The sequence below is a fragment of the Sorghum bicolor genome, chromosome 3, assembly GCF_000003195.3.
Source record: "Sorghum bicolor cultivar BTx623 chromosome 3, Sorghum_bicolor_NCBIv3, whole genome shotgun sequence".
NCBI lineage: Eukaryota > Viridiplantae > Streptophyta > Magnoliopsida > Poales > Poaceae > Sorghum > Sorghum bicolor.
Genome location: NC_012872.2, coordinates 15860120 through 15929330, shown reverse-complemented (window position 1 = coordinate 15929330; position 69211 = coordinate 15860120). Strand labels below are relative to the sequence as shown.

The following is a 69211-nucleotide window of genomic DNA, read 5'->3' as shown; positions in this document are numbered from 1 at the left end:
GAGGCCGGGCGCCGAGTAGGCGAGGAGCTAAGCCATAGGAATCGGGAGTTGTCTGGTAATAACCGTGCCGCGCCCTCTTTTTTTATTTGGTTGCTCGACGTTCCTTTCCTTGTTCTTGAACTGATCTCCTGCTCGGTTTGTAGTGCTCAAGGTGAATACCAAGAAGCATTTAGACGATCTGGTCAAGGATCGGGACTCCTGGAAGACCAACTGTATTAAGCTTTGGAAAGGAGTAGCCCCGGTTCTGGACTTGATCAGCCCCGAGCTTCCTGAAGACCAGCCCCGCGCGCCGAGACTGACGCCTGTCGAGAAGGCGCAACGGGCGTGGGACTGGCTCCAGCAGTTCGTCAAGGACGCCGGGGAGTTCGCCGGCGCGCATCTCCTCAGCATGGTGTGCGCCCACTATCCCCTGGTCGACCTGTCCAGGCTGGAGAGGGGGTACCCCAAGGAAGTTGGCCCACAGGAGGCAGACGACCTTCGAGCTCGCCTGCTTGACTTGTCGTCGACGATGATCGGCGACATCAACCTATACGGGACGGCCACTCCCCCCGACCAGTCGGGGTCAGACAGATCGGCCAGGGAGTTGTCGGGGGCGTCCACTGCCGGAGATGGGCGGTCGACGCCTACGGTCTCGACCAGCCAGGCGCCGGTGGCCCCGACCCCTTCATCTGGGCAGCAAGGCCGAGCGGGTGATCAGCCCGAGTAGTAGGCCTGTAGGATAGTCTGTAGGAGTAGACTAGTAACCGCCCGTCGGGGTGTTTATTGTAAACTCTGTATGTAAAGTTTGTAATAAAATTTTATTTTGTCATGACCATGATTTTGAGCGCTGTAATGTTATCTGAGTGATGTATCACTGTGTTTGATTGATAGTCATTAAGAATCTTCGCCGCAGAGGAAGATTGTTGTGCTCGTCGAAAGCTCTGCGTGTAAACAATGTATAGCGAAAAAGGAAAACTTTTATTATTGCTAATTATAAGAAACTTACAAGCAAGAGGTACTGGAACTTATGGATTAAAACGGCGCAGTTTGTCTATGTGCCAAGAATTAGGCACACGTGTTCCATCTGGATACGCCAGTCTGTAGGATGTAGGACGTGTGACTTCGGCGACCACAAAGGGTCCTTCCCAAGGCGTGGATAACTTGTGCGTTCCTTCCTGGCTTGTTTTCCACTTGAGTACCAGATCACCGACCACGAAAGAACGGTCTTTGACGTTCCTGTTGTGATACCGTCTGATGGCTTCGAGATACTTTGCTGTTCGAAGACATGAAATTAGACGCTTTTCCTCCATGCAGTTGATTTCGAGCTCCCTGGCGTTGTCAGCCGTTGATTGGTCGAAGTTTTCAACTCTTGGAGATCTGAAGGTTACATCAGTTGGGAGCACTGCATCGGAGCCATAAACCATGAAGTAGGGTGATACGCCTGTATTGCGACTGGCCTGTGTTCGGAGACCCCAGACTATGGCCGGTAACTCTTTCATCCATCGACCAAGCGCTCTATCGTTCTCGATGTACAACCTTTTCTTTAGGGCATCAATGATCATTCCGTTCGCGCGTTCAACTTGGCCGTTTGCTCGTGGGTGAGTGAAAGGTCCTAATATGGCTAGAGGGGGGGTGAATAGCCTATTTTAAAAATTCTACAAACCCACTAGAGCAAGAGGTTAGTAAATAACAAAGCGAAGCTTTTTGCTCTATCTCTAATGGGGTGTTTGCAAGCCACCTATCCAACAATTCTAGTTGATATAATCACTAGGCACACAAGAGCTATGTTACTACTTACACTAGAAAGCTACCTAAAGTTTCTATACAAGTAAGTAAGCTACTCTAGTTTGCGGGAATGTAAAAGAGATGGTTTGAACTTTATACCGCCGCGTAGGAGGGGATGAACCAATCAATAATATGAAGTCCAATCACCGGGAGGAATCCAATGAACAATCACAATGAAGACACACAATTTTTCTCCCGAGGTTCACGTGCTTGCCGGCACGCTACGTCCCCGTTGTGTCGACCAACACTTGGTGGTTCGGTGGCTAAGAGGTGTAGCACGAACCTCGTCCTCACTAGGACACCACAAGAACCTACCCACAAGTGAGGTAACTCAATGACACGAGCAATCCACTAGAGTTACCTTTCGGCTCTCCGCCGGGGAAGGTACAAGACCCCTCACAATCACCGGGAGATGGCCACGAACAATCACCAACTCGTGCCAATCCTCCTCCGCTGCTCCAAGCCGTCTAGGTGGCGGCAACCACCAAGAGTAACAAGAAAACCGCAGCCAAATCGATCCCCAAGTGCCACTAGATGCAATCTCTCAAGCAAATGCACTTGGAATCACTCCCAATCTCACAAAGATGTTTAATCTATGAAGGAGATGAGTGGGAGGTGTTTGCTTAGGCTCACAAAGATGTCAAGTATGCTAGAATGCCAAGAGAGTTAGCCCCAAGCCAGCCAAACACGTATTTATAGCCCCTCAAACAAATAGAGCCGTTGGCTCTTTTACTGGGTGAAATACGGGGTCACCGGACGCTCTTAAAGGGGCACCGGACGCTCAACACCAGCGTCCGGTGCTCCAACGTCAGCCACGTGTCACGCTCGTGTCAGAATCTAACGGTCACCTGCAGTGCACCGGACGCTGAGCAAGTGAGCACCGGACGGTCCGGTGCACACCGGACTCATGCGCAGAGAGCTCCGCAAACTTGCATGTTCACCGGACGTGAGCCACCGGACGCACCCTCAGCGTCCGGTGCTCACCGGACCCATGCGCAGAGAGGGTCGCAGAACGCCCGCACACCGGACGCTAACCACCGGACGCTCAAGCCAGCGTCCGGTGCCTATCGTCCGGTGCCTTACCCTAGCTGGGCCAGGCACTGTCTGCACCGGACGCTCGGACGCAGCGTCCGGTGCTCCAGAAGCCAGCGTCCGGTGAGTGTTTTCTCAGCGAGAAACACTCCCGCGACTTCTCCAATTTTCCACCGGCGCAATAGAAAATATGCACTTCATTTTCTCGAAAAGCGCTGAATCCCGCCTCGCAAGCTCGGCGGGAGGGAGAGAGGACCCCATCCTCTCTCTACCTTCAAACTCCACCTCCTTCTCAAAGTGTGCCAACACCACAAAGTGTAAGCCAACTTGTGCACGTGTGTTAGCATTTTCACAACCATTTTCTTCGAAGGAGTTAAGTTAGCTCACTAGGTTCTAAATGCATGCACATGAACAATGACACCTAGTGGCACTCGATAACCGCTTAGCCAAAGAATTCCCCTCTTTATAGTACGGCTATCTATCCTAAATGTGATCACACCCTCTATGGTGTCTTGATCACCAAAACGAAAACCCTAAGCAATACCTTTGCCTTGATCTCCATAGGGTTTTGTTTTTCTCTTTCTTCTTTTCCAAGTTGAGCACTTGATCATCTTGTGGTCATTACTATCATCACCATGATCATCACTTGCTCCAACACTTGGCATGTACCAACCTCATTAAGTCTACACACACTTAGTATAGAGGTTAGCATAAGGGTTTCATCAATTATCCAAAACCAAACTAGGGCTTTCAGTGAGCTACTGACACATATTTTATGACTATGCCTCTATCATCGCAGAAGTCCCAGAACGTAGTGCCAGTGAACTGAGTGCCCAGGTCGGTGATTATACTGTTGGGGATCCCGAATCTGTGTATGATTTGATTGAGGAACTCCACGGCCTTCTCGGAGGTTGCTTTGACCAGTGGCATGTATTCGATCCACTTCGAGAATTTGTCGATTAACACGAAGACGAACTTGAAGTTGCCGGGAGCCGGTTTAAATGGCCCGATCATGTCGAGGCCCCAGTAGGTGAAAGGCCAGGATGACGGAATAGTTTGAATCTCATGAGCAGGTACGTGGGTCCTTTTGGCGAAGAACTGGCATCCTTCACAATGTCGGACCAGTTTTTCTGCGTCGGTGACCGCGGTTGGCCAGTAAAAACCTGCTCGGAAAGCCTTCCCGACCAGTGTTCTAGAGGCTGCGTGATTGCCGTAGGATCCGGCGTGTATGTCGTCCAGGAGCTTGATGCCATCATCTTGGGATTTGCATTTGAGCATCACTTCAGATCTTGCATTTTTTCGCATAAGTTTGTCGTCCACCAGTATGTAATTCTTTGATCGTCGAATGAGGCGCTCGTTCTCCGTTTTATCCTGAAAGCCCGACCGATATATACTGTTGGGTATTCTTAACATCATTACCAAAAGTAGACTAAGTTCTAAATCTAGCAACGGTGCCAAAAATGCCAAACCTATCCCTCACACCACTTAAGCCAAGTTGTCATCCCCAGCATGATATAAGAGACGCGGTATTGAAATATGCAATTGCTCTTCTAAATAAATAATGAATGGGATCTGCAAGCGCACAGATTAATACCGATGCAGCATTTTAACCGGGAAGTATTCCAGGTATCGTTATTTATATTTTTACCACTGGGAAGGGATTAGCAATCATCAATATTGATTACAGAATAGAATATGAGATTGAGCATCTATCATTGCATGTATAATTGAGAACATTATATCTAACTCATCATACAGGGATAAGTGTCACATAAAGGATATACGAAATAATAATAGTGACAAGGATAACTAATCTGATCTAGCCACATAATAAATATGATAAGCACCTCAATTAGATACTCTAGAAAGTCATTAGCATGGTATTAGAACGAACTACAAGAATATTCCCTAAGTTATTCTTAACTATATAGTCTAGCATTATCATAGTTAGTGCAAGCATACTTAGCAATCATTGCGAGACAAGACTACGCCCATGCATAGCGATATTAGCAAGGAATATGAGAAACATAGCAATCACTCCCCTGTAATAATGTTGCTCTGCCAGCCCAATACACGAGAGGGGGACTATATAAGAATCAATGAAGCTGTCACTATCACGAACCACCCCACGATCTGGCATATTGGGTACAATCGCAGATAAATACGGTATAAGCACCACGCCTACACAATATCTATCATTTACCCATGGATCCGATGGATAAACGTTATACGATCCTAAGCATGTATATAGATCGTATCTAACTAAGCCAAGTACATAACTATGATAAACTAAGAACAATATAATATTGAATATAAGCAAGTAGAGCAAAGTCATAAGCAATATGTTGAAGTAGAACAAAGTCATATTCATAATATTGAAGAACAAAGATAATTAGAAAGCAATTAGAAGCACAATTAGAGAATTACCAAGAATCCTCTTGACAGATCCGGAAACCAATCGAAGATTGACTCCTAGTTCTAATCCTATGTAGCTATGCTAATCTAGATATCTAATTGATGTGGTGGCTCTAATCTTGATAAGAGGCTTCTTCTCCCTTGATGGAACAATGAATTAGGGTTGAGAGGCTCTCCCCTCCAGGGGCCAGGGGGTCTGGTTTTATAGTCCCTCCAAGTGAATATGGGCCCTTGGATCAAACCGACATAGATTGTATGGTTTAGATTCATCCTTTAGGTCGGTGGAGATCTCCCGCAAAGCAGAGTCCTGTTTGGACTCCAACAGGGGGCGGGCGCCCTGCCTCTGGCCCCGTTTCGCCTCCGCTTCGGTCTCGTGGCTTCTGGAGTCTTCTAGATGTAAGATAATTGCGCAGCACGTTAATATCTTTACGTAATCCCGACATGTGGGCCTTTCTTCCATATTTCCTGATAACCCCCTGAAGAAATAGACAAACACCAAAACTCGTGGAATTCTGTCAGATAAAACCCTAAGTCTAGATCTTGATTTCATTTGGATCCTTTTCTTTATTTATTTGATAATTAAATTTGATACTTAAGGACCGTCAACATATACCTAATGAACGGGGTGCGCCAATCACGGCTGCTGGTTGTCGGAGTAGTGTCGTCTATGACCATTGCCTCAATAGGTTGCTTTTCGACCAAGTCTATGCCCACACTTGGCTCATGGATGTCCTGGACGAAAACACCTCGCGGGATCTGGGCCCGAGATGACCCTAACTTTGACAGCGCATCCGCTGCCTTGTTCTTATCTCGGACCACGTGGATGTACTCTATGCCATAGAAGTTGGATTCCCATTTGCGGATTTCTTTGCAGTAGAGATCCATCTTCTCGTGGGTTGCGTCCCATTCCTTGTTGAGCTGGTTGATAACTAAAGCGGAGTCGCCATGGACGTAGAGGCTTTTGACTCCCAACTCAACGGCTAGTCGTATGCCATGCAGGCATGCTTCGTACTCAGCGACGTTGTTTGACGCCGGAAAGAGGATCCTAAGGACGTAGCGCAGTTTGTCCTTGTTAGGCGACACGAAAAGTATCCCAGCGCTGGCGCCGTTGATGTTTAAGGACCCGTCGAAGAACATTGACCAGTGGTCGGAGGCGTCGGAAACGGGAGGCTTGTTGAGATCCGTCCACTCTGCGATGAAATCGACCAGGGCCTGAGACTTAACTGTGGTGCGGCTCTGGAAATTCAGGGAGAATGGGCATAATTCCATTGCCCATTTTACAATTCTAACGTTGGCGTCTTTATTGCGCAGAATATCCCTAAGAGGAAAACTGGTGGTTACCCAGACCCGATGGCCGTCGAAGTAGTGCTTTAGCTTCCTCGACGTTATTAGAATGGCGTATATGAGCTTCTGTATTTGTGGGTATCTGGCCTTGGACTCATTTAAAACTAAGCTTATGAAATAAACGGGTCTCGGGACTTTGTAGACGTGACCTGGCTCGTCTCGCTCGACCACTATTGCCGTGGAGATAACCCTGTCGGTTGTTGCAATGTAAAGGAGTAGGTCTTCATTGGGCTGAGGCGCTGTGAGAACAGGCGGTGAGGTGAGGAAAGTCTTAAGCTGGGTGAACGCAGCGTCAGCTTCCTCTGTCCAGGAGAATTTTTCCGACGCCTTCGAGAGTTTGAAGAAAGGGCGGCCTTTTTCTCCTAGTCTTGAGATGAAGCGGCTGAGAGCGGCCATACATCCGGTGAGCTTCTGAATATCCTTGATATTCTTAGGTGGTCGCATGTCGAGCACTGCTTTTACTTTTGAAGGATTCGGTCGTATGCCGTCGCGGCTGACGACGTTGCCTAGTAGTAGACCAGAAGGGACCCCAAAGATGTACTTTTTGGGGTTAACCTTCCACTTGTATTTGTTTAGTGCCTTAAAGGTTCGGTCTAAGTTGTCGATTAGGGTGCTTGCAGCCCTTGTTTTGACGACGACGTCATCTACATAAGCCTCGACGAGGTCATCACGAATCTCGTCGTGGAGGCATTGCTGGATGGCCCGTTGATAGGTGGCTCCGGCGTTTTTGAGTCCAAAGGACATGGTCGTGTAGCAGTATGCGCCGAAAGGAGTAATGAAAGACGTTTTGATCTAATCATCTTCCTTTAGCGAGATCTGGGGATAACCAGAGTAGCAGTCTAGAAAAGAGAGAAGTTCGCATCCGGCCGTTGAGTCGACTACCTCGTTGATGCGAGGGAGACCAAAAGGATCTTTAGGACAGTGTTTATTGAGATCAGTCTAATCAACGCACATTCTTCATTCATTATTCTTTTTGCGTACAAGAACCGGACTGGCGAGCCAATCAGGATGATACACTTCTTTTATAAATCTGGCTGCTAGAAGCCGTGTTATTTTTGTCCTAATAGCCTCCTTTTTGTCACGAGCGAACCGTTGCAACTTTTGCTTGATGGGACTTGCGGTCTTCGAGACATTTAAGGAGTGCTCGATCAGGTTTCGTGGGACGCCGGGCATGTCTGCGGGTTTCCATGCGAAAACGCTCACGTTGTCCCTTAGAAACCTGACGAGCGTGTCTTCTTATTTGGGGTCCAGATTGGCCCCGATGAGGGCCATCTTCTCGGGGCTGCCGTCGACCAGCTGTATTTCCTTGTATTCCTTGGACTTTGAATTCTTCCTAGCGGTCTCCTGCTCGGGTAGTCGGAGCTGGTCAGGAGGGAGCTGTGCAGCTTGGGCTGCTGTTTCTGCCATGCGGATTGAAAGATCAAATGCTTCGGTGATCTTGAAGCTTTCCTCCTCGCAAGTGTATGTGGTATAGACCGCCTCGAACAGTTGAGACGCCCTTTTCTGTAGGCATTTTAAGGACCAGGTATGAGTAATGTGGAACTTCCATGAACTTTGTCAGCGATGATCGGCCCAGTATGGCATGGTAAGTTCCGTCAAAGTCGGCGACCACAAAGTTGACGAACTCTGTTCGAAAGTGGTCAGATGTTCTGAACTGGACAGGCAGCGTTATCTGTCCGAGGGGTACTGAACTTTGACCTCGCAGGACTCCCTAGAATTGAGCGTCATAGGGCTTTAGTTGTGCCGGGGTTATCTTGAGAGCAGGCAAGCTGTTGCGAAAGAGGATGTCAATGGAGCTTCCCCCGTCAACGAGCACGCGCTCGAATCTGATGCTGTTGATGCAAGGATCCAGTATTAGAGGGAAACGTCCTGGTTCTGGGATGGTGGCCCACTGGTCCTTCCTGCTGAAGGAGATTTCCCTGTGCGACCAGGGAGGGAATTTCGGATCGGCGATTAGGCCATCCGTGCTGTCTATGTTGAGGCAGGCTCTTTTTAAGAGCTTTCTTTCTCGCTTAGACTCGATGGAGACCTTGTCCCCGAAGATGGAGTGGACCACGTCGGTGGGACTGACATACTGGTGTCGTGGGTCCCTATCCTGGTCCTCGTCCTCGTCTTCATGATCGCGCCCGTCCTGTTTTCCATTTTTCTTGGCGGGGTCGTCTTGAGCAGCCCGCCGTGTGTAGATGCTTTTTAGGACGCGACATTCCTCCATCGTGTGGTTGGATTTTGGATGCAGTTGGCATGGTCCCTTCAACGTCTTGTTGTAGTCTTTCTCGTAGTCTCGCCGCCCATTGGGTCGCTTGACCATATTCACCCCGTGGTCGTGGTCGCGAGGGCGCTTGCCTCTGAAGTCATCACGGTTGTCACGCCGCCTGTCCCAGCCTTCTCTGTGGTCCCGGTTGTCGGGGCGACGATGGTTCCTGTTGTCGAAACGACCTCAACTGTCATCTCGTCGAGGAGGCTGGTCGGGGCCTCTCGCATCGTCCCGGATGAGTTTTTCTGCGTCGTCGGCGTCGACGTAATTTTTAGCCGTGGCAAGGAGCTTGGCCATCGTTGTTGGTCTTTTGCGCAGCAGCTTGTTCCTCAGTGCTTCATGGAAGCGCAGCCCCTTGATGAAAGCAGATATGGCCTCGTCGTGGGAAATTTTCAGGATCTTAAGGCGCATATCCGAGAATCGTCGGATGTAATCGCGCAGAGGCTCGTTTTTCCTGTCTCGTATCCTTTCGAGGTCGTACTTGTTCCCAGGCTGTTCGCAGGTAGCGATGAAATTGTCGATGAATGCTTGTAGTTCTTCCCAGGAGTCAAAAGAGTCCTCGGGCAGGCCTAGGAGCCACTGGTGACCAGCCTGGTCGAGGACGACTGAGAAGTAGTTGGCCATGACGTGCTCATCCCCCGCTGCTGAACGGACGGCGATCTCATAGAGAGTGATCCAGTTCTCTAGGTTTTCCTTGCTGTCGTATTTTTTGAGTTTCTCGAGCTTGAAATTGCGAGGCGCGCCTGTTGATGCGGTCCCGGGCGTCCTTGGGAGGGATATTGTATCGAAGATCCCTGTGCTGGTTTACTTCCTGACCACGCCGGCGATTCTGCTCGCGGTGGCCGCCAGCGTCCCGACCGCCATCGTCACGCCGTGAATCTTTTCGACGATTGTTGGGGGAACGGCTGCGGTGGTGGTCGCTGGGCTGTGGTGAGGTCCGGCTGCGATGGGTCTGGTCGGAGGAGACCTCTGCATAGGAGATAGCTTGGACTCTTTTGAGCAGTGTGGCTGTCTGTCCCATCGCGGCGATCAGATGCGCGCGCACGCTGGACCGGACAGCCTGACACTCGGGAGTGTCAGGGAGTCGATCTAAGTTGGCCATGGCGACAGCCACGTTAGCGCTTGGCGTTTTGTAGACTTGTTGATCCCCGACCATGTCAAAAGCGTCGGTGAGGTTATGTGGCGGGAGTTGTCGTTCCTCGTCTGCGCGTCGTCGGGCGCGGTCGGTATTGCACTGCTCGCGGAGCTGCCTGTGCTCGTCTGTCTCTCCATCAACGACCAGCTCATCGGCGCTGACATTGAAGACGAGATCTCCTCGCCGGGGTGGAAATACCGGGAAGCGAGAGAAACCCGGAGGATACGGTGGTAAATCCAGGTCGTAGTCTTCGTCCTCGGAGTTTATGACTTCGGTGGGAACGGATCCAGTGCTGGAGTTTGTGCTGGAAGCCTGGCCATCCCGCAGTTCTCGGATCGTCACCATGTTGACGTAGTGACGAGCCGGACGACTGCTCTGTTTTGGCAACCAACCAGCCTCGTTGAAAAGGGATTGGATGTGCCGTGAATAGAGAACGGCCGAGTTGTTCAGCCCGTAAGGATAACCTTGATCTAGATCAGCCTCGAGTTTGACGGACCGTCCTCAAGGGGTGGAGGTTATCGTCAGAGACGTTCCTAGCTGTTCGTGTGTGACGACACGAGTTGGCCGGTGGGAGTTGAAGGAATCCGTTGGCGCGGCTTGATCAGGCTGGCGCGAGATCCCATCCACTAGTCGGGAAGCCTCGAGAAGCTTGAGATCGGCGCAGTCAAGGGCTCGAAGAAGGTCCAAGCCATCGATCTTCTTTCCCTTGTAGCGCGGAAGCGGTGGTCGGGTGCTCGGTGCCAGCGTCTGCGTGGTCGGAGCCGATGCCGCCGTCATCCCAGATTGGATCTGGGCTTCTTCCAAAACTGTGGCCGTGAGGCCACCGCCGCGAGTTGTCCACGTAATCTGGCCGACGGTGAACGTGAGGCCTTCAGGCACGGCCGCGGAAGCTGGAACGATGACCATCTTGTTCGCCGGAAAAGCTGTACGCACACCCCCTACCTGGCGCGCCACTGTCGACGAAAGCTAGTCGACAGTCTACCTTGGGGTATACCCACGGTAGTAGTTTATTGGTAGATGGTGCGCAAGCTACGAACTTGATGGTGACACAAGACACGTACAAGCTTTTTATCCAGGTTCGGCCGCCGTGTGGGCGTAATACCTACGTCCTGCGTCTTGTTGTATTGAATTGTGTTGAGAGAATAATGTGTCCTAGGGGGGTCTCTTGCCCCTCCTTATATAGTCCGGAGGTCGGTTACAATTGCCATAGATAGTTTGATATCAATTCCTATTCTAACCGACTAGAATCCTGCTTGATCTCCACATCTTGTTTCCTTGTGCGAAACTCCAAAGAGTCGGATCAAGCCTCGAACTCGTCTCGTAATGGGCCAAGCCTCCTGGCCCAAGTCTAGCCGTAAGGGTATAGGGGTTTATACCCCCACACGTAGGCCTTGATCTATGAATCTGAAAACAAAAAACTATGAATGCAAATGTAATGTCCAACTCATCGACTTCCAGCATCTAAGGGTGATGAATACACTGGACATATTTGTTCTAAGGATGATACATGCATTTGAGAAACACTTTAGTCTTCTTGTCAAACAATTGGGGAATATTTTTTCAATACCCCCATTAACTGCTCTAGATAAATGAGCACCTTGCAATGTCAGTTGACTTTTTAAATTGGTGAAATAGCCATCTTCGTCCCTAAACTATTGTTCGAGGCTCACTTTGGTCCCTCAAACTTTCAAAACGTCAAGTTTAGTCCTTAAACAATCCATTTGCGGGTCGATCTCGTCCATCCCCATTAATTAATCACCGTGTGTCCAGGAGTAGATGTGAAATGTCATTGCTGCCCCTCGCTCCATACATGAGTGCTTTTTACTTGAGAAATACAAGAATACATACCAACAAATGCAAGTCTTGACAAACTAATCACGCATGCAGTGATTAGTTTGTCAAAGCTAGCATTTGTTATGTCAGAAACATAATCATCATACATGTTAAGTTTGTTTCTGGACATGTGACATGACAGACTTTAACAATTTGTTTTTACATTCAGTCCACTTGGCCTCAAACATTGGAAATGTGACTGCGAGGCGCCGCGAGATGGCCGGCTGCTAAAGGACTGAGAGAGAGGCAACAATGACATTTTGCATCTACTTCTAGATACATGACGATTAATTAATGGGGATGGATAAGAACGACCCGTAAATGGATTATTTAAGGACTAAACTGGACGTTTTGAAAGTTGAGGAACCAAAATGAGTCTCGGGCAATAGTTTAGGGAAGAAGATGACTATTTCGCCTTTTAAATTTTAATTCCTTTTTAGTCCAACAATGACCACGATCTTGTATAGTAGGGTAGCGTATGAGTTGGCTGTCCTAGGTAGCTCAAGCGATCCGGAGAAGGATCAATTCTGGTTTCCATACGATCCCATATCGTAATTGCTCATGATTTAGCATCGTTTGAGTAAGGGCGTGGCTAGCGCCCGGACGTCCGAACATTAGTACCCGTCCGGACGCTCGCGCCTGTCGTACCAGTACGCTGTTGTTGCATTGCAACATCTAGCAAATAGAGGAGTACTAGTTCACCGTATGCATGCATAGTGTTGCACGCGCCCGCACGGGCATGCTCCATGCACCCATATACACTGCACGTGCCTACGTATGCCTGCTGCCACTATGACGATGTCGTGCATGCACGCGAGATCACCTCGATCGTCTGTCTTGCTTCCTGTGCTTGCTAACCAAAACACTTGGAACAGGAAGTAATTGCTGCAATATTATGTCTCAATTATCGAAAACACTGGGAACATACTCGGTCAACATATGTGTATATAGTTATTACGACATTCAGATAAATTATCTAAAACACTGTGAACATACTCGGTCAACATATGTGTATAGTTACTACAACATTCAGATAAAAACACTTATAATATATATCCAAAATATATGAAACATTGGAAACATGCTCGTGCAACACATATATATAGGCACTGCAACATATGCAACATCTAGATAAAACATTTACATACATCCGAAACATGTGAAACATTGGAAACATTATTGTGCAACATATGTTTATAGGCATTGCAACATATATAACATTCAGATAAAACACTAGTAATATTCCTCTGAAATAGCTGAAACATTTGAAACATACACTCGCAACACACATATATAATAATTGCAATATATGCAATATCAAATCTACTTTTACAACATTAGATGACACTCATATAACAAACAGATGAAACATATAAAACATATACCTAAAACGCATATATTGAGCTCGGCACCTATATGTCGAAATAACTAGCCATGACACATATAATGAGGTGGGCACCTGTATGTTAAAATATGTCGAAATAACTAGCCATGACACATATAATGAGCTGGGCACCTGCATGTTAAAATAACCAGCCACGACTTCATGAAAAAATTGGACAACTATTCATGGTCACAGGACCAGCAAATCAAACGACACATGCGGCCCGAGCTCCTCTCAAGCATTGGTCATTCTCTAGTCTGGCTTCGCATGCACAACCAGCATACATCCCCGGGTGAGCAGGTAGCAGCACACGCTCTTATGCGCTGACCCGACGCAAAGAAGTGGCTCGCTTGACTGCAGCCAGTGCGCACTCTCAGTTACTACGCGGTCAGTTCGTCCGGACGGACGGACGCCCGCAACAAAGCATTACCGGAAAAAGTTTTGTTTCCAAGTTTTGTTTCCCCTGGGAAACAAAAAAAAAAGACCAAGGCAGGCCACCAGGCTTGTGCTTGTCAGCCTATTTCTAACCAAACCAAGTGAGCCCAAATAGAAAAGTAAACCACAAAAACTGTGCTCGGCCCAAATGAGGCCCATAAGGCCCGCGTAGAGGAAGCATACTAGATCGATGCATCTGGTGGCCCTTTCTTCCGTGGCCCAATCGCCGAAGCTCATCCCACCCGAGCGCCTCTCCTCTCCCTCCCCCTCTCCGGCAGCCGCTCCCCGGCTTACCGCCGTAGCAGCCGCCGCCTCCCGCAGAAGCCGAAGATGGCGTCGTCGGCGTCGACCCTCGAAATCGAGGCCCGCGAGTAAGTACAAACCCCTTCCATGCATTTAAGGCCCCCTTTGTACTAGCGAAACCACGAGAGAAGCAACCTGGCGAATCCCTAAACCCTACTAGGGTGCTTCAGCTTGTTTCCTGAATCCGTCCGTCCGCGGCTGATTACTGCCTTGCAGTGTCGCAATAATTCGTAGAATTTTATTTTGGGAATTACGCGCCTTATTATTGAATCTATCCGAGCACCGCCTGACTTGCGTAGCACTAGTGGCTTTAGGTCGACAAAGGATCTGAGCGCGATGCTTTTTCGGTTGTTGTTGTGCGCAGCGTGGTTAAGATAGTGCTGCAGTTCTGCAAGGAGAACTCGCTGCAGCAGACGTTCCAGACGCTGCAGAACGAGTGCCAGGTCTCCCTCAACACTGTCGACAGCATCGACACCTTCATCGCCGACATCAATGCTGGGCGCTGGGACGCTGTGCTTCCCCAGGTCGCGCAGCTCAAGCTGCCACGCAAGAAGCTCGAGGACCTCTACGAGCAGATTGTGTTGGAGATGGCTGAGCTCCGTGAACTTGACACGGCCCGTGCCATCCTCCGCCAGACGCAGGTCATGGGTGTCATGAAGCAGGAGCAGCCTGAGCGGTACCTCCGCCTTGAGCACCTCCTTGTCCGCACATACTTCGACGCCAATGAGGTTCGCAAGTTCATCTTGCTATATGTTATTCTTGTTATGTTGTTTGTGCTCCTCCTTGAGCTATCTTAATGTTGAAATATTGGAATATCATTCTGCCAACAGGCCTACCAAGAATCCACCAAGGAGAAGCGGCGAGCACTGATTGCTCAAGGTGAGCTTGCTGAATGTCTTATTTGTGGATGCTGTGTTTTTATTTGTTCAGAGTTCGCAGCCGATGTTCGTAATGTACCATAATTCTTTCAGCACTTATAAGCGAATTTTGAGATTTGAAAGTTAGAGATTCCTGATTAATATCTACATGACTTAAATAACTTGGTCCTACTTTTATTCAGTATTAGCTACCCTCGGAATTTTGTTCTTTGCAATCCTAATTTTGAACCATTATTAGTTGTTCATCTGCTGTGCCAATTTCAGCTGTTGCTTCTGAAGTATCAGTAGTACCGCCATCTCGTCTTATGGCGCTGATTGGTCAGGCTTTGAAGTGGCAACAGCACCAAGGTATTCTCTTTGCTGCACACTATTAAAGGGCTGCTACCATGTATATATATAATTGTTATGAAATAGTCATGAGTTTCTCAATTTTTTTCCTATTGCATAGGATTGTTGCCTCCTGGCACACAGTTTGATTTATTTAGAGGAACTGCTGCAATGAAGCAAGATGAAGAAGAGACATACCCTACTTCCTTATCTCATCAAATAAAGGTGATTTAGCTTCAGATAGTATTTACTTTGCCTCTTATATTGCATTTTTTTACTTGATAGTAAGAAGTAATTAATATAAACTTTAAAACCATGAAAATCTAAGTTGCTGAGTTAAGGTATTTATTATCTAGCACCTCCAAAGAGTAAAGGCGTAATCTTAGTAACACAAAAAAGAAGATACTGGAAACATTGATAACGATTGTTACATTAGACTAGTCGGGTGGCTTTAACATGTGATGATTTCAACACATTTGAACTTGGGTTGTCATAAAATGAAATAATAGAAGTAAGACACTGAACATCTGCTTTATGCTTGCTTGTGATTTGTTATCCTCAAGATGAATAATCCTCTATTAAGATGTAGTTTGAGGTTCTTTCATCTTCAGTTGCATGCTGAAAGACAGAATACAGTTAACATGATGTCAAGTGAGTATTCTTATCAAGCTTTTGTGTACTAAGGTTTATAACCTTGCATTGTTCTTGTAGTTTGGAAAGAAAACTCATCCTGAATGTGCTCGATTTTCACCTGATGGTCAGTACCTTGTTTCATGCTCAGTGGATGGGATAATTGAAGTAAGTTGCTTTCTATTCTGCCTTTGCATGCCAGCTCCATTGATGTAGCTTGGCTTAAGTTCTCTAAATTTTCAGGTCTGGGATTATCTTAGTGGAAAGCTTAAAAAGGACCTTCAATACCAAGCTGATGTAAGTGCTTTTAAGTTTATTATAGGACTTATTAAATCTGCACATTCTATTTAATCAGACATGGATAAGGTGCTAATTTTTTATGTACTGTCTGCTGGATGAACACTTCAGGAAAGCTTTATGATGCACGAAGAACCTGTGCTGTGTGTTGATTTTAGTAGGGATTCTGAAATGCTGGCATCTGGAGCACAGGATGGAATGATTAAGGTGCCCTTGCTATCAAATCATGTATTTTGTTTCACTAAAGGAGAAATTGTCCCTTACCAATATGTTACATTTTAAATATTTTTCTTCATATTGTAATAACTCATGTACTCCTTGAAAGTTTAAACTTGTTGCTCATGTGAGTTTGATTTCAGATTGCTCACAAAATTTACTATATATCAAAAATGCTTTTTCTTAGTTTCTGGTTAACCAAGGTGCCGTGGTGTATATTGCGTTGATAGAGTGTAGTACTGCAATATCATTTAATACATTTCTACGTAGTGTTGATTAGGTGGCTTGAGTAGCACTCCTTAGGACCTGGAGCTGGGGTTGAAAAAAAAATCCTCTCGTCTGTCCCACGCCAAAGCACAGGTCTAGGGTCTGGCCCCGTTCGTGGTTGTTCTCACATGAGTTACGGTGCCGCTGTGTATGGGTGGGGCAGGGGTTTGGGGGGGGTTTTGTCGACCTGCATGAGAAGGTCTTCTTCTGAAATGCAATGCTTGGGGGCTGTCTTACCCCCTGCAGATCAAGTTTTTACATAGACACTTGTTAACAAAATTTAATTACTAGTAAATGCATTTATCATATATGAGTGTGACTATGATCATCCAGTATAACGATGTAAGTTGGTCTGACCAACATAACTTGGTAAATTTTATGCATTATTGGTCAGCATCTCACCATAATCATTTTGGTGTAATCTTTACAATTAACTCCATGTTAATCTTTTCCTTCCATCAATTCCCAGGTTTGGCGTATACGAACTGGCCAGTGCTTGCGGCGCCTTGAGCGTGCACATTCCAAAGGTGTTACAAGTGTTACATTTTCACGTGATGGAACCCAAATATTGAGTACATCCTTTGACACTACCGCGAGGTTTCATATAACCATAAACTACCAGCCTAATTTTACTCATGAAATATCCTTCGTCATATTTTACTTCATTCTCTTGTGAACAAAGAGTTGATGATATATGCTAATTTGAGCAAGTTTCATGTTTTTCCCATTTTGTTTGATGGCTTTTGTATCTTGGTGCAGTATCCTAGTCATTGCTGCGATCATTATGTCAGCCCTTCCTTTGAGTCCTTTTTAAGATAATCCAATCGATCTACAGTATAGGTTTGGATTTTTTTTAAAAGAATTGAGCCACATACTTAAGTAGTGGGCCCATTTGCTGTAAGATAGACTTTAATTTGAAAAACAAAAGCCTACTCATTAAGACTGTTGATGGTTGATTGAAACTAATTTTTCCTTGCCTGAACTGGGGAAATGAAAGCAAGCCAAATTTCCCAATTTAAAATTTGCAACTGAATTTTAAAGTATCCAACTTCTGTTTGCGGCCTTCATCTCTATCTGTGTTAATAAGTTTGTGTTGCCATTATGAAGCTTAAACAAAAATCTAGGCTTGAACTTTTGCATAGATAAATTCATAAGGATTGCCCTAAGTAGGTTTGTACTAAGAGTGATCAAACAGCCAGGTGATTTTTCATCACAAATTTGAACTGTGAGATTTTATCTGCACTGAATTGTGTTTGTTTCTGCAACACCCTGCAGGCTGCTTTTTTTTATCTCTTTTTCTTTCGTTTGGATTGGGTTCAGAATTTCAGTTTTCATGCATTCATTCATCTTCCATGCAATTTTATATCCTGAAAAGAATTAAAGGCTTATTCTTCCTCCCTCCTTTTTGCAGGGTACATGGTCTCAAGTCTGGAAAGATGCTGAAAGAATTTCGAGGTCATACTTCCTATGTGAATTATGCCATCTTCACTACTGACGGTAGCCGTGTCATTACAGCTTCCAGTGATTGTACTGTTAAGGTGCTGATCTTCTTGTCTCATATTTACAGTTCAAGTTTCAATTGTTCGACAATTCACAGCCATTTTTATTCATTTATTGTTTCTCATTGTAGGTCTGGGATACTAAAACAACAGATTGCTTGCATACTTTCAAGCCACCACCTCCTTTGAGGGTACTGACTTCTCATGCTCTCCAAGTGTGACTTAATATTGTATAACCTTCAGTAAATGCATGTTTACCCATGTATCCTTTTATTTCCAGGGAGGAGACGCATCTGTTAATTCTGTCCATTTATTTCCAAAAAATACTGATCACATTGTTGTGTGCAATAAGACTTCATCGATATTCATCATGACTTTACAAGGACAGGTACTCTGAATGCACATCCTATTTTTTATTTGGCCTATTTTTTCTGCCTGCAAAATGGAGGGTTATTCATTGTAATCTAGTTCACCTCTATATTGTTTGGAAACATAATTTACCATCTGACCTTAGTTATCTGTCAGCATTTTTTTTATTATGCTTGCTGGATGATCTTTTGAATTATTGTTAGCTTCACTTTTAATGTTAAATAAAGCAATATATAGCACATTTTCTAATAGCAATAACATCCTCTGTTCATTAGATGGTTCACCACTTACCTTAAAAGGAAAACGGTGAAATTTAAATTAACCAAATTGTGCAAATTTTTTGTTTCAGGTTGTAAAGAGTTTCTCGTCAGGTAAGCGAGAAGGGGGAGATTTTGTTGCAGCTTCAGTTTCCCCAAAAGGAGAATGGATATATTGTGTTGGTGAAGACATGTGAGGATATCACTATATATATTTCTTTCATTGTCTAATGCTTTGATTTGTGTTTGTTATCTTGGTCTATAGTGGCATCTAAACGGGAGTTATTGTTTTGCAGGAACATGTATTGCTTTAGCTACCAATCTGGTAAACTGGAGCATCTGATGAAGGTTTGCCCAAGATCCTGTGACTTTGTTAATCCTTTTGTTCCTCGTCACTGTGATTTATTAACTATCAAGTTAAAAATACCTTGACATGCTACCTTGGATTCCACAGGTCCATGAGAAGGATGTCATAGGCATTACGCACCATCCTCACAGGAACTTGGTAGCTACCATTGCTGAGGATTGTATGATGAAGATATGGAAGCCTTGATTTTCTTTATAAACAAAAACTTTTCTTTTGTATCAGTCCTGTACGTTTAGGTAGTATGCTTATCCACATTTGTCTTTGAACCGCTGATTAAATAGGCTGTATTTTGCTTTACAATTTAGATAACTGATAGGTGCTAAATAGTTATGGACTCCTTGGTGCTTATGTTGCCCCATGTCTTACTACCATTGTATCCTGTACTAGTTTTAGGGATCTTTCAATGGTGTAAACACAAAGCTTACTACGATTCCTCGCTACAAGTTCATATGTTTAATTTGGTGATACCACGGTGGATGCCGATAGTGTCCGCAAGCACAGAGCAGTCAGAAGTTAGGTGTTATAATTGAAGACAACCGCAGTTCGCTGCATTTCAGGTTTGCTGAAATCCAGAATAACATAAGATTGCTGTTTCAGAACAGGAGGTTGTCATGAACCGACAACAATCCTGGAGAAGGCACGCTGTTAGATTAGACGCCAGGTACGAAGAAATGTAACGGTGTCCACTGTAATAGCAGTTGTAAGCATGACATTGCAACTGCGAATACAGAATACTAAAACTGCAGGAGTTTATGTTAACGCAAAGATTAAAGAAGGATTTAATTGCTCAGGTACTAGCTGACATCATGTTTGCACTCAACACTGGATTTCAGCATTGTATTATATATACTGAAGTATGACAGCATTCGGAGTCCGTTCGACAGGAGCCAATTCTTAGAAACTTATGTTGCGGGCAGAAACTTAGGCCGCGCATTAGATCTAGATTAAATCTTAAGAATAGAATTGTACTGGGACTTCCGATATTACTCGTATCCATCTCAATCCCCGTGTGTTGAATTGGACTAAGATGAAAAAGTTGGTTGGAAAAGCCGGGAAAGATGAACCACTCTGAGACTATGGCTGCTTTGCCCCTCCTAATCATTCTTCTCGAAGCCATCTTTGGTTGTTGACGAACTTCAGCAAAGTAACCTTCGGGAGCACTGATGGGATCCTTGTTTCTCGCCTTTCATCCGGCTCTTTGGGCACCGAGGCATCGGAAGCTCACGTTCGGTCTCCTGTCTGGCATGGTGAAGATCGCTGGCACCTTGGGCAGTCTCCTTCGTCCTTGAGCGTCGAGCTCTGTGATTAGGAGCGACGTGATGTCCAATTGTCCATGCAGGCTATGCAGATCGAACAAATATTTTTTTTTCCCCTTCCTGAAAGTACACTCTAAGGCAGAAGAAGATTCTTAAGTATGATTAGCAGAAAACAAGGGATAATTTGCCACGGTAGCCCGTCATGGTGGAATAAATGGTGTACAGTGCTTAGTTTTTGTTAGAACTATTGCGAATGTGCTGCAGACCTGCACTGCAGTGTTTGTTAGAACTATTGCAAAGACAACTGAAAGTAATATTGCTACTGAGAAAAGAATGCAGGCAAAAACACACAAAAGCATAACGAGAGAGAGACAGAGATGATGATGATGATGGGCAAGGGCGACGGTGGGGAGCCAGGGAAGAGGCAGTGCAGGGGAGGAAGCAACAACACCAGGACACCAGCTGAGCTCTCTCAGGCCATCACCATTTCACCAGGGAGGCACCTTCTCTCTGCCTGATACCTCTCCTGACAAGTCCCTCCATTTTGTGGGCAAGCAAACGGAAATTGGAAATTTTGTTGTTGATGGCCCCATCCCATGCTCTGCCTCGTCCCTGTCTCCAATCAAACCCACCATCTTTATCTGTGTTTGTGTTTATACCAAACCTGGAAACCTTGTGGCCGCTGCCATTGCCAAACTACCACTTAATGCTAATGCCATCACCTCCATGGAACATTGGAGTTTGGAGATCTATATATATACAGTACTTGTGCCGGCTCACCGCAGCAAAGTGCAGTACAGTACTGCTAGAGAAGCAGGGATTCATCAAGCTGCCGCCCGCCAGCGACTTTCGTCAGTACAACGATGCGCCTGCGCCTGAGTGGAGTACACAAGCGCGGCGCGGGCCTGGCTTCATTTCGTCAGTACAACGCGTACTGCACACCCCACACCAAACCCTCTCAAACGGTTTGTAGTACGTACCGCGGCAGCAGTCATGTCGTACATCTTCCCACTAGTCAAAGGCACATCACCGGTCCGGAAAAATTGCATGGATTTCTGTCACTTTCACAAGTTTTCCAGTCCGATTTCTGTCACTTTCACAAGTTGCTTCCACGACGCGTAGCGTTTTCTCCCCATATATATATATATATAATATAAGCTGTTACATCATTTCCTTCTCCTTTTTGCTACATGTTCCAATCTGCTAGGTGGCTTGGGCCACCAATGGGGTAGATAAACCTATCACCAGTTTTCTAAACGTCCATGGGGAAGGAAAACACGCTCATAAGATAAATTGAAACTACTGCTTGCTACAGGTTTCCTTCGTAAAACAAGGTGCTACCAATGTACCAATCATTAGTACTGTTCCCCAGATCATGTTCGAATTGTACAATACATACAAGAAAATTGCCGCAAAGGCTTTCGAATGTAAGAGAAGCCAATTTTGCCTCTCCTCCAGGAAACCCCACTGGCTGCGCTCCACTGGCATCTCTTCCAGTAAGCTGTTGCGGTATCCAAACCTGAACTCTTGATCGCCACTGTCAGTCATTTTGCGGTATCCACACCTCAACTCTTGATCGCCACTGTCAGTCATCGTCCTCACCACTTTCGTCGTCGTCGTAAGCCACCAGAGAGCCGAGTGTTGCCTTTGTGTCATCTGGTTGCTTCTGATCTGCGTCATGCCCATTTGAAGGCCGCTCCTCTGGAGCAGGAGCAGGCTTAGCTTCCGCCTCAACCTTTGGTTTCTTGGCTTGCGGCTTCACGGAAATTATTACGTTCTTCAGGAGTGCATGCTGGCTCCTCTTCGTAGGTGGCTTAGGTCTGCTCTCCTGAAGGGGCAGGTGCAAGCATAGTTCAGCTTCAGCTGGATAAATTGGTGGAACAGACATTTTGATGTTCCATAATAAGCACTATGTATGCACGTGCTTTCCTTTAATCTTGTCTTAAATGTTGAACCTGTGAATCATAACATACCTCAGGTCTAGATACTGTAGGAGTCTCGAGTTCATGAACAATACTGGACCGTGCAGCTACAGCCTCCTGAAACAAAAATACTCATTCCGTCAGTCCACCCATGGTAGCCTGGTAGGTGGATGAGACCAGATAGTCACAATTGGAGCAAGCTGTCCCATAGTACAAAAACGATTGCTGAAGTTTACTAGCTTAAGATAAAAATGAATCACATAGTGCATTATGGAGCATCTAAAAGCTCCACATCTGCTAGTCTATGCTATAACATTCAGATGATACATAACAATATAAAATATATATATGCTGCCATCAGTTCCTTTTTAATGAAAAAAATGGATCTGATAGACCAAGCTACAATGCCATACAAGCCAGCCAAATGCATCAACTGAGACTGCTGTGCTCAAGCTAAAGGAAAGCTTTCGTGTTTGATTGTGATTCTATTAGGAAGATAAAAATATTGGCAGTGTTGAAAATAAGAGGTTCATTTTAAAACAATAAAGCTATGGCAAGACAAAGTAATTGTTACTTGTTAGTACGTTACTCACATGGAAACTGCGGAGCTGTTCCGCTTCTTCATTGGCCACCTGCTGTTCATATTCCTTTCTTGACTGTCCCCAAGTAACATAAAACAAGGAACTAAGAATGTTGCAAAAGACATGGATTTTAATTACAGCTAATAATAATATAATTTAGATCCCATATGTTTTATGTTCGTAATTCTTATCTAGTCCTATTAAAATGCAAGTACAAATGACTAAGAATATTACCAAGCTACCCTAGGATTGCATTTAAGATTAGGAAAATCATATGGCGCCCAGGGGGGCTGGCGCCCTCGTTCTAAAATACCATGTTGCAATATTTCAAAAATCATCAAAAAAATTATGTATGTAGTACACCTAAAGTTAAATGTAGCCACAACAATTCAGTTTCAAATTCATCTTTGATGCTGAGATTAAAAAAACAAAAGTGTCACTGTCTTCAAATGACGAACAGTGCCAGGTTGACTGCTTGTCTATTTTGTTTCTTTGCATCTAGGATGAATTTCAAACTGAATTGTTGCGGCTATACTTAACATTATATGCACTCGATACATGATTTTTGTGATGATTTTCGAAACATTGCAACATAGCATTTTAGCTAACGAGGGTGCCAGCCCCCCTGGGCACCAAATCTGCACTCTTAAGATTATTTTCATACTCTTCTGAATTTCAACAAAATAACACTGAACGCCATGGCCATATTGTTTTATGATTTGTAAATAAGAAATAATGATACTCTTCAAGTGGAAAAATAGAAGCACATAATATTTTCTTGTTCCCCCTTAACATGCTGACCTGAAGTTCCTTTCAGGAACATAAATGATATAATTCATGTTTCTCATAATGTTAACCAAAACTTCCTGTTTCTCATAATGTTAAACAAAGTTATATATATTAAGAATTTCTGTCTGGCCACCCATTATGTTTGGATTATAAGAAATATGAACATTATGTTTGCAATAGATACTCAAAGAAACTTCTAAACTGTTTCAATAAGACACATTGTATTATACCAAATCATGCATGGTTTATATTAACATATATCTGTGATTGTAGCAAACAGTTGGGTATAAAATATTTTTGTAATGCAATTTTAAGTATATTATTTAGCTGGCTTGCAAGCCTCTCCTAATACAGCATATGCCTGAGGCTACAACAATCAAGTATAGCCCTGAGTCTAACTCAATCTCAATGGTTTTGCAGCAGCTCAAGTAGTCAATTTTCCTTTTCCTAAACTACAGTGCTGTAACCTGGTTTTAGTTCCAAGCATTGACACAGCCCTGAGTCTAGCTAGGGATGAAGTCCATTGGTGGTGTATGGCATGAGCAAAGGGTCTATCCTTGCTCACTGCGAGGGGCTTTTAGTTTTTAGCCCGCTCGATTGTTGTATACTCAGAAACAAGTGCTTAAGCCTTAGAAAACAGGGAAGGTGTGTGTGAGTGTGTTTGGGTCTATGTATGACTCCTTTTTCTTCTACTAATTACAATGAAAAGCAGCTCTCCTACGTGTTCGAGAAAAAACCTGGTTTTAGTTCGTTTAATCCTATGATGACTATATTTTGTTAAACTTTGGGACCTGCAGGTTTGGAACACTTCTGAGTGAGGGCTTTTAGTTTTAATCTCTAGTAAAGGAAAGGGGAAAAGTAATGCAAAAAAAAAGTAAATCCTTCATATGCCATGAATGAACAAATGGACCAGGTTTCTTATTATTAAAGTACAGAGCACATGATGGATCTAGCCATCCACATGCTGATTTTTTGCTTCCAGAAGGCCAGAAGTTATAAGGACTGAGGAGAAAGAACCCTTAAGCAGGTATACACATAAAGATACATAAGAGAGCATGCAAACAAGTATTGTTGTTAAATATTTCACCCTTCGTGGGGATGCTGACGGGCAGAAATACACCATTTTGATTTACATCTTGAAGTAATGATTTTCAAAGTGAGCTAGCTTACATTAAATGCTTACCGAAGCCAATTTATCAAGAAACTCTGTCTCATCCTCATCCAATGCCTTTGGAGGTCCTGGATAGAATAGATAGCGATTAAAATCAAAACAAGCAGCCAAATTTAATTTCAAAACAAAAATCAAACTTCACTATTCCTAGCCTTGTACTTTACTCAATTTTCCCAGAAATAGAAATAGCATCGAACAGGTGGATAGCAGATCACAAAGATTGTTTAGCTAGCTGCAAACTTTCTTCCAATCAAACCACACTAAAACAAGAATAAATCTTCTGTTACTCCATATCATTTCAAATGAAGACAAAGCAAATAATTAAACTGCACTTGTTTATTCATACTACTACGCACAAGCTTCAGCAATTAGAAAGTATTTTTAGCATGTACAGATCATGCTGCAACTTGAACTTGCAGTTAATGTGACAAAATCACAGTTCTTGAGTAAATTACTAAATTTGTCCAAGTTCATCATGATCGCATCCTTATGTGTACTAGCACAGAAAACTACACCTAAATCGGAATGATGGAAACTCTGCGCACAGTGCACAAACACAGCATAATATGGTATCAGGGCATTGTCTTGACAATACATACTGTGCTTGAACCGCTCGTTGAACTCGGCGTCCTTCTTCTCCTTGTTCTCCTGTAGGATCTGCACAGCGCATGACGAAGATCCGCATTAGCTCCAAACCAACGGGTCCGAAAGGATTATGAGGGGGTGACCTCACCTGGAAGAGGGGTTTGTCGCGCTGCGCGGTGCCATCCTCCACCCGCTCCCCTCGCGTCCGCTTCACCTCATCGAGCTGCAATTTATTTTCCGAACCACAAAATTTCAGAGATTCTCCCAGAAAGCTCAGCTAATTTTCTTCCTAGGTTTTGCCCTTCCGATTCTACGTGCCCGGCCAGCGAGCGTGCGAGTGAGAGAGAGAGGAAGAGGGGGGGAGGCAAGTGTTCGGGGCCTTGCCTGGTCCTCGGAGATGAAGTTCACGAGGCGTATCGTCGCCGGCGGCGCCGCCGCCTTCGAGCTCGGCGTCATCTCGTTCCCGGCCATTGTCCCGCCGCCGCCGTTTTTTCTTTTCTTTTTCTTTTTTTTTCGTCACCACCACGTTCTACCTCGTGTCGCTGTTGTCGTTCAGTCTAGTAGCCGATAGACGATAGTCGATAGATACCCAAAAAGAAAACCAAATCGGCCTCACGACGCCGTTGGATGATGATATGCGCGGTATAGCCGTATATCTGAACATCCGATCAAACCAAAAAAAAAAAAACACTATTCACCGTTTCAAAATACTCTCCCGTTTCAAATTATGAGTAATTTTAACTTAGCAGTTCAAGTTTGACTAAAATTATAAAGAGAATTATAAAAATTTATGAATCAAAAATTTGTTTGTAATTCTAGAGTTTAGAATCCAACAACATATAAATGGGTAGATTACATATTAGTCCCACACTAAATGTTCACATATGTTGTAGATTGCTTATATGTAACTCTTATAAAGCTAAACTCCATTAAATGAATTCTCTCTTCATGCGAGATGTCCACATCATTCCCCACTAAATGATCCACTAAATATTTTATCTCTATGCAAGGTGTCCACATCATTCTCCACTAAGTTCATGTCATCCTATAATAATTACAAAAAAAGGACCATGTCATCTATATCATGTAACATACTTTAAATCTTTAATCTATTAACATACAAGTCATGTACATACACTATTTGTTTCATCACCAATTAATTTCTCTATAATGTAACCAAATATTAGATTTTGTTCTATTAGCTTAGCAATTTTTTACTAGATCTAATAAAAAAAATAAATGCAAGTCAAATTCATATGTATACATACATAATAGACTAAATATCATATACTAATGATACGCAGCAACATGCGAGGAATTCACCTAGTTAACTATCACATGATGGCTAAGCTATATAGGAGTCTACATGGCTGTCTTTCGAAAATCTAACATACGTCCAACCCACAATCTATATCTCATTAAAGCAACATCTACTACCGTAGGAATTCTTTTCAAATTTGTGAATCACTATTATTTCTATATGAATGGAAATTTCAGGAGTATTTAGGACAGTCTCAATGCATGTTTTATGATAGTGACATGTACATTAAATAGAGTGTCACATAAGCAAAATTACTGATTTAGTAGGGTCATTAAATGAAGGAGTTTCATCAGATGAGAGAGAAGTTTCATCCCCATGAAACTCATGTGGCTCGGTTACCTAGTTTATAGTCTTGATAACTGTGTCATAAAACTATGCATTGAGACTGGCATTATATTTATGTGAACTATAGGATTTGATTCTAAACTTAAGGCTCTTTAATGGAGGTCGTACGAGGTCTTTAGCTCCTCACAAGCTATCTTGTAATATCTCATATAGATCACCTAAAATCATACATGGCTACTCATGAGATTATTTAGGGTGTGTTTAGTTCCCTTTTTATCTAAAAAAATTTAAGGTTTTGGTCTATTATTTTGCATAATAAACATAAACACTATATACTTTTTTGGCAAAACGATTACCATTCTCTATTTTAGATTTTTGCCTCAAGTGGTAAAAAAACCCAAAAGAGTCTCAAGAGACCATAATCAGAGCAATAAATTCTGCATTTTGAATAAAACTAAACATAATTTTGAAAATTTTAGCATTTTATATTTCATAAGTAGTCGACATTTTGCATTACATGTGAACTAAACAGGCCCTTAGTTTGATCGGATCAATTGGTTTTTCCTGGTGCGACCCAAGGCATTCTATTACTTTGTTAATAAGCTTATTCAGTACTCCTATAGCATATTATATAGAAGTAACCATAGATTAGTTGTAGTTACATGTGCTATTAAACTTTAGGAGTAAAGTCCACTATCGGTCCCTAAACTTGTGCTGTCGTGTCATCCCGGTTCCTAAACTCACAAATCGATTGTTTAGGTCTTCAAACTTGTTCATCTGTGTCATCTCGGTCCCTAAACTTGTCCAATTGTGTCATCCCGGTCCCTAAACTTAGAAATCATCCGTTTAGATCCTCAAAGTTGTTCAGTTGTGTCATCTCGGTCCCTAAACTTGGTTTTGAATCTCATCTGGGTCAAAACAAAGCGAACTAACAACTCTATATCAAAAAATAATTCATAACTTTTTCATATGAACTCAAATGAAGACAAATTTTATACCAAAGTTATAGTCCTCAGCACAATCTACAACTTTGTAGTTGAAAAGTTTTTTATTTGAAGTCGTTTAGTGTTATAAAATTTAATTTTAAATTTTAAATTTTAAAATCTATAAACTTATAAAAAATATTTTGGGAACCTAAACGATTTTAATTTAAAAACTTTTCAACTGCAAAGTTGTAGATCATGTTGCTGCCTACAATTTTGATACAAAGTTTATCTTCATTTGAGTTTATATGAAAAAGTTATCAATTATTTTTTAATATAGAGTTTTTAGTTTCGTCCTGTTTTGACCCAGATAAGACTTAAAAACAAGTTTAGGGACCGGGATGACACAACTGAACAAGTTTGAGGACCTATATGGGAGATTTTTAAGTTTAGAGACCAGGATGACACAACCGAACAAGTTTAGATCTTAGCAGCTAAGTTCTCGGAACATAGGGTACGTGGTACGGGAACGTGGTACGCGGTACGATATTCTCATAAACTATGGAACGTAGGGGGTATATAGCTTCGTCTCGTTCCTTTAAGTTGCGGAACGCGTTCCACTTTCTAAAGGAACGTGTTTGGGACGTAGTGGTTGGCTCAGGTAGTTTTACGTGTTGTTTTGAACCAAATGAGTTCGATTCCTAGCGTGATATAGTTTACTATTGTATTTTTGTTTCATTTAGGGCTGTCCAACTCAAACCTTAAGGTTCATTGCAGGTCTAGGCCAATGAGTCAATCACCATCTAGATTTTTTGCCGATCGCTCACGGACGGGCACGGCGCAGTATGCACACACACCAGGAAGTTCCATAGTCGCTTGGGACTGACGTTCCTATGATTGCTCCTATATATGATTCGTGTTCCACCGCATTTGGGAACGATGTTCCATGATGTTCCCGTTCCACGTTTCGGGACGAAGTTCCCGGAACGGGGAACGTGCCCATGTTCCCGTACCCCGGCTGGCTGCTAAGGTTTAGATACCTCAACGGTCATTTTACGAGTTTAAGGACCGGGATGATACATCTAAACAAGTCTAGGGACCGCTGATGGACTAACTTTACTTAGAAGGGGACATCTTTCGGTCATTCTAGCTCTAAGCCATCGAGTGTTCATGGTATCATGCCGGATGGTGGCGACACTTTGCATTGCACACAGAAAAAGCAAGGACGCTGTTGACTCATCTTCCCCGGCCGGCTGCTTCCGCAAACGGTAGGACGAACCCAGCCTCGAGTCGGCGAGTCAGGCGCAGGCGGCAAGCGTTCTGCTCTTCTCGTAAACAGGAAACTCGCGAGCCCCGACCAATAGGACGCCGAGGTCCAGCCGTAGTGACGTCGATTTCGATTAACCCGAGCCGAGCAGGCGCGAATCCTTCCGGTGTCACCCAAGCCCATCTCCCCATCCCCAGCAATTTCCTCCTCGTCGCATTCCTCGTCCGGATCTCCAATCCTCCCGCCCCGTGCGCCTCCCTCCGCTCCAGATCTGCGCGCCGCCACCGGATCCGCAGCCAGCGCGGCCGGCATGGAGGAGACGCCGCCGGGGCAGCGGCCGCAGCCGCAGCCGCCGTCGGCGCACGCGTCTCCTCCGTTCGCCCAGGCGCCCTTCACGCCGCCGCCGCGCGTCTTCTCGCCGGGCCTCGCCGCCGCGCGGGGCACGCCCAGCCCGGGCTCGGGGCCCGGCCCCGCGACGGCGCACCTCAGCACGCCACCCGGCCCGCCCGTCTTCTCCTCGCCGCTGCGCCCCGCGGCCGTGCCCTTCCGCGCCACCCCGGCCTCGCCCCACCCCGTGCCTTTCGCCGCCTCGGGGGCCTACTCCTCGTCCTCCTCCGCCACTGCCGCCACCACGGGCTCCCTCCCCACCTCGTCGGCGCCGCACTTCCTCAACGGCGCTGCCACGCCTCACGGGGACCTCGCTTCTGCGCCACCACCGCTCCAGGGGGACGGCCTCGACAACCCCTATGTACAGTTCTCCGCAAACAAGGTACGGCTAGCCGCCCCGATGCAGCCATGATCGCCCTTCCTTCTCCTACACCTCAACTGTGGTGTGTACAAATAAGCACAGCACCATTTGGATCGGATCACAAATCCATCCCCGTTCATGGATGCAAAGCATGCCTCCACCTGCACACCCATTCACAAGGTTCTGAAAGCTAGCGCTGATTCTGGTTTTGCCTCTTTTCTATTGTATATAGGTTCTGAAGCAGAAGAAGCTGCTCAATGCCTCTAGCTTGGGGTTTGGAGCTCTGGTTTCTCCAGGGAAGGATGTGTCGCCTGGCCCAGAGATTGTGGAACGTGATGCACGGCGTTGCCTGAACTGCGGGGCATATGTGAACTTGTACTGTGATGTCCAGATCGGCTCCGGGCAGTGGCAGTGTGTCATTTGCAAGAAGCTCAATGGCAGCGAGGGGGAATTTGTGGTCTCCAGCAAGCAGGACCTGCTCCATTGGCCAGAGCTCGCATCCACGACTGTGGATTATGTGCAGGTGGGGAACAGGCGGCCAGGCTTTGTCCCAGTGTCTGACACAAGGGTGTCCGGCCCCATTTTTATCCTCATAGATGAATGCCTCGATGAGGCGCACCTGCAGCATCTCCAGGGATCCTTGCATGCCTTTGTGGATTCACTCCCTCCTACCGCAAAGATAGGAATAATCACCTATGGGAGAACTGTTTCAGTGTATGATTTCTCAGAGGGGGCAGCAGTGTCAGCGGATGTGCTACCTGGAAACAAGTCGCCTACCCATGAGTCTTTGAAGGCTCTAATCTATGGGACAGGTGTTTATCTGTCTCCTATACATGCTTCGCTGCCTGTTGCACACACAATATTCTCATCTCTGAGACCCTATCAGCTGAGTGTGCCAGAAGTGTCAAGGGATCGGTGCGTTGGAGCAGCAGTAGAGGTTGCCCTTGGTATTATTCAAGGGCCGTCAGTGGAGTTGTCTCGTGGAATCATCAAGAGATCAGGTGGCAACTGCAGGATCTTGGTGTGTGCTGGTGGCCCTAGCACCTTTGGACCTGGATCAGTGCCTCATTCGGTTAAACATCCAAACTATGCTTATCTGGAGAAGACAGCTATGAAGTGGATGGAGAGTCTTGGTCATGAAGCACAGAGACACAGTACTGTCGTTGATATCTTTTGTGCTGGACAATGCCCTGTGAGGGTCCCTGTTCTGCAACCATTGGCAAAGTGTTCTGGAGGTGTGCTCTTAGTTCATGATGACTTTGGAGAGGCCTTTGGGGTCAATTTGCAAAGGGCATCGACTAGAGCAGCTGGTTCCCATGGTTTATTCGAGATCAGGTGTTCAGATAACATGCTTGTTACTCAAGTTATTGGCCCTGGTGAAGAGGCGTCTCCTGATTCTCATGAAACATTCAAGCATGATAGTTCTTTTTGCATCCAGATGCATAGTGTTGAGGAGACACAGAGTTTTTCTGTGTCTATGGAGACAAAGGGTGATATCAAAAGTGATTTTGTTTTCTTTCAGTTTGCGGTCCATTATTCCGATATATATCAAACAGAAATCACTCGGGTGATCACTATGAGGCTACAGACTGTTGATGGTTTGTCTGCATATCTGTCAAGTGTGCAGCAGGATGTTGCGTCAGTTATCATTGGTAAAAGAACTGTATTGCGTGCCAGGACTGCCTCTGATGCTATTGATATGAGGCTCTCAATTGATGAAAGAGTAAAGGACATAGCTCTCAAATTTGGTACTCAGGCCCCAAAATCGAAGCTGTACCGCTTCCCAAAAGAACTAGCATCACTCCCAGAGTGCTTGTTTCATCTGAAAAGGGGACCACTTTTGGGTAGCATAATCGGACATGAAGATGAAAGATCTGTACTTAGGAATTTGTTCCTGAATGCTTCGTTTGATCTTTCGCTCCGTATGCTGGCACCTCGGTGCATAATGCATCGTGAAGGTGGTACGTTTGAGGAGTTGCCAGCATATGATCTTGTCATGCAATCTAATGCTGCAGTGGTACTGGACCATGGAACAGATATTTTCATTTGGTTGGTATGTACTTACTCCTTTCACAATTGACTTCAACTCTTCGACATAGTTATCTTTTATGAATCTATCCTCATTTTTCCTTGCATGCCTGTATCTGTTAGGATGTCTTTGTTCTTGATTACCATATTTGAACCGTCTACATGTCCTGTAAGATGAACAAAAATGAAAAAGGGAACTTGCATCAGGATTGTGTGGTTTATGCAACAAGCACTTAAGACTCCGATGTTCCGGACCACAGTGTGTGAATGTAATGAAAAAATGAATGAACTGAAATTATCGAATTATCACCGATATATACCCAAAACATAGGAAACTAGTTCATACTTAGAAACTAAAAAAACGTATATGTGTATATCTGAGACTTGGGCTTATCAAAGATTTATTTTTTAATCTTTTTAGACATTTCCTTTATAGCTTGTTTGTTTATTGCCAAAGAACAATATTTTTCTATGAGCACCATTGCTATGTCTTTTCAGGGTGCTGAGCTAGCAGCCCAAGAAGGACAAAGCGCAGCAGCTTTAGCTGCATGCCGTACTCTGGCAGAAGAGCTCAGCGAACAACGTTTTCCAGCTCCCAGGATACTATCATTCAAAGTCAGTTTGCTTGTTCTCATTCTTCACTGTTACTTCTAGCTGTTTTTTTCTCATGATATCTGGTCAAATTTGGACGGGAGCACACTTTTATAGTGCCCTAGCCAGAATACATCTAATATTTACTATTTCAGCAATATATTTATTGTCTTAACTAGTGTTGGCCATGTCTGGTGGATTGCAACTTATGGTTATAAATTTTGGTGCTAGACTATCATTACATATGTTCCACTTCCATTTAAATGTTTAGTTTGCTTTGTAGTGCTTAATAGTTGTTGCTTTGAAGTGCTTAATAGTTGTTGCTTTGAAGTGCTTTATGTGATATTGGACTTAAGATAACTGTGGCATGGGAGTTTTCTTAGTACTATTGTGGAAAATCTTTCAAATTATTGAGTCTTTTAGTACTTTCTCAATCAAGTAAACTGAGAGTGAAAGATCACTTGAACAGAGCATGCTTTCCTTTTATAATTGACTGTTCGTTCTTATATTTTGGCACAGCAAGGAAGCTCTCAGGCTAGATATTTTGTCTCACGCCTGATCCCAGCTCACAAGGACCCTACATATGAGCAGGTATTTTCTTCCTGTGACATTACAGTTTGGTTCATCTGAATCTGAATTCACTTCACCTATGTGGTCTAAATGGAAACAGTTGTCCTGCTGCAGCCCAGTTTGTTAACAGATGAACTTTTGTGTGTTTCAGGAGTCAAGGTTTCCGCAATTACGGACGCTTACTCCTGAGCAAAGGGCTAGGCTAAAGAGCAGCTTCATCCAGTTCGACGACCATAGTTTTTGCGAGTGGATGCGCAGCCTCAAATTGGTCCCACCAGAACCAAGCTAACACAAGTAGTTTGTGCCGTACACTTTTGAACGGTGGATAGCAACAGAAGCTATGGCGTGACATCAGATCGAGTTTTTGCCCAAAGGATAGCTGAGATCTTTATGAGCCAAATTGTGGCATCGCCAGACATGCCCGAGCTGATCACACATTTGGTTTGGTGAACAGCCATTTAGGTGCGGTGGAATTGTATGATTTTGCATAATTCTTTTTTTTCCTTATCCTTTTGACCCTGATTTGGTAGAGTAATTTCATAAATAGTCCCTTGTCAATTGTCATTACAGGCGGAGAAATTCAAACAATAAGATTGTGGCAGATGTTACATGTATACAAACCTTTTTGAGATGGTCTCATTATATATTAGAGTAGAGTCCATTGTCGGTCCCTATAGACTGTTATTTCGGTTCTTAAACTCGCAAAATAATCGTTTAGGTCCTAACTTGTTCGAGTGTGTCATTCTGATCCTTGAAGTTAAAAATTCACGTATAGGTTCTCAAACTTGTTTGGTTGTGTTATCTTGGTTTGTAAACTTGGTTTTAAGTCTTGTTTGTGTCAAAACAGGGCGGATCTAAAAGCTCTATTAAAATATAATTCATAATTTTTTCATATGAACTTTAATGAAGACAAAGTTTATATAGAATTGTAGTCATCAACACGATCTACAATTTTGTAGTTGAGAAGTTTTTAAATTAAGACTATTTAGAGTTCCAAAATATTTTTGTAAGTTTATATATTTTAAAATTTTAAATTAAATTATGTGACACTAAACGACTTCAAATAAAAAACTTTTCAATTATAAAGTTGTAGACCATATTGAGAACTATAACTTTCATGTTGACCATGTCAATATCTAAGATTGTTTGATAATTTTAATTTTTAAATTTCAAAATCTATAAATTTACAACAATATTTTTAGACCCTAAATATTTTTAATTCAAAAAACTTTTCAACTACAAAGTTATAGATCGCGTTGAGGGCTACAATTTTGATATAAAGTTTGTCTTCATTCGAGTTCATATGAAAAAAAATATGAATCTTTTTTTATATAGAGTTTTTAGATCATCCTATTTTGGCTTAGATGAGACTTAAAACCAAGTTTAAGGATACTGCACGAGTTTGTAAACAGGTGATTTCTAAGTTTGGAGACCAAATAACACAAGTGAATAAGTTTAGGAACCAAAATAACATAGATAAAATAAATTTGAGAACTTAAATGGTCGATTTGTAAGTTCGGAAACCGAGATACGATAGTGAACTTTACTCTATATATTATTTGAAATTCATCCATTTTTCAGGGAAGCCGCAGCCCCTCTTTTCCTGGAAGGATCTTTGCAGCGTACTCTATATATTATTCCTGGAAGTAACTCTGCTATTAGTGTTTTTTTTTGAAACTTTAGGCAAACTTTATTAATTCACAAAGACTATTGCATTATTTATAAGCAAATTGAAAATAGATAAAAGGAGATCGTCTACCCATATTTGAAAACTCTTTTGTGATAAAGCTCATCTACCTAACTCATGAGCTACTGAATTACATAGTACTACAATGACTTGTTGATATCTCACTGAACTCCTTAAATAATAAAACAATCTTGTCATAAGTAGCCAACCCACCGTCTTGCATTGTTTGAACCACTTTCATACAATCAGATTAGATCTCAACTCGACTACATCTAGTTTGCTGGGCATGCTACCAATTCCATTCTGGTTATAAACAGATTTTTTCAGAAACATTCTGTTTATATAATTAATTAAATGCTACAGAGTACCCAGACGAGAGGCTTAAAAAACAATCATTCCGTTTGCCTTTTTGAAACGAGTTTTGCTTGGTCCATTCATGCACTTTTCGGAACGAGCCCATAGTACGCTAGTAGATCTTTTTTTTGGGCTCCGTCGACGGCCCACCCATTTCCTTTATCCATCGTGTCCACCTCCATGACTCCATCCACACTCCACAGCCACGCCACGGCCATTGCCCACCACCCAGAGCACGCGGCGGCTTGTCGCCGTGCGCGCCGGCACCACCACCACGCGAGGCACGCCCATGGCCATGGCGCCTCACGCCTCGGCGGCCACCGCAGCCGCTACCCCTGCGCTGCGCTTTCCCCACACTTTGTCCGCCACGGGCCTCTCCTCGTCGCCTCTCGCTGGGGGCTGCGGCGGCTGCCGGGTTCGGTTCCGCCCCAGCCGGCGCGGACCGGGTATGCAGGGGCGCCGAGAAGGTGGCTCCCACTTGGCGCGCGTGGGGGGCCTGCTGGGCAGCGTATTCGGCGGGGGCGGCCGCGACGACGGGGAGGCCACGCGGAAGAAGTACGCCGACACCGTGGCGCGCATCAACTCCATGGAGCCCGAAGTCTCCGCGCTCTCAGACGCCGACTTGCGCGCACGCACCGCCGCGCTCCAGGACCGCGCTCGCACCGGGGAATCCCTGGATTCCCTTCTCCCCGTACGTATCCAAATATAACGGGCACTGCTTTCATTCCAATGTGTCGAACGTAGAATCTAAAATGGACTTTAGTAGTGACTACACTAAAGATGTTACAGTCTGTGATCATGAGAGTAACGTTTCGAGGTAGAACTAGGAAAACCATAGCCTTCTATTAACTGAAAGCAACATTTTAATTTGATTATCTGATTAACTAGAGTATATTAGTATCAAAACAACTCACTGTTCCTTTTCATTAGCCACTTTAACATGATCTCTCATGACTCCTGTATGATGATATCTCAACTTCTCAAGGTGGAATCTGTGTCATCATTTGTGCAGGAAGCATTTGCTGTTGTGAGGGAGGCTTCCAAGAGAGTTCTAGGTCTCCGTCCCTTTGATGTGCAGTTGATTGGTGGCATGGTTCTGCACAAGGGGGAGATTGCAGAAATGAAGACTGGAGAGGGGAAGACTCTTGTGGCCATTCTGCCAGCATTCTTAAATGCTTTGAGTGGGAAAGGAGTGCATGTTGTCACTGTAAATGATTATCTTGCAAGACGTGATTGTGAGTGGGTTGGTCAAGTTCCCCGATTTCTAGGACTGCAGGTTGGCTTAATTCAACGTATGTCATCACATCACAGTATTCATTCCTGTTGTCTGTGTCGTCTCTAGTTGCGCATATTCTTTAGTTTCCACATTAATATGGCCCCTTATTTACCAATTTAAGCTCTAGCACTTGAATGATTCATGGAAGTACTGATATGTATCTGAAAATAACATAAGCCTAAGAGGGTGGCTTGCTGAACTACTGAACAATCAATAACAGCTCCTACTATGAATGTTTAGCTGGGCCATTACCATTGTGAGTTATGGCATATGCTTCCATGCCTTATCATGCTGCAGCTTCATGTATCCTACAGTCCTAGCCCAACTAGCATTTTGATTATATTTTATTTGTGCAGGCATTATTTATAGGTTCCTGTTTCTTTGTTGCTAGTGATAGTTTGTTAAACAGAGTTTTTACTTTGACAGAGAACATGACACCTGAGCAAAGGAGGGAAAATTACTCATGCGATATTACTTATGTCACAAACAGTGAGCTTGGTTTTGATTATCTAAGAGATAACCTTGCAATGGTATGCATTTCTTATGTTGGAAATACTTTGTTATTTGTTGGTCCCTCCGTTCCAAATTGTCAGTCGTTCTGTCTTTTCTATATACATTATGTCTGGATACATAATAAAAGTTATGAATCTAGAAAAGCCAGAACTTCTTACAATTTTGGAACCGAGGGAGTAATATCCAAGTGTTTTCCTCTACATGGATCATTGCATCTCCTGCAATTGACTGAGTCTACATTATTGCAGACTGTAGATGAACTTGTCTTGAGGAACTTCAATTACTGTGTGATAGATGAAGTTGATTCAATCCTTATTGATGAAGCAAGAACACCTCTTATAATATCAGGCCTAGCTGAAAAGCCAAGCGACCGGTATTACAAAGCAGCAAAAATAGCTGATGCTTTTGAGCGAGACATTCATTACACGGTGAGCAATAAGCTTCTGTATGGATATTTGATCTGTTAATATGGGTTGATAAAACAATAAAATATGCCCTCACGCTCAACATATTCTAGCCTCCTGATTTCTGAAACTTTTATTTGCCCTTCTGTTTCGAGCAAGTTGCATGTCAAATATTCTATTACCATTTTCTAGAAATGAAAAAGGATATAGTACTTATATGCGTCTATCACCTAGCCATAATTTGTGTTTATTTGTCTCTTCAGTTAACATAAATTGCCATCTAACAATGACTGTTTCTTCAGGTGGATGAAAAGCAAAGAAATGTTTTACTTACAGAAGAAGGTTATGCTGATGCTGAAGAAATACTGGACATAAATGATCTATATGATCCTCGTGAACAGTGGGCTTCGTATGTTCTAAATGCAATCAAGGCTAAGGAGCTCTTCCTTAAAGATGTCAATTACATTGTTCGTAGCAAGGAAGTGCTTATTGTAGATGAGTTTACTGGCAGAGTTATGCCGGTGAGTATATTTTATCATTATTCTCGGTAGCACAAGACATGTTACTGTCCGTAGGATCCAAAATCCTAAAACAGTTAGTACATACCTTTGCCTTCTAGTAATTGGATGACACTAAGCTCAGTGATACATGTGAGGTAATAGTTTTCTGGTTGGTTTTTATGGCAAACCTTGACTTGTATGCTTGAACTTGAACTAATATTACATCATGCAAGTGCACTCTGACCAAGGTTCACACATACCAAGTTTGTGCATAGGCATATGTGTAAAAACAAACTTGCAGTTCATAAATGTTGACGCTCATACACGGTATATGAACATAAGAAGGAATGAAAGTAAGAGGGGGAGAGGCACATGATGATTTTTTTTGTATGCCCTGGATGCCAGGGCTTTTTTGTCCACATCACTTTTTGTAGCATGAAGACAGATGTTTGAGTAGGAATTTCATTATTCTAGTTTTCACATTCGAGATTTGATGCTTTTGGCAGGGCAGGCGATGGAGTGATGGTCTCCATCAAGCAATTGAAGCAAAAGAAGGTGTATCTATACAAAATGAAACCATAACTCTCGCATCAATAAGTTACCAAAACTTCTTTCTTCAGGCAAGTGCCAAACTCTTCTGTCTGGAGCTTCTGATGCTTAAAAATTACTGGAATCCACCAACGAAACCATTTCTGGTGTTTTTTTAATGCTAATGGCCAGCAACCCTTGTTGAGCATTTTAGTTGATAGTGGTAGAGACTAATGAATATGTAAATGGCTCAGCTTGCTGGATGAACATCTTCCTCCTAATCTTATCTTTGTTCTATGTTCAATCTATTACTTTGTCAATAAATTAACAGACTTTTGTGACAGTTTCCCAAACTCTGTGGCATGACTGGAACTGCAGCTACAGAGACCCAAGAGTTTGAGAGCATATATAAACTTAAAGTTACTGTTGTTCCAACAAACAAGCCAATGATACGGAAGGTACTTGCACTCTGTTGTAATAATTGTTTAATATGCTGTAAAACTGTGAAAGACCTTTCCTTTTATTTCATCCCATTTTCTGCCAAAAAAATGATTTTGCTTCTTTCTTTGCAGGATGATTCAGATGTTGTTTTTAGAGCAACAAATGGAAAATGGCGTGCTGTTCTTGTGGAGATATCAAGAATGAATAAAGTTGGCCGTCCTGTGCTTGTTGGTACCACCAGTGTTGAGCAAAGTGAATCTTTATCAGAGCAATTGCGTGAAGCTGGGATTCCTCATGAGGTATTCTTGTTAGTTTTTCATTAACAATAGTAAATCCTCCTTTTTACACTCAGGAATGCTGTTATTCTCTCACAGAAAGGAACCAATGAAAATAATATAGTAAATAAACTATTTCAAAGGAATCTAGCTCCTACTAACATGTTTGAAAGTTGCCTCCCCTGCTGTACTTAAGGTTAAAAAAAAGTTGCAACATCAGTTTCTCATTTCCTAAGGTGCCAAAACTGTCTAAATTTTATTCTAATTTCTATTGAAGGTCCTGAATGCTAAGCCAGAGAATGTTGAGAGGGAGGCAGAGATCGTAGCTCAGAGTGGACGCCTTGGTGCTGTGACAATTGCCACCAATATGGCAGGACGTGGAACTGATATTATTCTTGGTGGCAATGCAGAATTCATGGCCAGGTTGAAGTTGCGTGAGATCCTTATGCCAAGGTACTAATTTTCCTTATCAAATTTCCAAATAATATTCTACAGTGCTTTCAATACATGGTTGTAGTTTGTGTGTGGGGGGGGGGGGGGATGCATGTTTGATTCATTAACTGGTTCTATTGACGCCTCTCTATGGGGTACAGCTGTATCTGAACAGGTGCTAACTTACTCCAACGGTCCAACCCCACATGCACCCCCTCCCCTCTCACGCTCCATGTCCATGCACATACTCAGACCTACACACTTCACAGTATGCACATCTAGGATTGGATAGTGACAGAACTACAAGGCTCCTCAGGCGAACAGGCATGCCACATTCCTCTTGTTCTTCACACATGAGAGGCAATATATGAATTTATCTGTGGACAACCCCTGGTGGGACAGTCAAGCCTGGGGCTTGAATGCTCACTGGCAGGATCGTCAAAGCTTGGGGGGCTCGAATGCTTATGGCAATGAATGTTGAACCTGGGGCCTGAACGCTCATTGATGGGATCGAAATACTGATTCTAACACTGCATCTTTTCATTATCTGGTTCTTCATGTGCCTGTTATTTGCAATGAATTAGGAGAAGTTAAATTAGAGTCAATTGGCATGATTCATGAACAACATTTCTGTATCTGCAGTGCTGTATCAACAATCCTAAAATGTTCATTTATGCCTATTTCTAAATAAGTTAGTTTTTACATTTGTCGATAAAGATTGAGTTGCGATCTACATCCTTGATCTTAGAGAGAGTGTTCTTTAAGAGGAGGGGGTTGTTTCTTTTTTAATCAAGCATTCCACACGATTACTACAGAATCTTCATTATCTTGAATAAATAATAAGTTGCAATGGAACTACCTTATCTTTGCAACAGACCTCTATGGGATGCATATGATTCTGAAAGGGACCGTTTTTCCCCAGTGTATATGTAGCATAAATGTTGTTCAGCTGTTCTTATAGGCTCTTTTGATTCCGACTGCTGCAGAGTTGTCAATCCAATAGATGGTGTTATTGTATCCAAAAAGCAGATGCCACCACGAAAGACATGGAAGGTACATAACTGGCTATAGGTTCAGTAGGACATGATCAACAACTGATGGTCTCGAGATTCTGGGACTTTTGCATTGGGCAGATGTATTATGATTTAACTTGTGATATAAGTTTATCTAATGACTTACTGCACTTATTTTGCCTTCAGACGAATGAAAGCTTGTTCCCATGTGAACTTTCAAAAGAAACATTATCATCCGTCAAAGATACAGTTGAAATGGCTGTCAAAGAATGGGGAGAGAAATCATTAACTGAACTGGAAGCAGAAGAGCGGTTGTCCTACTCATGTGAGAAGGTAGGCCTATTTCAGCAACCATGAGAGGTCAAATATTAGTTTTATTGTGGATGAGACAACTACTGGTGTTACACATTGCAGTCTGAATATTCTGTTAAAAGTTTTTGTGTCTTTAGGACTTAAGTATGTTTCTTTATATTTCAGGGACCAACACGTGATGAAGTAATAGCAAATTTGAGAAATGCATTTATGAAGATAGCAGACGAATATAAAGTTTTCACTGAGGAGGAAAAGAAGAAGGTTATATTGCGTATAAAAGAAACATTGATAGCTCTATATATTGCTATTCAGTGTAGCATAGTGTTCATGTGATCAATTTGATTCAGGTCATTACAGCAGGCGGACTTCATGTAGTAGGAACAGAGCGCCATGAATCGCGCAGAATTGACAATCAGGTAATATACTTTTGAGGCTATTGCTGTTAATATGCAGGGATGAACTCAAGATATCTTTTCTGCTTGCTGCATGGGTGAATTGCTAGTTTGTGCCAAACTAAACAAGTCTACCCTTAGAAAAATATTATGTTTCATCCCAAAGTCCATGGTACATGTTTTGAGTATCTGCATTCTACAAAGCCAACAATGAAGTAGTTACCACATATCTTTTTTTACTTTGATCATGACAGAGCATGATTACAACTGAATTTGTTTATCTTTCTTGTTTAGCTCCGTGGTCGAAGTGGAAGACAAGGGGATCCTGGAAGCTCTCGCTTCTTTCTTAGTCTCGAGGATAATATTTTCCGGATCTTTGGAGGTGACAGGATACAGGTTTGTATTATTTTCTCGAGTTCTATAATTGTTTACATGGGAAATAATACCAATGGCTTCACTACATAAAAGTAATGTATTGCATAAAAAAGCACCTCCTTTTGGTATCTCCATCATTTTAATGATATGACTTATTGATTGTACCTTGCTAAATGCCTCTGACAAAGTTAGATGTTGATCTCAAGTTGCATGTCATGTTTTGAAATAATGGCAGATATTTGTTCATAATAGTGGAATAGAATGTACTCAAATCCATTCGCTGCCATTTTTGTTTGAAGGACAGAATGTGATGCTCTCATCATTCTACTGATAGTGGGTCCAAGTGCGTTGAACTATATCCTGCTACTAGCTATAAACTAGAAATGTTTTGTAGCAAAAATGTTGAGAACCAAGTGGTAGTTTGGTTGGTAGAGCTTCCAAGAAAAGCCACCCACCTGGACACCTGGGATCAAACCCAGGTGCTTGCAGGTTGTTTGGGTACATCCCTAAAGGGTCCAGTACTCCCCTCTCTTAAGACAACGCTAGGGATGTCTTCTCCCTGTGGTTGAGTTCTCTTTTTTTAGAAAAAAAAACCCTGTTATAATCATTGTAATACACTTGTGTAAGCATACCTGCAGGAGTGTGTCTGGTAAAATTACTGCATCACTTGTACTAATAGTAGCTGTTGCTCTCAGATATATCCTTGCATGGCTTATCCATATGATTTCAACATTTCTTGGCAGACAAGAATAAATCTGTATCTAATAGCATTTGGTTTCTCGTCTAGGGTCTGATGCAAGCATTTCGAGTTGAAGATCTGCCTATTGAATCGAAAATGCTAACAAGGGCTCTAGATGAAGCACAACGAAAAGTTGAGAACTACTTTTTTGACATCAGGAAGCAGTTGTTTGAGTATGATGAGGTATTGAATAGCCAGAGAGATCGTGTATATGCAGAAAGAAGACGTGCTCTTGCATCTGACAGTCTTGAGTCACTTATTGTGGAATATGCTGAATTGACAATGGACGACATATTAGAGGTTGGTTATTGTGACCATCTGACAGCTGCACTTAAATATTAAAACTGAACACAAAGCATTATCTTTCTCTGAACTTCTGATGCTATAATATTCTTCTGTCATTGGCAGGCTAACATAGGCCCTGATACTCCAAAGGAAAATTGGGACCTGAGCAAACTTATAGCTAAGCTGCAACAGTAAGTTTTCAGTTAGTACATATACATGTGTATTTGGTCAATTGGGATCTGTTGACTGATGTACTTTCACCAAATTTGTAATGTTTCCGTTTCTTTTCTACTAGGTATTGCTATCTGTTGGATGATTTGACACCAGAATTGTTGGAGGGCAAAAGCTCAAGCTATGAGGATTTGCGGGAGTACCTCCGTAAGCGAGGACGTGAAGCTTACTTCCAAAAAACTGTTAGTTATTTCTCCTTTTGCTTTCATGGATAGCATTTTTTCACACGGTTCAAATATTATAACAAGTTTAATGCAAATATTTATTACAAACAAAGAGAGAGTCTGAGTAGGTATTTCACACTTTAAGAACTACACCTATCAATTTATCTGTGGTTCTTAGTAGGTAAAACCAAATCCGAGCCGAAGGCAAAGCTAGATCTTAGCAGTAGATCATCTTGACAGGAGCTAGCCTATGATGAAAAAAGGTCTTCTGATTCTGAAATGTATATTCTTGTTTATAACAAGTGCATCTTATGAGCAAGACAAGTCTGAATATAATAATACATATTTTTTTTCTTAAAATGAAGATCAACCCATTCATGTGTTTGGATGTCCAAATGCATTTCCCCGTTTTAAACCGTGTAAACTAATCAGGTAAAATATCAGAAGCATTTTTCTTCACAATGGTATTTCAGACTAGAACAGTACAATAGCTTTGATAAACTATTAACCAAATATCAGGAGCACCAGAAATAGTGAGATGTAGTTCCTCATTTCATAACTTCTATACTTGTATGCCAGGAAATTGTGGAGAAGCAAGCTCCAGGATTGATGAAGGAGGCTGAGCGGTTTCTAATTCTCAGCAATATCGATAGGCTGTGGAAAGAACACCTGCAGGCACTAAAATTTGTCCAACAAGCTGTTGGTTTAAGGGGTTATGCCCAACGAGATCCCCTTATTGAGTATAAACTTGAGGGATATAATCTTTTCTTAGACATGATGGCTCAAATCAGGAGGAATGTTATTTATTCTGTATATCAGGTAAGTCAACTTTATTGGTCTTGTTTCTGCCTGTACAGCCTATGCAGTTCTCTTAGTTGTAGTTCCGTGGCTCCTCTTGTCCCCCTCTCCCTCTTTGTACAGTGGTGTTGTTCTTTTTGTTTTGTTTTTTTAATAAAATCCTTACAGTGGGGGTTCCCCTGCTGTATTTAAAGTTCAAAAAAAAAATCCATCCACCTGTCCTAAAAAAAGTCTTCTTTCATGCTACATTTTCATTTTAAGTAACATTTGAACCACTGAGTTTGGAGTGATGTAATTGTGACTTCCTTGAAAGATAGGTTTTATGTTTAGTTAGCAGACAGTTCCCCTTTGTATAGTTCATGCATGATGCAAAGACTTGTTATGATAAACTAGACCTACATAATAAATAATTTGAGGTTTTAGCTATCAGTCTATCTTGCACTGTGAACTGGTGAAGCATCATGATCCTGACTCCTGAGTGGTCACATATGCTTCTTTACACAAGCAACTGACATATCTTAGTTTTCAAATGCATATTTTTGGTATTACTTAGCACTGATATCATCAGTTCTGACTCATCAATATACCTTTAGTTCAGATATATTCTGATTCTTCTAAAATTATCCTTTCTTTTTCAACAGTTCAAACCAGTAGTGAAGAACCAAGAAGAGGAAGCATCCCAAAAGAAGGTGTCAAAAAAGAAACTGGACAAAGGAGCTAACAAACTTGGTGCTGCCCAAGCAGCGTCATGATCTTCCTGTGAGAAATGTTGCTGGTGCTTTTAGTTGCAGTGGCTGCAGTCTCCACATGTACAAAGATGGTCGTTACGTATGAGAAATGTACTTCATGATATGAGTCAGCTGATTTTGGTAGCTTCATACTGGGACACAGCTTTCCAGTATTTTTTTGTCTTGAGCTATTGTTGTTATTATCAGCAGATCCTGTGCCTCAGCATATCTTTGTTCATAGAATGGACAGCGTCAATTCTACTAGTTGTACAGAAATAGTACATCGTCAATGGAAGAGATTTTGCTCCTCAACCCACAGTTTTGTATAATAATGTAATTCATTCTTATCGACACTGATTACTGAAAGCCCCATTCTTCAGTTTTTGGAGGATTGGCATGAGCAGGTATGCAGAATTCTGAATGTAGTAGTAGAAAATATTTGCTGGTAGTGCCAACTGCTAACTGACTAGAATGATAGATAGCTATTCCATCGAATGGATCACATGCTAAACATAGAATCACTCTTGATCTACTGAAACATGTCATTACCATTTATTTCTTGTGTTAGTGTTCCTTTAATGGCTGTATTCAAATGCATTCCCAAATCAATATGATGTACACTTTGTTGATAAAACGTATGCTCTTCACTGTGCAAAATAAAAATGTGGATCTTCTCATATGATATGGTGGCAAGTGTTGTCGCAGGGATAGCGGCAGTCGATCGCCTTCACTTCAGCTCGATCAAAGTACCAGTCACCAACGGATTTTGCAATCCCCTGCACATGAACATCAAAATACATGAATATCCAACAATTTCATCATGGAAAGAGACAGTTTCTTTTGTATCTAGCCACTATATGGGGTATTGTCAATTGTTACCTTGTTTTGAATGGTGGGGGAGCCACCTGGTTTGGTGTTCCAGGTGCCCAGCTGCTCCGACTGGCAGTGCGCGAAGCAGGAGCTTATGAAGAGCCCGTTGCTCCTGGAACCGGAGAAGCCTCTGACGGATGCTACCATCTGGTCCCTGAAATCTGCACTTGTGTACCAATTTGCTTTAGTCATTCGGATCGTCATTTCCTGATGAAGATGAACTTGCATTACCAAATGGATTCCCAGTTTAACCTTGCAGGAAACTCATCTGGGATGCACTGCAGGCCGTGCGGTTGGACTTGCAGGCTCGCCAAGCGCCGTTTGGGTCAGCTCTGTCTGGCGCCAGGCTGAGCACAATCTGACGGAACAATGCAGGTAAGTAATGTCACCGGTAATACATTTGCTATTTAGGGTGTCTGCTCATTAAAGCGAAATTAATGTTTACCTGAATGAAGTCGTATGCTGCATTTAGCAGAAACAGTGGGGTCTTGATGCCATCGATTATGTTTTGCGGGAAGAAGCACTGCATTCACACGAGATTGAGATTTCAGAGCAACCATCACTTCATGAGAAGCAATAGGAGAGCAGCGACAGCACGCACCGAGGTGGCGTCGAGACGGGCGGTGCAAGCCGGCGGCAGGTTCTGAGCTATTCCTTGCATGGCCACGATGTCACGGAAGTAGGATCTCAGGCTCCGGCCACCGGAGACATCCACGCTGCATGCATGCCACCGGAGTCATGGGAGGGAAACCTGCTGTCAGTTCAGTTGCCGGCCTCTTGTGTGTGATGCAGCACAGGTAGGGTACGTACGCGTCGAGGTAGAGGCCGCCGTCGGAGATGCACTTGACGACGGTGGTGCCGGACGGGAAGAAGGCGCGCAACTGGTCGCAGTGCAGGATCACCGCCAGACCCCCCGAGGAGCAGCCGGTGAGCAGCACACGATCAGCAGAGGCCATCCCAATGGAGAGGAGGTGCCGGATGACCGCGTTCCAGATGCGCTGCCCTCGGAAATAAATCCCAGTGTTCTACAAGTTAACTCCTATGTAGTCAGAAGATGTCAAAATAAAATGTCTGCAAACTACTACAGTGATTAAAAAAAATATATATTTCAATTCACAAACTACACTTTGAAGAATCATTTTCACAAGCTATGCTTCTACTTTTGAGTAGTGATGATGTTCTTTGGGCACCTTATCAAAGGCCTCGCCGGCAAAAGATCCACCGTCGCAGTAGCGAATCTTTACCCGGTTCCAATTGTAGAAATCTACACATACAATATATATGCTCGTGTTTATCAGCATCGGGGATGATGAGTAATGGACATGGATAAGCTAATCTAAGATGCGGTGTGGAACTGTGGATGGACAAATTAAAAACAGGGCAGACCAGGATTGACGGCGCTGCTGCTGCTCATGATGCCGGTGAAGGGGATCTCTTTATCCATGTGGTCCGACGAGCCGCGCCCGGAGCTCTTGGTAAGCCGGCATGTCTTGGCGCTGTTGCACCATGCACCTCCCTGCATATGCATGCGTCCATGCCCGGCATATGTATAATAATAAGCTTATTACTCCGTTAGTGTACTTATGAAGAAACTAAAGTAGTACACAACTTCGAAAATGTAAATAAAAATAAGAACATCACATATAGAAAAGTTTAAGCAATTAAGCGCGAAGATATATAAAAAGTGGGGAGTTCTTACATTAGTACTAACGAATACTAATAAGAACAACATGAATCATATATAGAACTTTAAGCTTAAGTATGTGCTTTAAAAATTTCAAATGGTAGTATATATATTTACTGACCTCTAAGTTCACAATCCAGCTTCTGCTACCCGTTCCGGAGCCAGGATCCAAGTTGTAAGCAGGTGGCGTTCCATCCATGCACACTGAGATAATATATATTATTATAATATACTAGTATATCTTTAGTTCTTATAAAATGCTTTTTGTTAATTTGGGCAACGCTGACAGTACCATGTGACATTTCCAACATTAGTTTTACAATGCATAGTTCATCAGTTCCCATTCATCTACTGGTATTTCTTTTGTTACTTCCTGTGAGGCATTGTTTCACCAGATACGTAGGAAATCGACCAACGAACACCAGTAGAAATACTGAACGTCTGAACCTTAAGCTACCAATTACGGTAGCAGTCTTCAGACCATTACAATTAGCACAAGAAACAGCTTAAATCTGGACTATATATATAACTAGTAATAACTAGCAAAAGCTATAGCTTGTCACAATGGAGACTAGCTAGAGCGCGCCTTTGATACCCCCCACGCACCGCACTATAACCCATATATCTCCATATCCCACCAAGAGCCAAGATCAGAGGAGCAACATGCAGCAGCAGCATACATACCAGCTCCGTCGCTGACTGCGGACTTGAGGATGGTGATGGGCACCATCACCGACGCCGCGCGGCGCCGCCGCATCGTCCGACCACGCAGCTCATCATCTTCCACCGCCGGCGAGGCGGCCGAGGTCGCCACGCAGCAGTAGCTGCCCACCACAAGAACGGCGAGAGCAATGAGAGCCGGAAACGACGGCCGATCCGTCATCTCGGTACCCCTTGAGGCTTGATCGATCGATCAAAAGACAGGCAGGCTGCGCGGCCGCACCTGCTGTGCAGCCAAAGCATATGAAACAGCGAGCTGCTCAGATGCATATATATATAGTATATAATTAGCGCACGCGAAGCAAGAGGTGGATGCGCATGTGCGTGCTTAGTACTCCATACATTGCAGAGCACTAGCCTGCAGGGAATCAGAGGAGGGAAGTCAATACCATGCTTCGAGACCTGCGCCAACCAACAAAAATATGCCCGTCGTCTGTCTGGCTGTGCGCGGCCCTCTGCCCGAGCCACTCGCCACCCACTAGCCACGGGAGCTCTTAAGGTCCGGGCGGCCGGACCAGGGCCTTGTTTACTTCCCAAAAAATTTTGCAAAATTTTTCAGATTCCCCGTCACATCGAATCTTTAGACGCATACATGGAGTATTAAATATAGACGAAAATAAAAACTAATTACATAGTTTGGTCGGAATTGATGAGATGAATCTTTTGAGCCTAGTTAGTCTATGATTAGACAATATTTGTCACAAACAAACGAAAGTGCTACAGTAGCTGTTTTGCAAAATTTTTTGGAACTAAACAAGGCCCAGATAGTCCAGATTCTAGCGCCGATGATTCTTTCCCGCCTAAACTCAGCTCATTTCCTGCGCTCGCAAATTCCGCCCACAGCAGACAGCAGGGTGCACAGGAGGATCTTGCGCCAGAAAATTTGCACCACCTCATCTAGAACACGCATGCTAACTAAAAAAATCATAACTGTTAAATAAAATATCCAAAATAAATTCCAATTACACCATTGAATTTCTTTCAATAAATCCTTTAAAACAAGATCCCATATAAATATATTTCAGTAATTTTTTTAACGAACATTTATCTAATGAAGATAGAACATTTTCTTTTATTAAGCAAAGTCGATATTCTAGATTTAAAGAACAATGTTTCGTCTCTGTAAGAAGAATGTTCATAATTTAGATTCATGAAATAGAATTACAATATACATAAAAATACATATATAAATAAATAAATAAATACTATAATTAAACACTTAATAGAGAAATAAATAAAATAATAGCACATGTGTACTTTTTAAAAATCCTAATATATAGTATAAAAAATCATGTGTATACTAAGTGAACACTACTAAATACACTATAAAATAAAAAACGTAATAGTATAAAACATATATACCACATAAACATCACATAATACATCATAGAACATTATTATAGACTACGTGAACATCACTTATATACTAGAAGAACATTATAAAATATATCATATAATACCACATGGACATAAAAAACGTAGAACATCACATTTACAACATGTGAACATCGTAGAAAATATTATAGAACATCACATACATACTACATGAACATTACAAACAAAACATCACAGAACATGAAATTATATACATGCGAACATCACAAAAACACATCGTAGAACATCACATCTATACTATATGACGTAAAATCTCATATAATATAAAAAATAAACTAAAAATAATTTTATATTAAAAATAATAATAATATAAAAAATAAAAAAAATAGCAAAGAACAGAAAACATACATAAAACATGAATAACAAATGATAAATATATAGGAAAATAAAAAATAAATATGAACATGAAAAGTAAAAAATTTAAGTAGAGTAAAAGAACACAGAATACAAAATAAGAAAATAAAAGGAAAAATAAATATAAGAAATAAAAAAAGAAACTAGTATAACAACCTACCAGGAGTTAATCAAGAAGAAAATAAATAGAAAAAAATACCAACTACCTATTTTGAGAGAAGAAAAGAAACATATACGTCGGGAAAGATTAATTGAAATAAGAAAATAAAAAAATAATAAGAAAAAAGAAAGGAATGGAAAGAAAAGAAATAAAAAACATATACAATATAAAAAATAAAATAAAGTAATAAAAAAAGCTAAATAAACCATAAAATGTCATGTCCTGTGAGAAAAATAAAAAAATAATAGAATAAGAAAAACAAATGAGAAGTATAGAAAGTAGAAAAAGGAAACTAACGTCTGGATGGAAAAATAAAAATGAAATAAAAAATAAAAATAAAAAAATGAAACTAACGTACATGAGTTGTTCTGTTCCGGTGCGCCATACCTAGGTGGGAAAGAAAAAAGAAAAGGAGAAACAAAAAAGAAAAAAAAAGAAAACATACTCTGCTAAGTGGGCAATCGAGGCCATTGGCTCCTGTCCGCAGAAACTCGCGCGGGAAGAAGACGCGGGAATTATCGGTGAAAGTTTCCCGTCCGAGCGTTCGGACGGGAAGAATCCTGACTAGCCACTACTATATGAAAACTTAATGGTGGTGGGACTTTTGTATGTATCGTGATGGTTTTTGCAACCGCTTCAGCCACAAGATCACGGTTAAACATGGTTTAACCGAGGCGATTCTCCCAATCGCCTTGGTTAATCATTTAACCGTGACAGGCAACATAAGATAATCGCTACGATAAATACATATTAACTTAGCAGTTGTCTTATGTTGTCCGCCATGGTTAATCGCACAAAAAAAACAAAAAAGGAAACCCGTGGATAAGGCCACTGAGCCCATCCATGGGCCCACCGAGCCCATCCACGGGCCACCGCTGTCGTTGCTAGCTGGGCCTCCCACCGCTGCCCCTGCACACCACCTGCCGCCTCGTGCATATCTGGTACCGGTGATAGAGGTGCTTCGCCTCCCTGTGCTCGCTGTTGCTCCTCATTGCGCCATCACCGGATCTAGACTCCTTGCACGCAACATCGCCTAACCCGTGTCGCTAGGGAGGGAGAAGAGGGAGCCACTGTTAGATCCATTATCGTGAGAGGAGGGGCAGCCACCATGCCGAAGGAGGAAGAGGAGGTGGTCGTGTGGCCGCTGCCGGAGGAGGAGGCGCCCGAGCCCATCCATGCCAGATCCATGCCGTGGAGGGAGGGGAGGAGGAGGTCGGGCCGCGCCGCACTACTACCAGGAGGGGCCAGGCTGGCTTGCGCCATGGCCAGAAGGAGAGGGGAGAAGGGGTGCGCCGCCGCCATGCGGCTCCGTGGAGAGGAACGACGAGCGTGTCGGACGGGTTGACGGGACCTAGAGCGGCGGGATGGGGAGGGAGTGAGGGACCGTTAAACCCTAAACCTTTAACACTACTTCTTTTTTTGAAATAGTGTAATGGAAAAAAGAAGTGCTTCGAATCATTGCTATTTGACTCGGACCTGTTTTGGAAAAGGCGAGGTATTTTGAATTGTTTGTTGACATAGACAAAGTAAGGGAAAACCTCTGAAAGAATTCCCATATTGACCTTGGACATATAAGAGTTCCGAATCGAATCTCTTTAGAAAGAAGATCTTTTGTCTCATGGTAACCTACTGCAGTCCCCTTATGAAACTTTCGTTATTGGGTTAGCCATACACTTCACATGTTTCTAGTGATTCGCATGGCATCATCAAATGATACAAGTCTTGGATAAGATTCTACAACTCACTAGAACGCCCTTGTTGATGATTCTTTACTGTGATAGCATCTAGGGTTCCTCGAATAATGAGATATCTCACACCGGGTAAATCCTTAACCCTTCCTCCTCTTACTAATACTACATAATGTTCTTGTAAAATAATGGCCAATACCAGGTATATAAGCAGTGATTTCAAATCCAAAGGTTAATTGTACTCTAGCAACTTTACATAAGGTAGAGTTAGGTTTTTTTGGGGGTTGATAGTGGAAAAGTCGACCGCCACAGTTAATAGATTAAACCATGGCAGTTAGCTTACACTGCGGTTACTTTACACTTCCCACCATGATTAATCATTAACCGTGGCGGTTAGCTTACAAGTTCCAAATATTAACCGTGGCGGTTACTTGGCGGTTGTCCGGCCGGCTGCTGCTAACTAGAATAACCGTTGCGGACAAAAATGACGTCCGTCTTGGAGCCCTTATGTGAAACGGTGTGCAAAATGAAATGTGTAGTAGTGACCCCCAACCCTTGTGCCTTGCCACTGTCCGGCCAGCTCATCCGCGTGGATTAGGAACAAAGAGATAAAAAGGTTGAGATGGGTTCTTGTAAATAGGTAACATGGATGTCATGGAAGAAGATGGCATATATGGATTATTAAACACACCAAAATTATCTGTTGGCTCATCAGAGTTTTAGTACAGTGCACAAGAGCTAACCCTAACCTATTAGTGTACATTGGAACTCTCAGGCGTGGCACCGGAGAGATGCACCGCATGGTCAGTTGAGTGAGGGTGGTTTTCACGTGCACACTGTGATTTAACACGCCCCCTAACTCTCTGGTGGTGCACCAGAGAAGTCATCGGAGTAACAACGATTAGTGTTGCACAATACACCCTACTGTTGGCTGGTTTATCCGTACAAACAGTTCACATGCTCATCTAACATCCTACTACTGAATTTGCCATGAATAATCAGATCGTGTTAAACTTGGAGGCCAACATCATGCGAAATAAACAGTACACACTCACTCTCATCTGCTTTCTGTATGAATGAATCACTTAACAATGCAAGTTTAACTATCACTTAAGCCCTACATATATAGGCTCGGCTTATTATCGTTCATTTAATCTTAATGGTCGCACCCATTTGCTTTCACTGTGTTCACAAATTGATGTGATGTGGTCTCAAAAAAAAATGATGTGATGTGATGTGATGTGATGTACAACTGTCGAGGATGTGTGGTGCAGCAGGAGACGATGTTGTTGTCATATGATGTTGCGGCATGTTCGGTCGCATGGGTAGGGGCAGTCGATGGCCTTAACTTGAGCTCGACCAAAGTACCAGTCGCCCACTGACTTGGCAATCCCCTGCATGCATATATATACGCAAAACAGCTCAAACTTTTTATTTTATTGCTTTTATATGTGTGTATATATGGATGGCTGCATTGCAAGTTACCCTGCTTTGAATGGCCGGGGAGGCACCACCACCTGCCGCGTTGTCGCTCCATGTCATCGGCAGCTCGGACTGGCAGTGCGCGAAGCAGGAGTTGATGAAGAGCCCGTTGCTCCTGGAGCCAGCGAAGCCGTTGTTCACCGATGCTACCATCTGGTCTCTGAAATCTGCATGCAATGCAATTGATCGATCCAGGGATGTACTTAATTAGAAATTAACCTTGAGAACATCAGGCCGGCCCTTCGGATGACATGTAACTGAATTAGTAACCTTGCAGGAATTTCATCTGGGATGCGTCGCAGGCAGAGTGGTTGGACTTGCAGGCCCGCCAGGCTCCGCTGGGGTCAGCTCCGGTGGGTGCCAGGCTCTCCTGTATCTGATCGTGTGCGGCCATTGATAGCTTAGCTCGATATTACAAATGTACTTATTACAACATTTGAAAGCTTGCAACAAATCGGTTAGTTAGGGCACTCACAATGCAAGACTCTATCACAGAGTCCAACACACTTAATTACATATTATTTATAGTATTTTGCTGATGTGGCAGCATATTTATTGAAGAAAGAGGTAGAAAAAAAGTCTTATTTAGACTCCAAGTCCACATTGTTCGAGGTAATAAATAACTTTAGACTCTATGATAGAGTCTGCATTGTGAGTGCCCTTAGGAGTATTACCTGCCATACGTCGTATGCTGCGTTGAGCAGGAAGATGGGGGTGTTGATGCCATCGATTACATTCTGCGGGAAGAAGCACTGCATTGCATTGCATCCGATTGCCATTGCCATGCACTGTGTCAACACTAACTGTACAAGGAGCATGCATGCATGCATTTTGGTACTGGAAGTAGCTAGAAAGGAACAGGGGAGGAGGCGACGCACCGAGGTGGTGTCGAGACGGGCAGTGCAGGCCGGCGGCAGGTTGGGAGCCACGCCCTGCATGGCCACGATGTCGGAGTAGTAGGAACGAAGGCTGCGGCCGCCGGAGACATCGGAGCTGCAAGCATGCACATGCACTGCTCAAGTCAAGATGCATGCGTATGCATGAACAATCGAAGCGCACCACCAGACCAGATCGATGATGGAGCAACAGTCTATTCAACAAAATAATAAGGCACTGCATGCTGCATTTCACGTACGCGTCGAGGAAGAGGCCGGCGTCGGCGAGGCACTTGACGACGGTGGTGGAGCGAGGGAAGAAGGCCTGGAACTGGTCGCAGTGCAGTATGACGGCCAGGCCGCCGGCGGAGCAGCCGGTGAGCAGCACCTGCTCTGCGGAGGCCATCCCGATGGAGAGGAGGTGCCGGACGGTGGCGTCCCAGATGCGCTGCCCGCGGAAGTAAAACCCGTTCTCCTGCAATATATATACTTGTACTATATGAGGCCAACCGATCGTTGTTTGACCAAATCACCAAATCAATTACTCCCACAACTAATCTCTTGACCAAGATAGATATAGATATGTATGGCATATATAGATAGATAGAGATAGGAACTGAAAATATGCATGCGTTTGTGCCTTGTCGAAGCCTTCTCCGGCGAAGGACGCGCCGTCGCAGTAGCGGATCTTCACCCGGTTCCACTTGTAGAAATCTGTATGCATGTAAATGATGTGCATGCATGTGAGAGAGGGATTGAATTGGTAAGACAACGACGACCACGTTGTTTGTTTGGCTGATAAGTCATGCCAACACTGCTGAATGACTAGTAGATTCGACTGATAAGCCCAAACGAACAGGGCGACGACAACGAATGAAGCTAGCGACGGACGGACGACGGACCAGGGTTATCGACAGGGCTGCTGCTCATGATGCCGCCGAAGGGGATCTCCTTCTCCATGAGGTCCGACGAGCCGCGGCGGCTGGCCTTGCGGAACTGGCACGCCCGAACGTTGTTGCACCAACCGCCTCCCTATATAAGCCAATGTAATTGCGTTTATGGAGTTGATCTGCATGCATATATGGTAGTAAAACGTACAATTGGAGTTAATTAATTAACTGATCATGGGTCGATGACTACGTACTGACCTCCAGGTTGACGATCCAGCTATTGTTGCCAGCCCCGGAGCCAGGGTGTAGGTGGTAAGCAGGCGGTGTTCCGTCCATGCACACTGCCACCCCAACAGATCATAGCACACAAAACGTTACTCACTCCCAGCAAGTAGTAACGGAAAACATGCATGCATGGCGCTTGTTTGAAGATCACAGAAAAAAAAAAGAAGAAAAATAAAAACAAGCGTTATTGGCTATTGAAATATGCTTGTTAAGGACGGAGGTAGGATTTTTTTTTGAAGGGGAGCAATTAGTATAAGAGTTATTTGACAGGGACGTGATGTCTCCGGACGAGGCCATGCATGTTTTCATGAGCTTATTTACCGAATCTGTCGGTTATTCAACTATGTTTTTCTCTCATAACAAATTAGCAAACAATAATTTCAACCATAACTTATCAGCCAAATGAATAGGCAAATATGGCTGGGTAGCGCCGTTCCTTCCCCTTGCCCACCTGCCCAAGGCCATGGTCGTGGCCATCTCCACCGCTAATTCATTCTTTGTTGGGATGAACTATACAAGATCTTGCAATGACTCCTTGACAAGTCGATATTCTCCGGTGAATAAATCGACTCATCTAGGCTCCACGTAGGACCATGAGTCACTTTGCACACTCCACTAGAGAAGCTCTTTTGTTTACTTCTACCCAAAAATCCAAAAATTTTCAAGATTCTCTGTCACATCGGATCTTTAGACACATGCATAGAGTATTAAATATAGACGGAAATAAAAACTAATTGCACAGTTTGGTCGGAATTGATGAGACGAATCTTTTGAGCCTAGTTAGTCCATGGTTAGACAATAAAACAAACGAAAGTGCTACAGTGTCGCGAAATTTTTTCCTTCGGAAACTAAACAAGGCCTAACTCCCTTTCCTTTTGTCTCCTTTGTTCTTTTCTCCGTCTCAGTATTCAGCCCACAAGCAGCTTATTATTATACTTGCTCTAAATGGTCCCAAGCTGATACTGATGATTGTATTCTCTGGTGGCCCTTGTTTCAACACCAAGTCTAGTTTGCCAAAGGCCAGCAACGGATAGTACATGAAAATCTCACTAGGAGGCATTTAGTAGGCAAAAATTTGTTTATACTAAATTTTAAATATCAAAACACTAGGAAAACCCCACCTCACTTGAAGAAATTAAAGATTCTGGTTGTACGATGCATAATTGTTTGTCACCAAGTAATAATAAAATTTACACGTTCTAGTAATACGATAATAAGAAAATTCCAGACAACTTAGATATATATATAGGAGAAGTAGACAAATTAAGATAAGCTTTAATTCCTGAATCCGGGCCTGGTTCTCTGCGGGTCAATGGCTTCGCATTTCGTTTAGAAGATGCATGCAGGATGCGGCAACGTTCTGCTCAGTGCTCACAAAGCTACTGATAGTGATGCGAACAAAAAAAAAAAAATTTAACGCCCGTGAAAGCTAAGGATCGATAGGAACAGCCGGCCAAATGCAGGCAGTGCATGCAGTGGTAGCTGCAGCACATATTTAGCTCGTGACATACGGGTAGTGTACGGTGTACCAGCTGTGCAACACGACGCCTTTTTTTGGAAGCGCACGCGCGTGCGCGGTCCGCCCGTATCTCATATCGTGTCCACGCGCCGACCGCACTACCCAAATGGCAGGCATGGTCCGACGGTCGACCCACTGCACTGCACCGTGTGCGCGCATGGCGATATGCATGCATGCCAGTGACGGGTCACCGATCACGGATCGATATCGATATGCATATGCATACGCATACGGACGACAGCAGGGACGATGATGTGAGCCAAAAGGCAACTAAAGTCCTCTCTATCTCTACCTCGTGCATGCATGCTGGTGTTCCCCGTGAGACCGTGAACAAATTAATCCGCCGCAAAAACCATGACTGAAAGCAAAGTCAGCAAAGAAAACCTTGGTCTATTTTTTTATTTTTTTTATAATGCAGATCTGTTTAAATTTGCTCCAATTAATAGAAAGTCGAACTCAGGTCTTCTGGTGCTACCACTAGGCTAGAGGCTCTTTCGCCATGACTGAAAGTATTATTCGTTGATTTATTTCGAGAGAAAAAACATTGTTGAGTGACTGACAAATTCGTAGATAAGCTCAAGAAAACGGGTATGAACTATCCAACGGCCTCTAAGCAGATCGTGTAGCTAATGTTATACTACTGTCCAATGCATGACCGCTGAAGTGAGAACGAAGGTTTATTGAAGAAAGGGTGAATAATACTCCGTAGCATATATGCGTGCATACCGGCTCCCGAGTCGACGGCGGACTTGAGGATGGTGATGGGCACCATGAGCGGCGCCGGCGTCACCGCGTCGGCCGCCGTGGCAGCGGCCCGTCTCCTGCTCCTGCTCCTCCTCCTCCTCCGGCTCCGGCTGCCCCTATTACTGCTGCTGTTCATCTCCTCATCTGCAGCGGCGGCGGCGCAGTAGCTACCTATGAGGACGACGAGTACAACAACCAACAGGAAAAGCCGCCTGCTGCTGCTGCTGCTGCTGCAGGGTTTGGCTTTGGCAACAGCCCCATGCGCATGCACCCCCATCGTCTATCGATCGACCCTAGCTAGCTCTCCTGTCGTCTCTCTGATCGATGCCAATCGGAAAGACACACCGCGGCGCCGGCGTAAAGAAAGCACAAGAAGCCGATGATGTATGTATATATATATATCCAAGGAGCTTAAGCCAGCAGCAAGCCTTTATACATACATAAATATATTTGACGACTCAGAGCATAGCAAGGGGATGACGCACCTAGCTAGCAGCATATGTATATATCTAGCAACAGCAAAGAACGACCGTCGTATATTCATAGCACGCTAGCTGCGCTATGACAGCCAAGAAATCCACGACGAGTAATTAATAAACTAGCTAGTTGAGGTAAATATTGTGTGCTTAATTAGCTTCCATCATGGATGTGCATGTGAGAGAATATATAGGGCCTGATTGGTTGATGGCCACACAATTTTATTACGAAAACTTGGACAATCCAAAAAAATTTGGCAGCCATTTAGTTAGCTACCAAAATTTGCCAATGTCTCACAATTAGCTTGCCAAAACTATGGCAAATATTTTTGACTTAGTTTTGACAAAAAAAAAATTCTAATAAGTCTTCAGTATGGCAATTTTCGGTAGCCAAGAAAACTAGTCTCATACTGCGTCGGCGTGTGGTCCTCAACTAGCTAGCTAGGTAATGCATGCACCACAAATTAATTATAGTATGATAATAGCTAGATTCGCAAATATCTCGTTTGATTTAATGGTGTAGGTTGACATATAGTCTGCGTGTTTGGCAGAGCTCCAGACTCGTTCTAATTTGTGGTTTCACCGGTTTCGACTCCTTCCTCTGTTTTTTACTTAAAAATGGTTTCTCCAAAAAATATTTGGCAGGACTCCTCTAGAGGAGCTAGAGCCGGAGCCGAGAGTAGCTCTGCCAAACAGATTCTTAGTATGTTCTAAAAATTTTAAGACAATTTAAGAGAATAATCAAATGACACATATACTCATAGATTATTCTAATTATAGAGTTTCTTCTTAAATTATGGCTTTTTTTAACAAATCTTGTCAAATCAAAATATAATCATTATATAGAATGCATTATATTTTAACAAAATTTTAAAAATTATAATACACTTTATTTTAGGACAGAGAGTACAGTACTATGATTTCCGGATTATCTATCGATCTCCAAATTCAATTCGCCAGCTGACTCATTTAATCAGTCCAGTCCAGGGAATCAATCAATCAAAGACGCATGCATGCTGGCGGGCTTCGCATCGCTTCGTGCTGTGGTGCTCGATGGGGCAACCATCGATTTCGACGGCCCACTCATCACTGTCTCACCAGCATCCTTCAAAGCCAAAAAGGCTAAATGACAACTCCACGATCTCGACCTCTCACTAGCCACCTGCCCGCCTCGCTATACATGTACTCCATCTGTCAGTCAATTTTAAAATAAATAAAAGAAAATATAAAAAACACACATACTCTCATCTTATTTCTAAATTAGATGCTTATATCAGCATGATTAGTAGTAATTGATTGATAAAGAAAAAATATTTAATATAAAAACAGGTTTTGTCCTCTAGAATACATTATATTTGAGAATAAATTTTAAATGCTACAATACAATATATTATAGGACGGAGAGAGTACGATGCATAGCTCGCTAGTGCTATATACGCATTGTCGCCTAGCTTACCAGGCTATAGATAGTAGTTATCTGCTAATCATTATCAATTTTAGATCTAAATAGGTATAGATAATAGATTAGCTAATTGTTAGTTGAACCTTTATATAGCAACTATCCCACTACCTAGACCAAATTAGGTAATAAAGTATTAGCTAACTCCCTCCGTCCTGTAATATAGTGTATTACAGTATTTAAAAATTGTTCAAAAATATAATGCATTCTAGAGTACAAAATCCAGATTTGCATTAAATACTTTCTATTTATCAATCAATCATATTGATGATAGTGTTTAATTAAAAAAATAAGAGTACATGCGTATTTTATTTTCTCCGTTAATTTATCTTAAAATTTCTAAAATACACTATATTACAGGACAGAGGAAATAACTATTATCAGTTAGTGAAACCAAGCAGAGCCTTAGCCTATCAATCCATGTTTATATATATGTGCACAAACAACTAGCAATCTTATAAAAGATACATAAACATTAGAAGATCGCACATAATCTAGAAGTCACAACAATCATATGACTATATTTCACATTTTTTTCATTTCAAAATAGCACTTAATTAGAGAATAATTTTTATTTCGTTGAAATTTGGCTTATGCCGAAATTCAGTGAGTTGTTCTTTTGCTAAAAAGTGTCGTTCAAGTGGTGTTGCAGAACATGACAATTACCGTCGGCTATGTAAACTGTTGTTACCCCTATCTGTGGCAATTTATAAGATCTTTTTTCCACATATTAAATTGAAACTCTAGCTTTTGTTGTAGCTTTTATTATTGACCAATATCTAGATCTTATTATCTGCCACTATGAATCACTATTTTAATCAAACCTGTTTGCTTATCTGAAAAGTCATGGCTGAAAGTACAGTTCGCTAATTTGTTATGAGAAAAAATACTATCGAATGGAGAAAGGGCCTTTAGCCTAGTGGTTAGAGCACCTAGTAGCACCGGCAGACCTAGGTTCGACTTCCCGTGGGAGCGAATTTAAACAGGTCTGCATTATAAAAAATGAAAAAAATAGGCTGAAGTTTCCCTCAGTGACTTCAGTCAAAAAAAAATACTACTGAATGACTGATTCGGCAGATAAACTAAAGCGGATAGGGTGGATACCAGGGACATGAGTTTTGTTGGTGACATATATAAAAAGATGTCTCAATTCTTTTATTCTTTTATGGCAAAGATGGCAATTTGAAAACAATTAGGTCCAATGAACATTATTGACGTTAATAATTGAACATAAATTGATGTCTAGAATTACATTTTTCTTATAACTTGAAAAAATTATCTATTTTTATATCGATGGTCACAATTATATTTCTTTTAGAACTTCTAAATTTATCTATTGTTATGTCGCATATCACAAAGATTAACGTGGAAACTTTAAAAGAAGTATCTGGTCAGTAATATAGGAAGATGCCCTGAACAAATCGCCAAAGCTCTAAATTATATATATGCTTCTATACCAGTAATTTGGAGTGTCATCTTTGCCGTTAACAAATGCACACACAATCTCTCTGTCTAACACCAGCACACATACAATATATATATAAATTACTAAGTGCAGAATGTTGCCTCGAGAAAATCAGAATAAGATATTTGCTGCATAGGCAACCTCCTGAGATAACTGGAATGGAAGTACTTAAAGTTCAAAAAACAAAGAGAATGGAAATACTTATGTAAGAAGTACCTAAAATAGTCTAGTCTAAGAAAACAGCGACTCTGCAAAACATATAAAACCAAAAAAAAATAGAGAAATGAACCATCTAGCCAAGGGGCAAGGGCGTTAGGTTTCCTAAAAAAACCAAAGTAAAAAACTAGATACTTGTGGCTGCTGGGATTCGAGCCCAGGTCTCCACGGCCACAACGTGGAATTCTTACCACTAAACTACAGCCACACCTTGTGACGAGTGTACCTATTTATTCTATTTAACAGAATTTTCATATGAAAACACATATTTCCAATTCTATTGAATTAAGGCCGGCAAAGTTCATGAAGGCTCAGCGCACACACTGCGAGTTAGCTCAGGCCTCTGCAAATAATTTCAATTCATCAGGAAGTATAAACAGTCGCAAAGTTAACGTAGTACCACTGCTTGTAATAGGTTTTTACATAGTCGATGCCTTCTACACCATTTTCCGTGACTGATTATATATATATATATATATATATAACACAGTATAAACTCTGTTAAAAATACTCAACAAAAAAATAAACTTTGTTCCAATGCCTTTATTCCTCCACTAAGAAACTGTGCAAATAATACCACCACTATTGACTATCCAAACCCATAATAAGGTCTTTTACATTCTTTTGACCCCAATTACCAGTGAGAGGTGACTGCCAAGCTCTCTTGGAAAAATGAGCTGCAGCCGACAAGGAACTATTCAGTTACACAAGACATCAAAAACAAAGATTTCTTTGACGCTACTATCCAGCACTAGATGCTACATCTGAATGGTGGTCACTGAAATTGTATTGCTCATAAACTTGGAACAGGATCTCTCTGCAGGGTACAACTGCCCCAATCTTGATGCAGGCAAGGAATGCACCTGACAGCTTTCTATGGAGGCTGTATACCTCATCCGGCGGAGGGGTCAGCCTGTGTTTCAACATGGTAGCCCCGAGATTGGAAACACTATGTGTGATATTATTCGCTCGAAAATCGTGCCCGCCTGACTTTGAGAACGGCACACCAACAATGAAGGCTGCTTGGACATGAGCATCCAGCATGACTTCTGGTTCCTCGCCAGTAAGGAATCCGAGTCTGCGGGACATCTCTAAGACACCAGTCCGATCTCTATTTGCACAGGCAACTACCTGAGAAACATTATGATAAATTAGATACCAACCATCTTGAGAATAATAAATATGGCAAAATTCTGATAATGAACTCTGAGACAATGGAATGGAAGTGTGCACTAATTGTCATTTCGTACCATTCTTAGATAATCATCTACAAAGTGTTTTGAAAAATCACGGGCTGCTCCAAAGTCAATCAGATTGAATTTCCTTGTAGCATCATCATATAGGAAATTACTCCAGTTTGGATCAGTCTGCACCAAAGTAGTATAGTAATTAAAGATCAGCATAAAGAGTAGTTTAGTGAAAGGTTTCAGTGTGTTGACAATAAGCACCACAAATTATCAATTGATGGTATTTTAGCATGATGCTAATTATACAACCAGCCAACTCTAACTACTACTAGTTATTAAGGAATTTAGCAGATGGGGTGAGAAACTGCACATGCCTGCATGAATCTGAAGACAAACAACTCCTTTATTGTAAGCTCAAGCAGTTTACAACCAACATAATTGCGGGTTTCCTGGCTTAACTGAGCCACCTTATCGATGGGAACCCCTGAACCAGCAAGTAGATGAAGCTGTTAGGATCTCCAGTAAACATATACTGATTCAATTCATGAAAAAAAAGCTAGTATGAATTAAAAAGTACAGCAACAAACTATATGTTTGAATCCATACTGCAAACTAATCCAGGCTTCATAAACTCCATAACATCTTCACCTCTCTATTTGGTTGTACAGTTAGTGTTGGCAATAGAAGAGGTAGGAAAACTCACACACACACACACACATATGCCAACATTTCATGCTCAACATTTACACAAGGAAATTGAAATGGATAGCCCACTGTTATGTGGCTGCTGGGGATCGAGGGAGATGGATTGGGATCGAAGGAGCGGCGGCTGATGGCGTGAACAGTACCCGCGCTACAGTGTCCGCGGGTACTGTTCACAGGGAGGCAGCTGTGAGAGCAAGAGAGGAGGCTAGGGTTTTGGGCGCTAGGAACGCTAGCCGTGGGGCTCTGCCCACGGCCGGCAAGAGAGAAGGGATTTCCTTCTGATCTCTTGCTTGATATTAGATTGATACATCTCCTCTCATTATATAGAGAGGTTTACTTAATCCCTAAGCAAGCGACTAATTAACCCTAATGGGCTAAGGCCCAATAGGCCCTTGACTCTTCTAACACCCACATTCACCAGGATCCCATGCAAAATTCTGGGATTATTAGAATTAACAGTTGAGCAGAGCTCAGCAAATTGTCGTCGTTATTAACTGGTAACATCAAACAAAAAATACAAGACAAAAAAAATAGCATTATTGCTCAAAAGAAGTAGAATACCTGGAACAAACTCTGAGGTCAGCACTTTTTTGCTAGACAATTGATCAATGACCTTTGGGACATAATAGCCATCACTATCACATAACAATTCTTTGTAACGCTTCTGGTTACTTGCTTCTAGCACATAATCACACTCCCTTGCCAGCTCCTGCTTTGCCACCTGAATTGTATAACATTAATATCGAAGAGCTTATTTCTTTATAAATTTGCATCAAAGTGTTTTTTACTCTACTACCAGAATATAAGATAAAGCACGGAAAACATCAATGTATGACCAGTATGTGTTGTTAAAAGATTATAGAATTTATGAGCAGAGATAGTAAGGACAACAATTTGCTTGATGTGACATGAAAATTCCATAATCTTTTTGGGTTTTCTTTTCAATTGCATATATTAAGTAAAGACCAAGCATTGTTCGTGTCATACAGAAAAGAGCTTAGCATACTCATATGTGCAGGCACTTCACAGTAAAATCTACTCTATGTTTGCACAACAACTATAATTTTGGTAGAAAGAATAAAAAAGCAAAAGCGCACTGAGACAGCAGGCAGAAATAGGATGAGGAAAAAAAACAGAATGAATAATCCATATTTGTATCAAAATGATGACGAAAAAGATTTACCTTCATAGCTCTATCAAGAAAAAGACCTTTAGGAATGAGATTTGTGTAAGTTAGAAGTAGCCTGACATTCTCAATATCACTTTCTATACTATCTGCAACCCCAGGGTATTGTATTTTCATGACAACATCTGATCCATCCTTCAAAACCGCTCGATGGACCTGGTTGAAATTAAAAGGAAATGATACATAAGCAAAGGATATGGCTTAACAGTGAGAGCAGCACCCAACAACATATTTAGTATAATAGAGTGCTGAGGTGAATTTTTTAGCATACATAGGGCAGCTTTTTCCGCTGAACCAACCTGCCCTATGCTAGCTGCAGCTAGCGGTTCATAGTCGAAACTCCTCAACTTGGAGGACCAGTCAGGACCTAGCTCGGCATCAAGGACTGAATTTAGCTGCTTCCTTGGCATAACATCAGCACCTTGACGAACAATATCAAGAGCTGCCAACACCTACATTCAGTTGGCCAAAGATCAGTTTGAATGCACTTGGTGGACCTCACAAGACTATGGCAAATGAAGCATGAAACAAAAGGATGGACCAAAACTGTGGCATCGGAATCGAGATACTACCGGTGGAGGTACAAGGGATTCATCCTGGATGCTCAGCATCTGCCCCACCTTGAGCGCTGCTCCCCGCATCCTGCAGAGCGCAAGTGCAACACGCTCGGCATTCTGATCAGACAAGAATGGGGAGAGCGCTGACTGCTTGCCCTCTGTGCCCACCGGGGTGCCATACATGACCCGGCGTGCCGACTCCTGAAGAGTGCCCCACGCTAGCCCGGCGCCCAGTCCTGCAAACCTTAATTTTCCAGCACATCACCAAAAAAACAACACGATTCATTCATCATCTCTCCAATTCAGATAGAGCATAGACTCAAACTGAAACCGTGAAACGAACGTGCATTATTTTAAATTTCAGTTGAATGGATATGAGTTCGATACCCGAGTGCTCTAGTGAAGGGCGTGGTTGGAACCTTCCGTTCCCGCAGCCGCCGCCTCTTCTCCCCAGGCGCCGCTGAGGGCAAAGGGGGCGCCTGTTGGGGCAAAGGCGAGGGCTCAGAAGGAGGGGCCGCGGGTTCGGGCCTGTCCGCCGCGACGGCAGCAGGTTCAGCTGAGACGGCGGCGGTCGTACCAGTTCCGAGGGTCTCCTGCGTCCGCGCGGGGTGCGGGGCATCTTGCGCCGGCAGGGGCAGGGGCGGGGGCGGGGGCGGGGGGCGCTCCAGTGCATGATCTTGCGGCGTTGTCGTGGCGTCGTCGTGGGAGAAGTACACGACGGAGGAGGGGCGGGAGGATTCGGTGGCGGGCAGCGGCCCCGCGCCTGGAGGGGGCGGCGGGCGGCGCGGGGTGCCTCTGGTGAGGCCGGCGAGGTCGGTGGCGGCAAGGAGCGCGGACCTGAGGACGTCGCGCGGGGAGGTGCCCCGCGTGGCCTCGCGCGCGACGAGGGCGACGCCGTCGAGCAGGCGCCGGAGATCCCTGGACGCCATGGGAAGGGAAGGCGTGGAAGGCCCCTGGACCAGGAAGAGAGCGGAGCTGCGTGGAGGGGGAGGCGGCAGGCGCGGTGAGACTCCACACGGGCCCCTCGTAATTTCACTTTATTATGGGCCGCCTACGTGGCTTGTTAGCTAGGCCGAAGCCCACCAGTGGTCTAGTTGCCTCCACGACGAAGTGTACACTGTACAGTGAGCTGGCTAATTAACGAGCAATGAGGAAGTTGTCAACAAAAAAAAAGACGAGCAATGAGGAATAGTGAATTACCTTTCTTATCATTTTTTTTACAAGAACTCACATATATTAAGCATTAAAATCAAAGTACAAACTTTTGGTAATTTCCATCCCAAGGACTAACTTGTAGCTCTATGGTTACATAGCCAAAGAGCACGATGAGAGCAAAACACCTTGGTCTGCCTAGAAGAGAACCATACTTCTGCCCATGCAAATATAGGTGATGTCTCCATCGGGGGTGCTGGGTCTCGAGAGAGATGTGGCCATGATAAAGACATCGGGGATCCTTATTATTGCACTCCGATGGTCCAACTAGTGCTCCCCTCAACTGTCTATCGGCTTGTGTCTGTGAGGATTTGGTATCTTGAGTCATAGATGTAGAAGGAGCTCCGCCGAACTCAAGAAATTAACACCACGTCCTCCAACATTAAATTTGAGGACCAGTTAAGATGGTTCTTTGAGGTCAACCCGAACATTAGCAAACTAAATGCTTTGCCACTTCTATATCAGCTATCAGACAGAAGAACATAGACTTAAAGATCTTTGTACTCGATCCTGCTTGAAGTGATTTCCCCTCTGGGATGAGTAGTGGTCCAGCCAAACCCCTAATTTCTCACATGGGGCACCGCTTGAAGAGACCAACTATTGTTGGCTAGACACTAGTCAGGGTGCTCGCCATGTTACATATTTCACTGTGCGCCATTAGATCAACACATGTTAAGAGCAGGTAATGGCTAGAGGTCGTGATGACCTAGTCCTCTCCATCCATGTGCCCAAGGTGGATGTGCTAATGATCAAGTGTAGATGGATAACAAGCATTAGTCAAAAGTGCATGTTTGATGTTGCTTGTACTAGTTTCGATCTTCTCGTGAGGACGGCCTTGGAGGCGACATATCACATGGAGATGGAGAGCATGAAAGGGAAGTACCAACCTTGTGAATGGAAATATGAAATAAGGAAATCTAATTTCATGAAAATCATGAGCATAAAACAAAAGCAAACCAATTCTTTTGTTGCACACATGTTTGACACCTTGTCGACATTGGCACATAAGCAAACTCGCCCTACACAAGACAAGGGAGGTCATGACTTCACCTTTTAGGAGTGGACGACCACAACCTAAATGATGGCATTTCATGCCTAGTCACTTAACTAATTAAATGTAGATGGTGAAGTCAATGATGTAGGTGTAGGAGAGCTTGAAGTTTCAATGTCAATGTTGTCCACACACTTGAAAAAACAAAAGGAAAAATAAAAGGACATTTGATGTAAGCTATGAATAGACAATTAGTCAAACTTAGCAACTTTGGATGCTTTGAACTAAAGTTAGTAGTTTCAACGTCATTAGCATCAACTTTGTTGCTTAGGCTTTGACATTAATTCACACGCATGACCATAACATAGCCAAGTGTCGAAGCCCTTAAGGACTGTAGTGGACCACACATACCCTTAATTGTTGGTGGGGCATTGCTTGAAGACATTGACGATTGTTAACTAGCCACCTATCAAGGTGATCATCGCATAACTAATCTACCGCAATGCTATTGCATTAGCACATATCCGGTGTGATTTATAGCTTGAGTTCAAGACAGCCTAGTCCTATTCGTTCGTGCCCCAAGGAAAAGGCACTAATGATAGATGTAGATGGACAGTAGAGAGTAATGGTTAGATGTGCAAGTTTCATGTTGTTGGTATGGCTTTAGATTATCTTTGTGAGGGTAGCCTTAGAGGCAATGTTTTTTCACATGTAAATAGGGAATAGTAGAATGAAGATTTAGTCTTGTGAATGACAATGTGAAATAAGAAAACAATATATAATTGCGTGAAAACGAAGAGCATGAAGTAAAGAAACCACCTTTTATTTTCAAGGGTAAAATTCATTATTTGCTTAAAGGCATATAATGCACCATTGAAGGCTCTCTAGAGCCATTTGGATAGTACACATTTTGGAATGCACCTAAGCTTCACAAGAGAACAAGCAAGAGATAGGAATAGAAGCCAACCTTTCTTTCTTTGCAAGATTATTAGCTACTCTATTTGTTTTCCTATCGATTTTGGTGACAGGATGCATCCCATTCTCATGATTCTTGCAAATCTTCAATCAAAACTAATTTGCATAGAAACTACAAAAACTGCCTAGTCAGTTTTACTAGAAACCCTTCAAATAATAATAGAACTTCCCCAAACCACTTCTATCATGAACCAAATTTGGTGTGTATGCTTCTTTAGCTATTCCTTGACATGTTCATGAACCCCTTGCACTTACAAAATAAGTACCACCAAGAAGATTGATGCAAAATCTCAAATAAGTGATAAAAATGTAATAGTGAGGTAAACCAACCGAAGCCATGAAGATTTGTTTCCTCATGTTTTGACCCACTACTTGGACCCTATGTTTTGGTTGAGGAGGCCATGAACGATCACCAAAGGTCAAGCACTACCCATGTCTCATTCAATCAAATTCCTTGAATTCACTAGATGATCTTTTCCCTTGTGGAGTCAAGATCGCAACCTTCGCAAACTAATTTGTGACACTCCACAAGCCTTTGTGCTCGCTGGAAACACCTAGTCGTCTAGGAGGCATCAACTCCAAAAGAAACAAATGCTTTAAAAGTTACTTGGCATCAGGGGCGGAGCTTTCCATATGGCAAGGTATGGCGCTTGCCATACCTTGATTTCCCTGGAACTCATACCCTAAATCACACCTCCTACCATGAATGTTTCAAAGAGTTCAAGAACTGCTAGTCTGCTGCTCTGAAGAAGAAGAACAATGTGTTTAAAGCTGAATCGGTATCTTGTATATCATATTTGGACTACAGGCTGCTTGTGGGCTAATGTGGCTTGCTAGCAAGGGCCCAATTAAGATATAGCATCCAGGTCCACCTGCCCATGAGAGCTACGATGGAGAGCGGACCAACAGCCGCCATTTAGAAGTTTAGAACATTTCATATACCCATCGCAGTGCCCTAGCTTCCTCGATCAATCGCCCATCGCCGTTTGGATACATCTTTGGGTATTGTGAGTTGGCTCACATTGCAAGGTGAACCATTTCGTGGACACGATGAGTCATTGACCTCATTAAATAGGGGCATTTTCGTGAGTTTCTTGAATGGTACAAAGCAATTAATGAACAAGTGAGGCTTGCGTTTGATGAGGCTTGATGAACGAAAATCATTAAATTTTACATATATACAAAGCAACATTAGTTTTAAATCTTATGCTATCTAAGTAGATATATTCTCTAGTTTGACATCTCGCCACACCTCAATTTATTTCCTTCCTCTGCCACTGCTTGGCATGTACATGCCAAGAGAGAATAGTGGCTCAAGGTTGCTATGGCCTAGTCCTCTCCAACCGTACTCCCAAGGAAGAAGCGCCAAAGATTGGGTTTATATGGATAACATAGATAAGTAGTTGGATATGTAGGCCCGATGATGATGGTATGAGTTTAGATCCTTTTGTGAGAGCAGTATTAGAGGCGAGCTTAGCATGTTGAGATGGAGAGTGTGAAAGGGAAGTTTTAGTCTCACGGACGGTATCATGAAATGAAGAAATGCCTCATGTAATGAAGTTTTAGTCTCACAGATGATATCATGAAAGGAAGAAATGCCTCTTGTTACATGCATGTTGGAAACCT

The 69211-nt window shown here is 43.0% G+C and overlaps 7 protein-coding genes and 1 non-coding gene across 12 annotated transcripts; 3 read left to right on the top strand and 5 right to left on the bottom strand.

Moving 5' to 3' along the window:
• Nucleotides 13815–19483, top strand: LOC110433291 (suppressor of mec-8 and unc-52 protein homolog 1). Its single transcript, XM_021455096.1, has 15 exons — nt 13815–13967; nt 14264–14627; nt 14730–14778; nt 15042–15125; nt 15226–15329; nt 15816–15902; nt 15978–16031; nt 16143–16238; nt 16984–17111; nt 17926–18052; nt 18145–18204; nt 18294–18401; nt 18732–18832; nt 18936–18987; nt 19094–19483. The coding sequence occupies exons 1-15, from the start codon at nt 13927–13929 to the stop codon at nt 19190–19192; spliced, it is 1554 nt and encodes a 517-aa protein (XP_021310771.1). The 5' UTR covers nt 13815–13926; the 3' UTR covers nt 19193–19483.
• LOC8081536 (protein FAM192A) lies at nt 21547–25881 on the bottom strand. Of its 2 annotated transcripts, none has more exons than XM_002455513.2 (7): nt 25695–25881; nt 25459–25533; nt 25325–25382; nt 24738–24793; nt 22778–22840; nt 22236–22301; nt 21547–22090 (listed from the first exon to the last, which is right to left on the bottom strand). In XM_002455513.2, the coding sequence occupies exons 1-7, from the start codon at nt 25779–25781 to the stop codon at nt 21848–21850; spliced, it is 648 nt and encodes a 215-aa protein (XP_002455558.1). In that variant the 5' UTR covers nt 25782–25881; the 3' UTR covers nt 21547–21847. The 2 variants fall into 2 exon arrangements, with proteins under 2 accessions (XP_002455558.1, XP_021310772.1); XM_021455097.1 differs by having other exon boundaries at nt 22778–22868; nt 25695–25855.
• On the top strand, nt 29017–33715 carry LOC8079639 (protein transport protein SEC23). Its single transcript, XM_002457718.2, has 5 exons — nt 29017–29875; nt 30087–31907; nt 32381–32497; nt 32993–33064; nt 33195–33715. Exons 1-5 carry the CDS (start codon nt 29417–29419, stop codon nt 33330–33332), a joined length of 2607 nt encoding a protein of 868 aa, XP_002457763.1. The 5' UTR covers nt 29017–29416; the 3' UTR covers nt 33333–33715.
• LOC8060367 (protein translocase subunit SECA1, chloroplastic) lies at nt 35271–44856 on the top strand. 3 transcript variants are annotated; one of them, XM_002457717.2, is made up of 19 exons: nt 35272–35775; nt 36097–36376; nt 36787–36890; nt 37122–37301; nt 37580–37798; nt 38284–38397; nt 38650–38763; nt 38878–39045; nt 39299–39474; nt 40440–40506; nt 40653–40799; nt 40944–41039; nt 41126–41194; nt 41465–41566; nt 42333–42584; nt 42693–42760; nt 42865–42982; nt 43544–43783; nt 44404–44856. In XM_002457717.2, exons 1-19 carry the CDS (start codon nt 35374–35376, stop codon nt 44512–44514), a joined length of 3027 nt encoding a protein of 1008 aa, XP_002457762.1. In that variant the 5' UTR covers nt 35272–35373; the 3' UTR covers nt 44515–44856. The 3 variants fall into 3 exon arrangements, with proteins under 3 accessions (XP_021312222.1, XP_002457762.1, XP_021312223.1); XM_021456547.1 differs by having other exon boundaries at nt 35271–35775; nt 38650–39045; XM_021456548.1 differs by lacking the exon at nt 35272–35775 and having other exon boundaries at nt 36224–36360; nt 38650–39045.
• LOC8060366 (pectin acetylesterase 3) lies at nt 45021–48048 on the bottom strand. The gene is made up of 10 exons (XM_002455512.2): nt 47729–48048; nt 47166–47248; nt 46747–46876; nt 46551–46624; nt 46171–46385; nt 45962–46076; nt 45806–45883; nt 45613–45718; nt 45370–45521; nt 45021–45266 (listed from the first exon to the last, which is right to left on the bottom strand). The coding sequence occupies exons 1-10, from the start codon at nt 47925–47927 to the stop codon at nt 45165–45167; spliced, it is 1254 nt and encodes a 417-aa protein (XP_002455557.1). The 5' UTR covers nt 47928–48048; the 3' UTR covers nt 45021–45164.
• Nucleotides 52346–57788, bottom strand: LOC110433292 (pectin acetylesterase 3-like). Of its 2 annotated transcripts, XM_021455099.1 has the most exons (10): nt 57139–57788; nt 54867–54949; nt 54621–54750; nt 54359–54432; nt 53979–54193; nt 53722–53836; nt 53518–53595; nt 53114–53219; nt 52847–53010; nt 52346–52755 (listed from the first exon to the last, which is right to left on the bottom strand). In XM_021455099.1, exons 1-10 carry the CDS (start codon nt 57431–57433, stop codon nt 52654–52656), a joined length of 1362 nt encoding a protein of 453 aa, XP_021310774.1. In that variant the 5' UTR covers nt 57434–57788; the 3' UTR covers nt 52346–52653. The 2 variants fall into 2 exon arrangements, with proteins under 2 accessions (XP_021310774.1, XP_021310773.1); XM_021455098.1 differs by having other exon boundaries at nt 53518–53836.
• On the bottom strand, nt 60909–60980 carry TRNAH-GUG. Its single transcript has one exon. It is a non-coding gene; the product is annotated as a tRNA-His (tRNA).
• LOC8060365 (protein ABC transporter 1, mitochondrial) lies at nt 61281–65421 on the bottom strand. Its single transcript, XM_002455511.2, has 8 exons — nt 64795–65421; nt 64423–64651; nt 64150–64302; nt 63848–64006; nt 63226–63385; nt 62334–62443; nt 62023–62139; nt 61281–61903 (listed from the first exon to the last, which is right to left on the bottom strand). The coding sequence occupies exons 1-8, from the start codon at nt 65334–65336 to the stop codon at nt 61514–61516; spliced, it is 1860 nt and encodes a 619-aa protein (XP_002455556.1). The 5' UTR covers nt 65337–65421; the 3' UTR covers nt 61281–61513.

Coding starts and splice junctions, on each gene's coding strand:
- LOC8079639 (XM_002457718.2), top strand. CDS start 29,417: ATGGAGGAGACGCCGCCGGGGCAGCGGCCGCAGCCGCAGCCGCCGTCG. Junction 31,908..32,380: donor CAGATATTTTCATTTGGTTG/GTATGTACTTAC, acceptor ATGTCTTTTCAG/GGTGCTGAGCTAGCAGCCCA. Junction 33,065..33,194: donor AGGACCCTACATATGAGCAG/GTATTTTCTTCC, acceptor TGTGTGTTTCAG/GAGTCAAGGTTTCCGCAATT.
- LOC8060366 (XM_002455512.2), bottom strand. CDS start 47,927: ATGACGGATCGGCCGTCGTTTCCGGCTCTCATTGCTCTCGCCGTTCTT. Junction 47,249..47,728: donor CGCAGTCAGCGACGGAGCTG/GTATGTATGCTG, acceptor ATATTATCTCAG/TGTGCATGGATGGAACGCCA. Junction 45,267..45,369: donor CCCCCACCATTCAAAACAAG/GTAACAATTGAC, acceptor GTTCATGTGCAG/GGGATTGCAAAATCCGTTGG.
- LOC8060365 (XM_002455511.2), bottom strand. CDS start 65,336: ATGGCGTCCAGGGATCTCCGGCGCCTGCTCGACGGCGTCGCCCTCGTC. Junction 62,140..62,333: donor TTGTCTTCAGATTCATGCAG/GCATGTGCAGTT, acceptor ACTTTGGTGCAG/ACTGATCCAAACTGGAGTAA. Junction 61,904..62,022: donor TAGATGATTATCTAAGAATG/GTACGAAATGAC, acceptor AATGTTTCTCAG/GTAGTTGCCTGTGCAAATAG.
- LOC110433291 (XM_021455096.1), top strand. CDS start 13,927: ATGGCGTCGTCGGCGTCGACCCTCGAAATCGAGGCCCGCGA. Junction 18,205..18,293: donor AGCCACCACCTCCTTTGAGG/GTACTGACTTCT, acceptor TTTTATTTCCAG/GGAGGAGACGCATCTGTTAA. Junction 18,988..19,093: donor AACTGGAGCATCTGATGAAG/GTTTGCCCAAGA, acceptor TGGATTCCACAG/GTCCATGAGAAGGATGTCAT.
- LOC8081536 (XM_002455513.2), bottom strand. CDS start 25,781: ATGGCCGGGAACGAGATGACGCCGAGCTCGAAGGCGGCGGCGCCGCCG. Junction 22,841..24,737: donor TTCTTGATAAATTGGCTTCG/GTAAGCATTTAA, acceptor ACTTGGGGACAG/TCAAGAAAGGAATATGAACA. Junction 22,091..22,235: donor CTACAGTATCTAGACCTGAG/GTATGTTATGAT, acceptor CTGCCCCTTCAG/GAGAGCAGACCTAAGCCACC.
- LOC8060367 (XM_021456547.1), top strand. CDS start 35,374: ATGGCCATGGCGCCTCACGCCTCGGCGGCCACCGCAGCCGCTACCCCT. Junction 36,891..37,121: donor TAAGAGATAACCTTGCAATG/GTATGCATTTCT, acceptor ACATTATTGCAG/ACTGTAGATGAACTTGTCTT. Junction 40,507..40,652: donor CACCACGAAAGACATGGAAG/GTACATAACTGG, acceptor TTTTGCCTTCAG/ACGAATGAAAGCTTGTTCCC.
- LOC110433292 (XM_021455098.1), bottom strand. CDS start 57,433: ATGGGGGTGCATGCGCATGGGGCTGTTGCCAAAGCCAAACCCTGCAGC. Junction 54,433..54,620: donor CAGCCCTGTCGATAACCCTG/GTCCGTCGTCCG, acceptor ACATGCATACAG/ATTTCTACAAGTGGAACCGG. Junction 54,194..54,358: donor CCGGAGAAGGCTTCGACAAG/GCACAAACGCAT, acceptor TATATATTGCAG/GAGAACGGGTTTTACTTCCG.